General features: G+C 39.3%; 1 protein-coding gene across 1 annotated transcript; it reads left to right on the plus strand.

The window, feature by feature from the left end:
- Window positions 1–6,332: 6,332 nt before the first annotated feature.
- LOC111157151 (neuron derived neurotrophic factor) lies at window positions 6,333–46,252 on the plus strand. Its single transcript, XM_022518415.1, has 4 exons — window positions 6,333–6,563; window positions 33,130–33,318; window positions 42,004–42,128; window positions 44,214–46,252. Exons 2-4 carry the CDS (start codon window positions 33,131–33,133, stop codon window positions 45,605–45,607), a joined length of 1,707 nt encoding a protein of 568 aa, XP_022374123.1. The 5' UTR covers window positions 6,333–6,563; window position 33,130; the 3' UTR covers window positions 45,608–46,252.
- Window positions 46,253–72,089: the final 25,837 nt, after the last annotated feature.

Consider the following 72,089-nt stretch of genomic DNA (forward strand, 5'->3'; position numbering starts at 1 on the left):
CCTTCATTGACTTCACAGCCCTGTTCTGTAGCCCAAGATAACTGATCTATCTTTTGGGTATCTACTTAGATGTTACTTTCTTCGAGAATATTTTCCTGAGGTCCCATTCCTACCTTCCTCATGGGCATGCACAGAATACCGCCCCCGCTCCCCTTATTATATCACATGGTAATTACCTAATTCTCCACTAGACTACAGCTTCTGGAGAACACGGGCCCTGTCTATTCTTTTATTCTAGCAGCTAGCATAATGGCATATAGTAGGTGCTTTACAAATATTTATTACAAGAATGAATGCCCTCAGGAAGAATGAAAGGTGACTTGGGCTTAACGTTTCAACTTTACATTGGTTCAGTGTGTAAGAGTCATGAAATTAGAAGTAATCATTAATTTCCAAGGAACTTTAGAGAAGCAATTCAAGAATTGCGTAAAAACCTTTGCCATGGAGAGGGCAGGGTGGGGTGGGAAAGGGATTGAAACTGAGCCAACAGACAAAAGAATGCCCAGTACTGATTCAGTGGTATGGGCAGGACTAGGATACTGTTCTGTCCAAGCTCCAGGATCTGTACGATGGTTTCCACCAGTTCTTTTGTCCCAGTCCCCAGAATGGAGATGTTAATCACAACACTCTGCGAAGTTACATATATGTATAGAAACTGTCTGGGTATGTGTAAAATAAGAAATATGTTGTACAGATACAATTAAGCGGTGGCCAATAGGTAGGCAGAATACTTTAAAGATTTTATTTTTATTTATTTGACAGAGAGAGAGAGATCACAAGGAGGCAGAGAGGCAGGCAGAGAGAGAGAGGAGGAAGCAGGCTCCCTGCTGAGCAGAGATCCCGATGCGGGGCTCGATCCCAGGACCCTGAGATCATGACCTGAGCCGAAGGCAGAGGCTTTAACCCACTGAGCCACCCAGGCGCCCCAGAATACTTTAATAGTATCAATGACTTTCAGTCTATTTGATCTTTCCAACAGTCATCTTTCAGCCTATTGCTAATGTTTCAAAATCTATTTTCATGATCGAGCCTATTCCATATGACAGGGGTTCTCAGGAACACTTTATAGTCTTAAAATTATTGAGGATCCCAAGGAGCTTTGGTTTATGTGGGTTATTGCTATCAGTATTCATTATGTTAGAAATTAAAACATAAATTTTAAAAATATTCATAGATTTACTTTAAAATAACTGTGGTATATCTGCTACATGTTACCATAACATTTTTTTCTGAAAATAACTATATATTCCAAAGAAAATAATTTAGTGAGAAAAGTGGCATTGTTTTACATTTTTGCAAGTCTCTTTAATGTCTGGCTTAGTAGAAGACAGCTGGATTCTCATATCACTTCTATATTCAATCTGTATTGCAATATGTTGTTTTATTTGAAGTAGATGAAGAATATTCCATTTCACACAGACATGTAGTTGGAAAATGAAGCAGCATTTTAATAACACTTTTAATAACTCTGGATATTCTTCTTTGATGCTATACCAAAATTCTACAAGTGGTAGTTTCTTAAATCTTCTAATTGCAGTGTGGAATACGAAACTGTGTCACTTAATTTTTCATACTCCATTATATTAAAATTCTTCGAACCATCTTGTACTTTGAATGGTTCTTTAACTTCATGAATGATTTTATAGCATCATTCATCATTGGTCATTTGGAAAATACTGGTTCACTGAGTCTTGTAGAGCTTCCAAATGTCAATATATTTCATTGTACAATATCAAAAACATATTAATTAAAATGATCACAATCTTAGTACAAAAGGCTTTGAATATAGGAAAGCTACCAAACTCATGGTGGCAGAGACAAGTTTTATAAATTCTTTATTTTTTACTTGAAAGCCCATATTTTTCATTGAAAATAAATACTCCCAGTTGTTAACCTTGAAATGACAGGCTCACTTAATTTGTTTTGAAAAAAAAAAAAAAGATTTGCAAAACATCCAAGTGTAAATAACCATAGCTTGTCTGTCAGTTGTTCTTTCAAGTAAAAATATGTCTCATGGAAAAAAGCAGCTAGTTCAGCTCACAACCCAATTACCCAAGGGTTTTAATTCATGACTAACACTGTGCTTTAGGATGTCACAGAAGAATTTTATGTGTGCCTCCCATTTTGCCACACAGAATATTAAAAGGACAGAGTGAAGGGTTGAAATTTAATAAAATGAATAAGTTTTACTGCTTCATCAAAGACATTCTTAAGTGAAAGTGACATTTGTGGCAGTGGAGACTACAACTACTAGGAAGTTTGTTTGGTTCCACTGTCCTGATCCATGCTAAGGTGATAGCAGTTTTACCCATCACTGCTTTTGTACTATTAGTAATGTCAACAAAGTAAAAAAAAAAAAAATAACATCTTAGAACTAATATAATAATAGCTTTGGCCTTGCAGAACTCCCTGAAAGGTTTCAGGAACCCCCAAGGGATCTATGGACCATACTTTGAGGACTGCTGCTTTAAGACACAGGCTTGTACAAGGAGTTCTCTTACACAGACTTTAATTATATTCTTAGTTTTATAATCATTTTGGGCTTTCCCCTCCAATTAAATAAAAATAAATATCATAATCTAAAAGTAACCTCATAAATAAATAAATCTCTGCCAGACACTTGAATATGGCATACAACCTCATCCTCACAAAACATCTATAAGTCAGCTATAATTTGTTCCATTTTTATACTTGAAAAACAAAACAAAATACTGAAGCTCAGTGAGGCTAACCTATTTACCCCATAGCAAATAATTACCTGAGTCTAGAATTAAATACAAGTCTGTCTGACTAAATAATGCCTTCTAATATGACATATCACTCAAGTCTGAGGATATTTAATACATATACATTTTTTTAGAAGACAGGTATATTCATATATGCAAATCCTGATGTTCAAAACAGAAATATTTTTAGGGACTTTCATAAAAACAACCTTCACAGAGTTCTTCTAGAACTTGTCACATAGATTTAGTCTGTCATGAATTGTCTGTGTTAATGATAAGTCACTTTCACACCTTTTGGACTCCATTTCTTTCTAATGGCAATTTTAAAGCATTATCTCAATCTCTGGTTTATTCAAACTCCCCACTAATTCTGTGAAATTCATGGGCCAGGTAAGGTGCCCTGGGCATACTGAGGAAGGAACTGACCCTCAAAGAACTTCATAGACTTCTCAGCCTTTCCCTTTCCACCTGTTTTTCCCTCAGTATCATCCAATTAAGACCAAGTGTAAGAAAGCAAACAAAAATACAACTTCTACATAAGTGCTTTTCTTTTAATTTTTTCTCCTTTCCCTCAAGGCCAAACTGTTAGGTAAAAGAGTTGGTGTTCTCTGTCCCCATGATTCCACCTTCTCTACCTGCTATGATCTGGATCCTTCATACACATAAATTATAAACTACAGTTACTTAGGTGAAGATCACTGAGACATTTGTAAGGAGTAGCAGTTGCTTCTCAGGCTGGCTGTCTTGATCATTCTGCCACATTCTGCACTGGTCAACAGTCCCTTCCTCTCTTGGCTTCATCAGCCTTGCTCTCTCCTAGTTTCCTCTTCTTTCTCTGGTCTTCAACTCTTCCTTTTGCAGGTTCCTCTTCTTCCATCTATCCCTATGTGAATGGAACATTGGTGCTCTGCCATGTTCCATCCTATCTCTTCCTGGCTGTGTTCGTTTTCTCCCTGGCTTTAAGAAATACCTGAAGGCTGATGATTCCTGATGGATCATCCATTTTGGATTTCTCTCTCCGGATCACTCCTTCCAACAGCTTACACAGTGCTGAGCTCAGATACCCCATTTGCACCCAACTCAAGAAGTTTCAAACAGAACTCATTACATTCCTACCAAAACTGCTCCTTTCTATATGTCTTTTCTCTTGGCAAATAGCATCATCTCCTGACTTCTTGCCCCAACCAGAAATCTCCATGTCAGTCTAGACTACTCCTATTCCCCATTATCCTCAATATAAACCATTACGTCCTGTCTGTTCTATTTCCTAAATATCTCTAGAGCTGTCCTAACCTCCAGTTGGCACTTCCATTGCCTTAGTTGAGCCCTAAATTTTTCTCTAGAAATAACCTCCTCACTGCCATCTCTCTTCTATTTGTCTTCCACAACAATAACAGCCATAACTTTTTAAAACTCTTACTGAATGACAGTTAGAAACCTTAAAAGCTGTCCTTGCATAAAGTCCTTAGTAGTTTCCCAGCCATGCACCACCTTCAGGAGAGTTTTGGCTCTTTGGGCCTGTAGAGCCTGGTGTGTCCTGGCCATGCTTACTTTGAGCCCCAATCCATCACACCTACCTTCTCCCAGCTCCCAGGACACACCAAGTACTTTAACACCTAACCTCCTCGCTTGCTTTTCTCTGTGGAATGCCCTTCCCTCCCCCATCCTTATCAGCCTGGCATTCTCTTCTTCGTCCTTCAGAAAACTCTACACTAAAATCTCTATCAAGAGCCAGGTTGTGGGTATTATGGAGGGCACGCATTGCATGGACCACTGGGTGTGGTGCAAAAACAATGAATTCTGGTACACTGAAAAGAAATTAAAAAAAAAAAAAAAAGAGTACCTTCCAAAGAATAATTAGCTGTTCCCTTTCCAATGCTCCTACACAGAAATGTACCCAACAGGTACATTTATTATAGTGATAATTCCACTTCCATGTATGCCTCTGTCTTCCCACCAGGCTGTGAGCTCCTTAAAGTCAGCAGGCACTGTGTTTTACCTTGAAATCACAGCACAAAGATATACATAGTACACAGTAGACACTTAATAAATGTTTGCTAATGAATGCCCAATGACCAGCTCTGGGTCATTAAATGCTGCAGTCATTCCTCCTGATCTGAGCAGAGACCAAGAGATCCCCTTTTCCCGTCTCATTGTCTCATATCCTAAATAAATAAATAAACAAGTTTGCACAGTGATGTCAACATCTCTTTTAGCTTAAATATTCTATGGGTTTTACAAAACTACTTTGTGGACTATAAACAGGTTCATAAATCCATCTACAGCAGTATTCTGACCTACGAGCCACAAAACTTCGGGAGCCTCATTGCACCGCCCTCTGTGACCAGGTATTTAACAAAAAGACCATAGTTGTTCATAGGACCTCCGTAGGGCTGATTTTCATCTTCTTTATCTTCATTTCTCTGCGGTAATCACAAGAGGGCAAGTATTTTTCATGCTTTCAATACTGACACTCGGAGAACTTAAAATTCGAGAGTATAAAAACCAGGTTTGCTGGAAACTAGGTTCGCATTTGGGAAAATGAGATCACTAAATCACTCAGTACTCCCCCCCCCTTCCCCCGCCTTTTTTCGATGCCCTGGCCAGGTTGCTAATTAGGTAACTTCTTATCATAATTACCTAGTCAGCCTTAATGGCTTCACACACTCTGCTCCGTCTCTCACTGGTCCTGTAGGGCCGCTTTTCAATTGTTAAAACAGCTGCTGAGTTTCAAGCCGGAGGAGGCTCGGTGTGCGCGGAGGGGGAAGCGCTCCCTGAGTGACGGCTGTGGTAGGCAGGCGGTCGGGTGAAAAAGTGGGACATGAATGCACAGTTTGCACACTCTGCTTTCCGCCTCCAACCTTCTGGATTTAGCTCGTCTCTCCACTCCCCCCTCCCCATCAACCCCAGAGTTCCCCCTTATTGTGCACCCGGGTCTCCCTGACAGTGCGATGGCCCCGCGTACGCCTTTCCCTAGATTTTGTGGCTTTGGGGGGGGGGGGTCTCGGTGGGCCTCCCTCTCCTTCCCCGCGACCGGCGGGGCGATAAGGACAGCGGTGTGTCCCCTGCGATGCCGCCTGCGAGGGTCCCTGTTTGGGGAGTCCTGGGTCGTGGAGTGTGTGTGTGTTTGTGTGTGTGTGTGTGTGAGTGTGTGTTTGCGCGCGCGCGCGGTGGCGCGCAGCGGGAGGGAGGGAGGAACTGAGGGGGGAGGCATCGGGCAGAGGAGGGAGGGGGCGGGCGGGCAGCGGTGGGGCGGGAGGGGGAGCGGCTCTGGGCTTCAGCAGTGACACTCGGGAGCAAACACACACACTCCCCGCTCGGAGCCGCGAGAGAGCGGAGCTTACCGCGCAGCGTACCCGCCGCCGCCGCGCGCCGGGCTCTCCTTGCGTCGCACTCCAGCCAGTCGCCGGTGCCCCGAGCGGCCGCCCGCGGAGCGCGCGACAGCCCCGCTGGCCTCGGCAGCATCCTCCCGCCGCCCAGCCCCCGCACCCTCCCCGCCTTTTAAAAGGACCTCCCGCCACTTCCCCGCTCTGTCCCGGGATCCCCCAGCCCCGGGCTTCTCCACGCTCCACTCCGCAGCAACTTCGGCGGCCCGCGCGCCGCCAGCCTCGCCCGCCTTTGAAGTTTGCAGCGCCCACCGCAAAGTTGGGACACTTCGGCCGATTTAATTTTTCTCTTTTATCTGCCTCCTCCTCCGCCTCCCAGCCCCTTCGGTTCCTGAGTACTGGTGCTTAGCATCTTGGCCGGTGCTGGGGACGTGGACTGTTTCGCACACCACACCTCGGGGAGGGATTTTTCCTCTCACCCTCCCAGGAAAATCAAACAGATTTTTGTAAGGTAAGTAGCGAGAGGAAAGCAAACTTGTGACGCCTCGACGCCTTAGCCCGCCACCCCAAGACCTGGCACAGGGAGTGTTCACACCCAAGGTTTCATCCGGGGTGGGGGGGTGGAGGCGCGCGTCCCCTAAGTCAGAGGGGCCCAGCGAGGTTCTCCGTCACCGCTGGACGAGGGCGCCAGATCCAGAGGAGCAGAGGGCTTTAGGGGCGTAGAGCAGGTCTCCCTCGGTTTTCCACGCTGGCTTCGTGGCTGGGCGGCGCGAACGGTGTTAGGAGGTGGAGAGACAGTTGCACAGGCCGGGGACACTAGGTTCCCGGTGCCCAGGGTGCGGCGGAGTCCGGGGAGCCACAGAACCTTTATCCCGGACTTGGCCTGGACACTTACTTTGCCCGCCTGCCTGGAGGGCTGCTGCCTCCCCCTCTGCTTCATGTCCTCTCCCTTCGCTAGAGAAAGTCTGCGGGACTGGGTGATAGAGGCGCGTGAGTGTGGGACGAAGAGTGGTCTGGGCTGCGCATGGGCTTGCCCGCGGGCAGGACAGGAGCGGGTTCCTGGCGGACGGCCCCCATCCCCGCAGCGGGGGCTCTGGGATCTCGGTCCCCTTCGGCCAGCCGAACCCCCACCGCTCTGGCTCCTCGTTAGTCCTCTGTCTGCTAGGCGAGCATCGTTAGAGAAACTTCCTCGAGCTAAGCAGGGAGGCCTGGGACCTGATCCTGCTTTTGCCGGTGTACTAGAACAGCCACCGAGGGGACCTTCCCTCTCGCCCCAGACCCAGCGACAGAGCGTCATGCCCCAGCCCTGTCTGTGCACCAGTCGGTGTTCGCTCTAGTCGGCGCTACCTTCTGTTCCACCGAGCTGAGAATTGGGGCGGCCCCGACACTCGGGAATCCGAACGAGTGGTTCCAGGTCCCAGCTGTTCTCCCGGGACACTTCGCAAACTGCAGAATTTAGGGTGCGGTTTCGTTTCATTGTGCGCCCTTCCTGCCCCCACCCACCCCGTACGCCCGCCCGGGGCTGGAGAATTCGCCGCTGCCCCCGCACCAGGTCCAGGCGGGTCGCGGAGGCCCTTGGAATTTGCGGTGGGCACCTCTGCAGGGGCGCTGAGCTGTTCTTCCGGCCAGGTCGCGGTTCCCCTCCCGGTCCCCTTCGGGGCGCTGTCCATCTCCTGCTCTGGGTACAAGGAACTCTCTGAAACCAAGACCTTGAGCGAGAAATGAACCTGAGAAACTGTCTCTGGGTTTAATTTTTTTTTTTTAACATAGTTCCTTTTAGCAACTTAGTTGCGCTGGTTAATTTGTCTAGTTTTCGTCATCATTCGATCCTGCTATATCAAAAAACAATTTATTTTTTCATTCAGTCGCTGACCTCTCCAACCACACTACCCTCTTACCCCCACCGCCCTCGCCCACCCCTTCTTTTGCCTCGCTTCCTGAACCCTTTTTCTTTTCTGAAGGAGGGAATCTCCGCACCTCCTCCCTTTTGCCCCCCACCCGGTCCCTGAGCGCCTTTGAGAACCAGGGGAGTCGTCAATGGAAATAAATAGGACCCCCGCTCCATTCTCCGCCCCCTTTAAACAAGTAAAATCCTCCCTGGCTGGCAGAAGTAGAGATAAAACATCCCTCCAGAGGGAGCGGTTTTGAGGATTTGATCGGAATGAATTGTTTTATTATCCTGAAAGATGTGATGGATGGATGCTAGAGCAATACGGGTACAGATCAGAGTGTACTGAGGGCTCTCAGTATTTATTATTACTAATTATTGTTTATTAAGGGTAATAATAAGACCATACCCTAGCTGAAGACCATGTTTATATTTGGTTTTGATTTTGTGTCAGTCTCTTATTACAGTGGTTTCAGAAAGTGAATACACCAAAAGAATATTAATTTCTCACACCCATTCTGCATATGGAATTAATTAAATGTCAAAAAGATACTGTCATTTTACCAAAATTTTAACCCATGAACTTTTAGAAGGTTGCATTCTTATGAAATGCCCTCGTTTGCCTCAGTCTGTCTCCTTAAAGTTCAAAAACTTGGCAACATAATTAATTATGGTCCCAATTCCCATTTTCAATCTAAACCTATATGCAGGATTACATTAAAATATCCCATCATTTATCCTTTAAAAGTGACTCTGATGAGTTTAAATTCTTGGGGAAGGGGAGTCAGCTGGGAATGAGAGGTCCAGAAGTTAGAAAAATTAGTGACTATTTCAGATTTCACTAAAAAATCCTTTAATTCCTCCTTTAAGGAATGAAATTAACAAGTGTTTTCTCTGCGTAATTCTGAACTTCAGCGAATGTCCTTAATCTTTACCATACACTAGAAACACAACAGCTTGAAGCTTTGTCTGTATTGTTTTCATTTTTATGTCAGGACGTTTTATTCATTAAACCTGTTTGTGGAAGTCACAGGCTCCACGTGGCAGCAACACTCTGTTTTAATTAGTAACTATCATAAAAAAGAAGCTAGAACTCTGTAATGGGCCTAAATTGCTAGGAATTATGTGTGGTTTAAATTACGCATTTATTTCAGCAGAAATGAAACCATTAATACAAAACATCTTTTAATCACTTGCAGACACAGCTTTTATCTCTTAAGATGTAACAAAATATATAATTGAAAAATATCCTTCTAAGAATGAGGGAAGCCCTGACCCTCATTTTATTTGTCCTGGGCCTGTTGAACATTCATGTGGTAACATGAATAGTAAGCAAAGAGTGATGTCATAACCTTGGCAATACCATGCTGAGGGAATGCTTACATTCAATGTAGCCATCGTGGATCAGTCTGCAGATGTAGCAACTTCTTCAGCTGGCTTCATGAACCTGGTGATTCAGATATTAGTTTTCTCACTGGGATTTATTGACCAGACTCTCCATGTGATAAGGGAAAATTTGTGTTGTAGAACTCTAAATATTTGGAATGAAGGTGGGAAGATAGAAATAAAATATACCTGTCAGTTGTTCTCTTCCTGTATTCGTTTCTATAGTATTTTTATTCAGTGTACCAAGAGGCCAGAATTTTTATTTTCAAACTGATTGTGTTTTTATTGTTTTTGTTAGGACAGAACTTGTCCTTCATTTTGCAATGATGAATGAGTAGATCTGGAAATGTAAGGACTATGCCTGAGTTAACAGATAGAAAGGAGTAGTGTGAATTCCACAGGATGTGCACTAAAATTATTTTAGTCTTTCTTCCCTTAGTTATTCCAGTGACAGGGTGATTGAGTCTAGTGACCAAGCAGTGCTCTCACACTTTTTCTGCTCCCTATTTCTGTGTCAGGTCTCGTTTTGGGGAGCCCTGCACTCATCCTAACATCCAAGTTAATGAATGGACCTTGGCAGCCAGTGTCAGCTGCCATCATCTTAGTCACCAGGAAGAAAGCATATCCCATAGCCATCCCTATCGGGTGAAAAGCAAGTGTAATCTACAAAAGTCGTTCAGATTATTCACTTGACCTCAAAACAATGTCTAGAACCTCTAAATATCTACTTTGGAACCATTATTCCAAAGAATATAATTTATTCATTTCCAGTTGATTCACAATCATTCAGTAGAAAAAACTAAACAAGTTATAGTTGAGTAGTAAACAGTAAATCATACTAAATCTTTACTTTCAGACTGACTTTAAAATTAAAGCCCTCCAGTATTTAAATACTCCATTTAAAAATGCTTTGCAATTTAACCCTGAGGTTAGGCTAAATTCTGCCTTATTTTAACATTATATTACAATACAAATTGACACCTATGTTACACACACTCATGCTTCCACTTTCACGTGTTAATTTTCAACTAAGAAGAAATGTAAATACTTTGCTGTTACTGCTAAAAAGAATCACATGGCATGACATAGAAAAACAAAACTGCTGATATTTTATTGTATCTTATGGTGATATGCTGATCCTAAATTTAGTTAATATTTCTGAGAAGAACCACACCATTTTAGGATGAATGTATTGGGATATGTATATAGATCTCTTGCCTCTTCTGAGAGGACACCTGGCATTTGCTTTCTATAGCCCACCAGCGCCCAAGCCAATGACAAATGCAGGTATATTCCTGGCTGCTTACTTCTTGAACACATTTCCTAAAGCCAAAGATGCTATAGTCACACCTTCCCCCTTTCTTTTGGTATGTTACTAAAAACTGCAAACCAACTAATCCATGCACTTTAATATTTTGAAATATTTAGAAATTATAAAATATATAATATTAATTGACCCAAGATTTTAAAAAACATTTCTAGTTTTACATTTAAAAAATTGAGAGTAAGAGTATTTGATCAGTATGGAATAAAAAGCAAAGTGGCAATATGTTTCTGCAAATTTTACCCTTTGGGATAGAGACAGATTTGACCACAGAACAGCTGGATATTGGGTCCTGTTACAATGTCAATTTTTTTTTCAAGAACTCACTAAACTAAGTGTGATTTAAACTTTAAAGTCCACAGACCTCAAGTTTTTAAATCTAGAAACTTCCAAGATTACATGTCATTATTCCTTCAACAATTTCCGGATCCCTTGGAAACTGATTTATTTTAGTAAGTTGGTGAGTAGCTTTTGGTTTTGAGTTGTTAATTTTTCCATGTTTCAAATTTGAAAATGACACATATTTAATATTTTATATATTTCTCTGAAGTATTTATTTTTAGTTTCACTTGTGAAAACTCTGAATGAATCTTTAAAAAAGAAAAATGTGGCAGAATATATATAGTTAACTTTTCCAATGTCCCTTAATTGTTCTTTTGAAAGAAATTGCTGCTATTCTTTTGAAAGAATTGCTTCTATATAGTTATGAGAAAAGAAAAAAAACATTTTTGGAAACAGTGGGTTATATAGAGTTTGGAAGGAACTCAATAAAAACATAATTACACGATTAGAAATCGACTCATTTGAACAAACCTCTTAGACACTGCCTCTGCAGTGTGGAGGTTTTAAATATAATAACCAAATAACAAAATTGAGTTAGCAATATGCACTCATTTTCTAATTGGAATGATTACAGCCAATATCACAAATAGGGGTCACTGACTGTAGTGTATGGTAACTGTGCAAGTTTCTGTCTTCTCCCCAACTTGAAAGCGAGGCACACACTGTCTTCCAGTTGTGTGCTTGGAGGACATATATTCCACAATCTAAAGACATAGCCAAAAAATATGGACTATATTCAAATGCGTGTTTTATCCATAACTAAAAATCAGAAGTACATAGATCTTGTTCTCTGAGGCAATTGTCCATAAGCATACAGATCTAAATAAAATGAGACTGAATTTTATCCTTTTTCTAAAAGAAATAGTAAAACCTGAACCCATAATTAGAAAGATTTGTGAAGGGTGATATCTTGTTTTTGAAATAACCATGACTGTGGTTAAAGTTATAATACAGAAACTATGAGCAAGTGTTTATTTATGAAGATTGAGAATACTGTGTCTGGATAGTTGACAAACAAAATGAGGGGCAACATTGTGATGCTTACCTGAAAATATTGTATTTAAAAGGGGAAAGCTAGTGTGAAAGGGATTAATCTATTTAGGGTTAGTTTCTCTGACTTAGGTGCTACAAGTGTTTGGTGCCTCCTGGAGTAGAGATGGTTACAATTTACAGCACATCGTAGTGAAAAATAAACCTCAGCAATCCATATGAACTTAGGAGATGGCTTTGATTACTCTCTTTTATTCATGTCATGTGTACTTAAAGCTCACCGGCATTGCCAAATGTAACATTATGTATTTTATTTCTGTAATAAAATATGTTTCTGATTAAATTATCAGTCATACCAAAAAAAAAATCAACTCACATAAGCATAAATGTACTTGATCCTTTTTAGTTATCTTGTTTAAAATACATACAGATAATAAATACACTTTACCCATAAGAATACACTAGTAGATATGTCCTGGTTGAAATCTAAATATTATTCATATGTTGACAGCACTCAATAAATGTTGTAATTCATATTAAAGCCCAGCATTCACTGAAATTCACTGATATTATCAAAAGCTTTAAATTGGGATTGGTTCAGAAGTAACTGGATCCTGTAATTGGAGAGAGATTTGTTGCCAGCAGTGGTGATGGAGATCAGAAACAGCAGTGGTAGCTAAAACACCTGGGAAACTGAGAAAAAACAGCAATCATTTAGCTTTGGGTCTCCCCAAATCTCAGATATTTTAGTTCTCAGGTGATCCTTCGAAGTTTGCTAAAATGTGCTATGAAAATATATTACTTTTTTTATGGAAAATGAAACTGCTCCCTAAATAGAAGATACGGATTTGACCCTCTGATGATCCCAGTGGCAGGCATAACTGTATTAGTAGGTGGACAAGCAGGCAGGTCTTATGGGAAATGGCCTGAGGTCCTGGGGAAGCCACCCTGCCCCCAAATGCTACCAAGGCCTCTTGTGGTACTAAAATGCTATCTGCAAAAAGATGATTTTTCGTGGGTTTTTTTTTTAAGATTTTATTTATTTATTTGACAGAAAGAGAGCGAGATTACAAGCAGGCAGAGAGGCAGGCAGAGAGAGAGGGAGAAGCAGGATCCCCGCCGAGCAGAGAAGACAATGCAGGGCTTGATCCCACGACCTTGGGATCATGACCTGAGCGGAAGGCAGAGGCTTAACCCACTGAGCCACCCAGCCACCAACTGATTTTTCGTTTTTAAAATAACTTTGTTTTTGAGTGTCCACTGTAAATATGAAAATGCTGCTAGGAGAGGAAACAGGGTAAGCTGCTGTCAGCTAACATCCTCCCAAGATGTTAGTAGCTGGACAAAGCCAGACTAGAAGAAGGCTAGTTTAAGACAAAATTTTAGAGAAGGGAGATACTGACCTTCGGATCTCTTGGCCTCTTCTTCTTTGGACAGCCTCCCGTTAGAATACACCTATTCTTTTTTCTTCTTCCTCTGATAGTTGCTTCTCAGTTTCTTATACTCTAGAAGTTATACCCGGGGCCAGGTTTGTGGGCCACAGCTGGAATGGCCCCCTTGCTTAGTTGAATGCTCTTCTGTCACCATCCTGAAATTCATAATTCTTGAACAAGAGGTCTTGCACCGGGCCCCACAGTTTTTCATTTTATACTGGGACTACAAAATATGTAACTCATCTTCTTTCTACCTTGAAGTGAATTTAAGATATGGAATCTTGATGTTGAAGAACTGGTAAGGACATTTGAGATTATCTTTGCAAGGTTAGGTTGAGTGAATATTTGTATCAAAAAAATTATCTTTTCAGTAAAATGAAAGAAACAATACTCTTTTAAACAATTGAGATGCTGAACAGGTATCTAGCTTTTGATAGTGCTGATCTTGTAAAGCAGAGGTCTCTAAAAGGGAGTGGGGTCTTTGCCTCACAAGATGTCTCCTTAAAATGAAAGGAGAAAATATCAAAACTCTATTTCAACTTACTTTTATGTATAAAGAAGGAAAAGAGTTTTGTTAACATTATGTAATATATTTATTGGCAAAGGCACTCTTACTCAGCATATCGGATGATCACTGAAAAATCAGTAATCATAGAGGTGACAGCTTCTGTGAAGTAAAAATAACAACAGGTGAAAATAATGACATTCTAATCAGCTCTGACGAGAAGTCAGCCCTACCCAGAAGTTAACCAGAAAAAAGATGTGGAGTATAGGGGTTTTTCCAATGTAATCAACTATGATACTCATCACAGTATAGAATGTCTCAAGTCATATATGTGTGTGTGTATATGTTTGTGTGTACATATATATATTTTATTTTATTATATACATATTTACTTATATAAATAAATATGTATTTTTTATTTATTATATATGTGTATATACACACACATATATAAAATATATGTGTGTGTATATACACATATATATATATAAAATCCCAATTCTAAAAGATTTGGAGACACCACATTACAGGGCCAGAGGTTTTCAATAGAAAGCTGAAAGAGCCCTCAAATAAATCAGTCGCCATTATCTTCAAGTATTCTTAGTTATATGTATAAGCATTTGATAATTCCTCTGTTACCAGTAAATAGATAATACACTCCATTATGTTCTGAAAAACTCAGTATTTTAAGAGTTAAAAAAAGTTACCTAACCTTAATGCTCTTGTAAAAAAAATGTTGTGTTACATTTTGAAATTTATATTTAAAATTTTATTGTCTCTCAGTAAAGTTGCCAGTTATTAATTTACACCAAAGTTGTTTCTGTGCTTTGAATTTCACAACGTGAATGGAAATTATCCTACTTATTAACAGTATTAAAACTTCTTAAAACCCTCAGTTGTTCACAAGGTACTTCCACATCCATCATTTTCTTTAATCCTCACGGGAACCCAGTGAGGAAGATATTAATCCCCTACTGCTGAGAAGTCTGAAACTCCATTTCAGCTAAGAGAATAAACTACACTCACAACTTTTAAAATAAAGTGGGGACTCCTTGGTTCCAGAAGCAAAACTGATGGAAATGTCTAAAACTTTTAAATTGAGATTAGTTTCCAAATTAATTTGCAAGGACACAATTTACTTGGAATTTTTTTTTTTGTTACAATTTAATGATTCAAAAAATCATTAATTTAATCTAAATTCACAAGACCTTAATCGTAGACAGTTTATGTGCTAAATATTTACTGGTTTGGGTCATGGTTAACTTACTAGGTAATTTTGTGGTGGAAGATGAGTACACTTTTTCACTTTTAAATCCATAGGTGTTAAGGTACAATACTGAAAAATTAGTAATTTGTAGACTCCCTTCTTAAATTAGTGGGAATTCTTAAGAATTCACCTCTAAAGTCATTCCAGTATTCTAATAATGTGGCATTTTTAAGAGATACAGATTTGAAGTTAGATCTGTTTTAAAAATGTTTAAATAAGTGATTCTCCCCCAGACTGGATGAAGTTCTACATTTCAATGGAATACTGAGAGTTGCTGTAGACGCATAGGCTAGGATATTCCAAATACCCTAAATACTTAAAGCCCTTTAAAACATAATGAGGAATAAGTGAGCTCCAACAGTGAAAATATTTATACACCCACACATATTAACACTTCAGCCGGCAAGTTCAGCCTATAATTGAAAAAAATATCTATATTTAAAGTTTTGTTCATACTTGCAAAGCAGTGACAACAAAGAGACAGTTTTGAAACATCTTTTTCTCTTAGCAGGCTCTATGTTGTGTAATGACCGCTAATGACAGTTGACCCCCTACACTCACCAGCTACAACCTTTCCCTAATGCATCCCTTAAAAAATTTTTTCAAAGAAGAAAAACCACGCCTAACTGCGTATCTTACTTTTGGGGGAAGGAGGGGAAGGGATGAAATAATTGTGGTCAAGATTCTGTGGTTTGTCTTCTCTCTGAATGTTGCAGACTTATGTGTTTGTATTATAACATCATAATTTACTGTAAACTCTTCATTAAAAGTGACCGTGGGGTTTGCCCGCATTATCTGCCTTTTGAGTGCCCTGTTCTTTAATCATCTCTTAATCCAGAAATAATAATGCAGAACATCCCAGGAACTGAGCCTGATCCTCAGCTCTCTAATCTCGACACGTGCATCTGAAATCCTTTGCTAGATCTACTGCCTGCAAAGCCTGAGCACACTCACCTTTGAATCCCTTTAATCCATCTTTGTTTGTTAAACAATATTGATGCCCTCAGATATGGTCTCTCAAGGCAAACAAAAAGAATATTAAGGATTTCCTACTGTTTGTGTGATTATTTTTAAAAACTCAACATCTTGGCCTCTCCTCTGTGTTTCTAGTCAGTCTTTGAGGAAAGAGGAACTTTTTATCTGATAGATTAGGTAAATTCAGATAGAATAACCTGATGCTGAGATTCCTTCTGACACCTGCTTAAAGAGCAGGCCAAAACATGTATCTTTTGTTGTTGAGTAAAATGTTGCAACTAGTTAGAGAAGCTGTTTTATACTATGTGCAGATAAACGGGACCTCTTATTTCAAAAGAGCATTCACATCCACTATCTTAAACCTCATAACAACCCTGGGAATAATTGTCTCCATCGTGTAGATGAGGAAACGGAGACCAAAAGAGATTAAGAGACTTGCTCCCAATACAAAAGGTAATAATGGTTTAGTCAGAACTTCTTCCCCTCACATCTTCTTACTCGAAGTCCAGCGGATCATTTTCGGTTTTACTTTGGCAACCTTTTAACTGTTCCCAAACTTGGAGACATGAGACTGGAGAGTGAACTGCAGAAAGAAAAGAGAGGGGAGACGTTAACTACCCTTTCTTTAAGGGTTTCTCAACTGTGAGATTGTCACGATCCAGTGTCCTTGGAGACTATTATCTCATCTCTCCAAAGACAGGGCTCTACGTTTATAGTTTGTTTTTGGCCTAGGATTTTGTAAAAGGGGTCACAGAAGAAATACGTATTTGAAAACTGTTACTTTAACTTATTTCTTTTTACAAGAACAGGACAAATGCATACTTGTGTGCCCCCCCCCCCACTTTTTTCTTTTTTTTCTGGAAATAAGAATAATCTAGGGTTTAGCTTTTTTAACTATTTAAGGTTCCTGATACATCTGTCCCACTCTTCTATCTTTGGATTATATTATCCTGATTATAGTTATTTTTAAATCAGTACCTTGATTTTGTCCTGTGTGTTGGCCCTAGAGGCCACCACAGAAAATCTGACAGCAGACAGGCTTTACTGCTGTCTTATCAAAATAAGTTCCAGTGGGTGCAGGGGAAGAGGCAAAGTTCCAGGACCATCACGAACTGGGAAAATATAGGATTGGGTCTGTGGAACCAAATGCCAATTCTTAGTCTATGGTATTTATTCTTCTATAGTAATAATGATTTCTTCTTGATAGAATCTCATTTCTTAGTATTTGCCAACTCCATTAAGTAGATGAATAAATTAGAATCTTGTCACAATCTCCTAAAAATTCCACTAGGCCATTATTGGGCTTTAATATAAACACAGACATATTCCCCAGAGCAAAATACCTGCCGTCCTCCTCCTCCTCCTCCTCCTCCTCCTTCTCCTCCTCCTCCTCCTTGTCCTCCTCCTCCTTCTTCTTCCTCTTTCTCTTCTCCCTCTTCTTCCTCCTCCTACTCTTCTTCCTCCTCTTCCTCTATGTAAAGAAGGTAGAGAAAAGAAAGCCGTGAAACTGTGTGGATGTAATAATAGTGCTCACAGTAAAAGGAGGAAAGGATGTGTATAATCTGCATGTCATCCATGCTGAATAGATGTTTAAAACATTAACATTTGGTCATGAGTAAAAATTGGAAATCAGGAAGTTCAAATAATGAGGGGAGGGGTGCCTGGCTGGTTCAGTCGGTAGAGCATGTGACTCTTGATCTCAGAGTTGTAAATTCAAATCCAACGTTGGGTGTAGAGTTATTTAAAAATATATTTTTTTAAAAGTATAAATGGTGCAAATACTGGAGAAGAAAATCATAGTGCCACCATTATCAGATAATCGGTCACACGATTGGAAGAGACAGAGCTACTCGAAGTGCAGCCCACGAACTATCAGCATCCACATCTCCACGGAGCTTGTTAGAGAGGCCAAGTGAAAGGGCCCACCCCACATCTTTTGAATTAGAATCTGCAGCTTAATAAGAAAGCTGGGTCATGTGATTGTACATTCAAGTTTGAGAAGCACCAGTCCATAGCATTTGTTCCTATTTTCTGATCAGAATGTATCCCAACCAAACCATATTCTACATGTTTTCAGAGGAAAGAGGTCCTCTCAAGTAATGCACTATGTTATTCTTACTAAGACATGACTGTGTTTTTAAGGACAGAAGAAAATGCATCCTTCTACTAGGCTCCTGGACCATCCAGCATGTACCACCCATCTAATAGCAACCAGATAACAGGTTTCCATGAGGTCCACCTCAAAAGATTAAAGAAATACTTCCCAAGTTTTTGAGTTTTACAAAGTAGCCTATTTTATACCCATAAAATTGCCAAAAGCAACCATGACTTATTTCCTATTTAGCTTATAATATCTCTTGCGAAACAAATTCCATAAATCAGCAATAATAATCAATTTTCCTATTTTGGATTTTATTTATTTATTACTCACAAAACATCACGAACACTGGCTTGGTGTTTAGGTTCCGTGATCAGCATTATACCTGTTGTAAAGATAGCATTGCATTTCCTTTCTGCAGAACATGGGCATCTCAAGAATATGTACAAACAGAAGTTAAAATGGTCTGCAGTAGAAGTACACACATTGGAAAACACAACTAGATTGCCCTGTGGTTGTAGATGCTTAAGTTGTGAAGAAAGAGTAGGATTCTGACACCCAGAGAAGCGGCAGAGACAAAGGAGGCCTCCAGTGCCCAGGGCAGGCAGCACATGCTGGGAAGGGGAAACCCCATGTGTGGAGTTGTAGGAAATAAGTTTGGCGGAGTGAGTTGTGAGGTCAGAGACCTCATGGGCACAGACTTCGTCCTCCAGTTCACGGGAAATCATCTGACTTTTTAAATTTTTGTCAGCAGAAGAAGGAAACATTTTTGTTTTTAAGATAAGGATGTTGGTGCTGTGCAAATGATCAGGGAGAGATGCGGGCAATGGATGTGAGAAGCAGTGAGTGGCTCATTTGAAGGACCGGCAGTTTGGATAGAGAAGAGAGAACCAGTCTGAGGGAATGTGCAGCAGGTGGATTGGCAGGATTTGTTGGTTAGCGGGGGATGGGGATTGAAAACAGCAGACGATGGTGAGGTTCCTAGTGTGGCACCTGGCAGGCCAGTGCTCCTGAGGTAAAACTAGCATGTGCTGGTTTTCATGCGGCATCTGGTGACCCTCCAGCAGCCTTCCCAAGGACTACTCTTCCATTTCAGTCAACAAACACGGGAAGAAACCAAGGCAGTTCAGGAGTGGTCTCAATCTGCCCTTGGACTCGAGGGTGCAGAAGTGTTCTGGCAGAGGAAGGAATGGGGCCCAGATTCACAATGCAGCCTGAATCTGGCTCGGTGAGGCCAATGCTAAGCCACGTCACACTTTTGAGTGTTCTATCCTGGGCATCCGAAGGAAAAGTGAGTCTGGAGCCAAGTAAATCAGCCTTGAGGCCTCGGCAAACCACCACCCCCAACTTTCTTGCATAGTCCAGAATCTGATGGGAGAGATTTCGGACCCCCTTACTCTTTGCAATAAACTTCTTGAAATCAGTATAATTAAGCAAATATTTATTTAGTGCCTACTTTGTGTAAGAACCATAGAAGTCTGTAGAAGAGATAGAAAAATGAGTAAAAAAAAAATTTTCCTAAGGGTCATTTACTTGGGTAAACTCATGAAAGCGTCATGAAGAGCTTTTTTTTAAGGATGAGAAAAAATATTAAAATATCTATAGTTCAAGTGAAATAAGAAAGGACCATAAGGATCGAAGCCTATGGTTTCACTGGAGGACCTTGATTCTGCCTCATCTGCCCCTGATGTCCACAAGGAACTTGCAGTAGGCACTCAAACACCAATTCACTTACTGACAATGCACAGAGGGAGCTCAGATAGCAAACCGTCTAAGTAAATACCACACGGCTGCAATCTTGTTAAGAATCTTCCTGCAGATTTTGTAGCCCCCCCCTTTTTTTTCTTTTGGTATCTCACTCCAGAAAGTCAGGAAACATCCTTCCTCTGTCAGAACACCTTCTACTTTTTAAACTGCTCTGTTCAGTTTACCAGCTTTGTCAGAGAAGTCTGTTTTTTACTGAGTCCCGAACTCCTTCCTTATAGTCCCATGACAGCCACTGGGACTAGCTGGGCCAGCCAGTGCTTCTTATCCCTCTTTCATCTGATAATAGACCTTAAAACATCTGGTGTCACAGCCCATCTCCGCATTCCTGGATTTAACACTGGCCAGGCCTTCCTCACCAGATGTGATTGTGGCTCCCTCAGTTGAGTCAGGACTGTCTTCTGGTCTCTCTGCATTGGGACTGTCCACTTTAGTGGCTGAGGGTTGTGGTTAAGGCACAGGTGGGGCAGATTCCTGGACGTAAAGCACAGCAGACCAAATAGGTCCTTCCCCTCAGTCTCCCTGACTTATTCCTCTTCATTCAAGTCCCTGCTGAAATGTCACTTCCTCAGAGAGGCCTTCCATGACCACTCAGCCTAGAAGGGCTCCTTTCCCCCACCTTTCCTCCCATGGCACCCCTCCAGCCATTTCACCTACTCCACTTTCTGCTGGTTCTGCTGCTCTCTGGAATGGTTATATGTAGATGTTAGCTTGTTCATCCTCTCCCTTACCTACTGAACTCTAAGCTTTACAAGCACAAGGACATTACACATCTTGTCCACGGCTATATTTCTCAAGCAGTGCTTGGCACAGAGTAAGTGTCCAGTAAACATTTGTTGCATCAGCAGATGAATTCTGCAATTCCATCATGCTGGCTCTTGGAAAAAAAGTTCCTGTTGTCACTGCCTTGTTGATGAGTATCTTTTTTTATTACATCACTAGAAGCTGGGTTATAAAGATTTCTTTGATCAAAACTTTATGGAAGATTTGGCCCATGTGTTCAGCAGACATAGCTGGCAGAATTACCAAAGCAATTTCTGAAACCAGGTTTGTCATCAGAACAGGAATATCTTTGAGCCTGAATAATTAAAATACCTGCTTTTGTGAGTATGGTTAGGTAGAATGAAAAAAACTTTTTAAATTTTTAAGTTCCTTTGAGAAGATAGTATGTATTATCTGAGATAGATGGAAAATATATAAAAATGTAAGGTTATTTGCTGATGGATGAGTGAAGATAGATTATTTTTAGAATCTTTGTTCCCACTACAGTATTCTACAGTATTTATTTTATCCTTGTTGTCTGTCACGGGCACACAAAACTAGTAATGATCTTCGTTCAGAAGATATAATGATTATTGAGTTTGGTCCACCCATTGGTTATTTAGTAAACCGTACTGGATATATTACAGAATGTCTGAAAAGATGGTTGACTTTTCTTCTTCAGAGTATTACACTTCAAAGTTTGGTGACCCCGCCCCCCAAGGACCTCTTTCCTTTCTCTAGCCCGCTTTTTCCTGCCTATCACTAAGCTCACCACCTGTCGGTTCCCTGCCCGCGCCTACGCAGTTCCTCATTCGCTTATCAACCCGGCTGGCTTTAGGATTCCTCACTGGTCCACCAGCTCTCTGCAGAAAAGTGCGCAGAAGGATCAGTTAAGTGGTATTGGCAGATGTGAGCTCATAGGAAGATTCCTAAGTTTTATTTAGCCTGTCCATTTAGACACAGCTTATGAAGAGGTCTGGTTATGTGCCAAATTTCAGTGTGTTTTTTGTTTTTGTTTTTTCAAATTTTCTTCATAACTTCCATATATGTTTCTCTTAGCTTCCTCCTCACTGACCATAAACAACCTCTTACCAGAACTTTTGACAAATCAGTTAGCCTCGGTTGTTACGCACCCTTCTTTGGAAAACTAAATTCAAAGAAGCAGCTACTGGTTGTGCGCGCGCGCATATATGTGTGTGTGTGTGTGTGTGTGTGTGTGTGTGTGTGTGTGTGTGTACATATACTTGTTGCCTTTCCCCAGTATGTCTCACCCACCTTCCCTGCACCCAGAAGATCCCCTTTCCCACCCTGACAATTGAAATCAATAATTTTGGCTTTCAAACTGCACATCTTGCTACTTTCCACCTTGGCCAGTGCTTCTTTATGTTTCTCATAACAAGAAGAGAATGTCTTCCTTTTTTGTCTTTTCTGATACCTTAACCAGTATAAGAATTAGCTTTTAAAAACTGCATCTAACATTATCAGCAATTCATGTATTATTAGATGCCAACTGGAAATTCTGCCCAATTAATTTCATTTCTCTCTGATTTCTTCCAATGCTCTGTTATTTCATTGCCCCTGTGTTCCTATAATCAAGGTGTTATCTTTGATTCTTCTCATTTCCTCACTTCCTGCCTCCAACTCACCTGTACATTCTGGACGATGACTGTAAGACGCAATGCATCTCTCCATTACTCTCCATTTCCCCCACCAAGTTTAAGCCATCACCGTGTCTGCCGTGGACAGATGCAGTGGACTTCTGATCTTGTTGCTTTTACAAAAATGAGGTTGGTTTTTGAATTTCTAGTTATCATGTCTCTAACATCTGTTTTCTACAAAATAGAGTTATTCCTAAAAAACATGGATTGGATCATGATCCTGAGCTTTTTTTTTTTTTCTTAAGATTTTATTTGTTTTATTTGTCAGAGAGAGAGAGAGCTTGTGCACACACACAAGCAAAGGGAGCAGCAGGCAACGGGAGAAGCAGATTCCCCACTGAGCAGGGAGCCCAACGCGGGACTCTGTCCCAGGACCCTGGGATCATGACCTGAGCTGAAGGCAGATACTTAATCAACTGAGCCACCCAGGCGTCCTGATTCTGAACTTCTTAAAGGCTTTCCCTCATACTCAGAATAGAATCCAAACTCCTTAATATGGTTTGCAGAACTGTATGTGATCTGCCCTTTGCCTTCCACTCTCCCCTCTGGCCACTTTGTTCCACAGTGATAGCCTTTTCTTCGCCCATACTCACGTCTAGTGTCAACTTTGGGCCTTTGCACCAGCTGTCTATCTGCCCAGAATGCTCTTTCCCCTGACATCTCTTTCACTGGCTTCCTCTGGTTCGTAACATCTCGGAGGAAAGGTCATTTCTTCCAAGAAACCATCTCTAAATCTTCCACCTAAAGCCACCATCGCTTTCTCTCATGCAGGCCTATTGTAATTCTCTGTGGAACTGTGAATGCCAGCCACTGGTGTTTTGTTATTGATGTTTCTGTGTATGTGCTGTCACCCCCACTAGAATGTGGTTCCCTGAGATTATCAGTGTCCCTAGACAGTGTCTGATATGTAGCAAGGACTCATGACAGACATGTTGAGTAAAAAAATAGTGAGTGAATATACTGACATTATTGGGTTCCCCTGCTTGGATATATACATTTTGTTTTTATAAGTAAGTTGTACATTCCTAGGATATGTCTTTTGAGTCTTCTTGTTACCTAGTTTGGTTTGGGATATAGAGGCAGTGCTTGGAAGATTCTTATTCTCTTGACTTTAGCTCTTTTTTGACCTTATTTAGTTTGGGCATCCTAAGAAGTCTGTGGAGGGTCTTACTGAAGAGTTCTCTTCCTGGTTAAAATAACTATAAAATATCAAATTCAAAATTGACATACTATAGTCTTAACCTCCAGTGAGTCTACAGCAACGTACCTCTATGGTCCTAAAGATTATTTCCAAGGGAATTGGAAGTGGGTTTACTCACTAATAGAAATTCACATTAATACTCTGGTGTGTGCTGTTACCACAGTTGTGATAACCCCTCTCCCAGGGCTAACTTACAGCAGTAACTATTCAGTACATGACATGGATGGACAGATTTCCATGAAAGTAGATTACTTTTCTTCACTTCAGTCTTTGATCTGTTCTTTTTTTTGTCTTAGAATTAAATACAGGGGAGCCCAAGTCATAGTTTGCATCTTTGTGAAACTTCGTTACTGCCTTATGTTGCCAGGTTTCCTAAGAGATATGATGCGCTAACCTCAACTCTCAGGGGTTCACAACTGCGGGGCACCAAGGAGAACATTTGGGCCAATAAGCCACCAATATGAATAGTTCTCATGCTTGCACCAGAAGTGTCCTGACTCGGTGTGTGATTTTTCCCACTGAACCATTCTTCCTAACCTTGGGGGTGTAGGAGAGGGAAATTCTGTGTGGAAAAGAGAAGTTTTACAAATTGTATTCCTTGAAAAAGTAGCCTGTTTTGAGGAAATACTTATTCTCGTCTCCATCACCTTTCCCTGTGGTCTTAGGACATGATGTGGAACTGTAGGGCCCCTTTACAGAATTCTTCCCAGGAATCTCAGCAGTTGCTAAGAAACATAGATGGTAAACCATTAGAAAACTACCTTTTAGCTTTCTAAGTTTTCCCATCCTTTATAAAGGGATATCTTGCTTTTATGAACCTTCACAATTAGTTCCCTACTGATCTCTCTTTATCTCTTCTAAAAGTATTTTCTTCCTCACTTCTTTCTAGACCATAAAGACCTCAAGAAGAGAGGGTGTCTTATGTAACTGGCACATTGTTCAGTGTCTTGCACAAAGGAAGTACTCAATTAACATTTGTTTATTAACTCTTACTGATACAGTTCTCTCTCTGTGCGTCAGCTCCTGGGCTCCCACCTCTTACAAGAACTTTTGACAAATCAGTCTCTCTCCCTTCCCCACATCTAGCTCTTCTCCCCTTTTCCTACTATCTCTCTGAGTCTTGCTCTGTCTTCCCTCCACCTCTGTTAAGCACTTACTCTATGAGCCACCAGTTTTCTGTTGGTATTTTGTCATTTTACGTTGCAGGGTACTCTTATCTGGAATTAATGTCCACTCAACCTAATTGTAAGCAGAACAGTCTGATTCTATATTAAACGTCTTCGCACTTTTAGTGTGTTACACAGAGCAGGGACTCAGTGTCTGTTGCCCATGACAGTTCATGTCTTATCTTCTGCGCTGATAGGTGCTGTTGCTAGATGCTCCTGGCATGTTGCCATGTTACATCTTAGCTAAATTTCAGCAGAGGATGGGGTGTGTAGTTTGTTAACTGCTTTGGAGAACATTGCACAGGAAGTCATTTTCATTTTGTTGCAGATCAACAGGAAATAAGGCTTAGTTGCCAAACTAAAGTAAGAAAAGCAACCAAGCATATTATTCCTCCCTTAGGGACTTTCATTGTTCCAGGAATCATTAGCTTCTCTTCAGATAGTGGAAATTATCCTGGATATCTCAGTTGCACATGCAGAGAAAAGTTTGATAGGAGGAAGATGTTCAGTCTTTTGTTCCAGTTTTACTTTGCATTATCTATACTCTGTTGCAGTTGAATTTATCATATCTTCTAATCACTTGCCAGATAGATGCCTTTAAGGAGATCTACTCCTTCCTTTAGTAAAATGGGTCTGGCTTCCTGGATCAAAGACTACTCTTATCTGTAGTACACTTATTTTGGTCATTTCTCTTGCTCATTATTCTTTTTATTGGCATTAGTGATGGTGAGAATACAGGATTACTGACTCTAAAATCTGATCCTCTTTCAAGTTTATTTCATAGGCATGACCATCTTTTAAAATTAGAGTGCCCTAACCTTGGCCCCACTGTGAACTACACACCATGAGGATCAGAGAGGAGGAGATGAGAGAATGGAAACTTTATTCAGATCTTTGGCATGTTTTAATTTTACGTTGCTCTTTCATACTAATTTAATTTCCTTCCAGAATGAAAGTTGGCAATCATTTAGAGAAGTGGTAGAAGAGGTTGGAATCATTGCCCTTGAAATGCATGTGAGAGTCCCTAATCCATAGATTATTGACATAATGAACTCTAAAACTCTTAATAATCATTCCACTATGTAATGACAGCCTGTATTTAGAGAGCTTTAGCCAGTGGATCCTGTGCCTAACTCTGGCTCTGCTCTGTTGGGGTTCGCACACTGCAGCTGTGCCCCAGTCCTCGGAACAAGAGCTCACCTAGCACCTGCCAGAGAGTGCTCAGCAGCGGGAGCCCTTTCCTCCCACTGGCTTCATTTCACCCTTCGCAGATATAGAAACACCCCAATCCACAAGATGCCTTATTTCTCTCCAGTTTTCAACTACAGCAGAGGATATTTCTGTACGGATAAGAATGACCAACTAGTTTCTGTTACTGTTTTTCACATTTTTCATGTTTGCCATTTTCATTGTTTGCAAAAGACAATAGACAACAGGAGGACTCCTGGGAATTCAACTTTTTTCATTGCTAAATGTCAGCCTGGAGGGCATCTGTATGCCCTTGCTGGGCATCCTGCTCTTAGAGAGGCAGACCCCCTCACTCAGAGCCTGCTCTGTGACATGGGGGCCAGTCCCCCAGTGAACGCTACGTTTTTTCTTTACAGCTAGATTAAATGCTGCAGACTTATTATCAGATGTGGCGTGGATGATTCAAATGAAAACAAATGGCCTAGAGTTTAAAAATAGAAGTTGAGAGACTAAATATTTGCACTTAAAAAGGAAGGGAAAAGAACAGAAATCACCATGGCCGACCACTTCTTGAAGTCATCCTCACTCAATTATAATTTGCACTTTCCACTCCCTGTAACTAAACATTAGATTTCATTTACTCCAGATGCATTTGCCTCAAGTAAATTCAGAATGCCATCTTTTTTTCTGATGATTGTAAATTTATTTCATGTTTGTGGCCTACATGTGACTGGGTAAGTGAATCTTAATGACATTATGGGGAGTTTTTTTAATTATTTGCTTGGTGTGACCTGTTTAGAGTTTTGCAACATTTAGTATCTATAAGAGCTTGACAACATTTTTTACAAATAAATCACATGTTTTTGCAAGGAACTTACAGGCCCTTGGTGGTTGGTGGTGGAGGGATGGAGGGATTTGCTTTGAGCATATCTTTCACAGGTAGACTGAGCTATTCATTGCTGTCTGCGGAATGTATGGTGCTGAGAAAGGTCACAGTGTCTTTAATATATACATGATACCTTTTGTTCAGAGAGTCTTGGACAGTTGGTGAAAACCTGAAACAACTTTTTATTTAGCAGACTTGTAAATTCCTTACATTAGTGAGACAATATAGCTAAACAGTAGCCTATAAATACAAAAGGAAGCTTTTTAGTGGCCTGAAATATTTACCTAAGACAAGATTACCAATTAAGATTGTGGTTAAGTACATTTAATATATTTTTTAAAAGAAGTAAAAAATTAACGAGATTTATTTACTTATAATCATTGTTTACACAATTTCAAGCAATAAATTTTTATGTTCACTAAATGACCCAGTGGATTAACCAAGATGGTAAATTGACTAGCCCATCTTATGTAATTAAAGATAAATCTTGCAAAATGACAGGAGTGAAATTGCTGCAGACACTCCCCAGGGCAAGTTTTATTGTTTTTACGCATAGTTTTTGTGCTGATAGAAGTCATGCTGGGTGTTAGTTGATACGTTGATAAATTATTTGAGCTCCTTTTTTTTTTTCCTGCTTACCACTAGACTATTTTACAGTTCTGAAACATTCCCCCAGGTTTGTGGTAAAAAGATATGCCAGGTCAGTTTGACTATTTATTTTTCACTGCACTAAAGGCTCCGTAGAATAAAAAGTTGAAATGAATGCTGAAAATAAAGTCTTAGGATGAGTGTCAGGCTTTCAGTTACCCATCATATGCTCTACTCCCTACCCCCTAGGAAACAACATAAATGCTTCATATCTCCTCCTTGGTGTTTCCTTCAAAACTGGTCTTGAGTTCATTCCCTGCATTCTCTACTGTTCCCCTGTCCCTTTGTGGGCTGGGGGAGCAGAGAGCCCTGCAGAGAAGGTGGAGGAGAAGAGTGAGAGAAGCAAACTTGGTCCTCATTCCTAAAACATCCCAAAGAAAACCACTCTCCACTCTTTTTGACCTGTAGCTTTTACCCACTCGCCAGCAAATATAAAAATAATTTGTTATCTGTAAAAGTTCTTCGTTTAGATCCGCTGCTAATTTACCTTTACTCTAACATCAACTAACTGGACTCATATAATGTTTCCAAATAGTTTAACCTCATATTTGTGTGTGCGTGTGTGTGTGTGTGTGCGCACACGTGCGCACACACGCACGCGTCCTTGTGCACCATATAAGTTAATTATATTTAAAGTTATTTACTTTATAGTGCCCAGATCTCTCTCTAACTTTGTAAGTAGAGAACACGTGGCTAATCTTTAGACAATTATATTTCAAAAACAATTGGGCCTTCCAAAGAAGGCAATAATTATGCAATAATCTAGATTACTCATAATCTAGACTAAAGGTTGAGGTTTATCAAATCATTAGATCATTTTTGTTTTTTCTCTTCGGTCTTGGCAGGATCTGAAAGTATGTGCCAAATATGAAGAAGCCTCTGACAACATGAAAACATCGGTTTTAGATTAGCATCTCTATTACTTGATTCATTAGAACTTTTTAACTGAAACAAAGACAATCTTCTCAGGAATAGGATAACACTGTCTAGTTTTTCTGGGCTGTGAATAATTGTGGGACCAAGTTGATTGATCTGCCTAGAAAAATAAAAATATTTGCCATCATCCTAGCAACTTCCTACTTCTGTTGGAACTAGACCATGGATTATAAAAAGATAGTGTGGTTTCTTGCTATACAGATAGATTGCTGAGATTACTACCAGACGCCCATGACAAAAGAAATAATACCAAAAGAGAAATTCTGAGAAATGTTATTTAACTTAAATTTTAAATTAGATAAGCTCTGGATACCTAGAAGTAACAAAAATAAATGAAAGGAAAAGTTATGCCATTAGAGGGCACTTTTGTAATCTTAGAAGAAGTCAGTTCTTATAGACCGGCTTACCCAAGTCTTATTCTTAAGAGGAATGTATTTTTAGTTGTTTATTTAAAATGACTAATTCTTAAACTGAGTGTCTGAGAGAGAACATTTTACTGGTGGGGGAAAAAAATCTATAGAATCTTAATATCTAAGTAAACCTTTAAACCTGAATCATTGAATAGAAGTTGTAAAAATATGTACACTTTATCTGCATAATAGTTTTTTGATTAGGTATCTTCAGTGCTTCTGTTAAATACATTTTATTTAGAATAATTCTGCCTGTAACCTGATCAAATGATTAACTTTCCGTAATAACTGAGTATGCTTTTCCCCAACAGTAGATGAATGTTATTAGATAACATTTTGAAAAAGATAGTCCTGTAGAATATAAAGATCTGTGCTTTGCGACCATACTAATTTTTTCTAGTTTTATTGAAAAATAGTTGTTATATATTGCTATGTAAATTTAAGGTGCACACATGATAGTTCGATTTGTATATATTAATGAAATGATTACCACAATAGGGATAGCCAACATCCATCTTCTCATATAGATACAAAGTGGGAAAAAAAAAAAAGGAATAATAATTTTAAATATTTTTCCAAAAAGTGTCTGTTTTGCCCATAATGTATGGCAATTAAAATGGTTAAAATTGTTTCGGAAATAAAAAGTTGATGTGATAGAATTTTAGCTGGAGAAATAACGATTTTTTTTTAATAAAGAAAGCAAAAAGATAGGGTTGAGTCTCCTCCCTGTTGGTGGTAATATAAATAAAAACTTATATTATTAATATAGAATAAAGTAGATAAGCCAGTAAAATAATTTAGTAAGTAAAACATTGTGTCAAGAACTGTGAAGAGTTTGAGATTTTACTCTGCTTGTAAGCGAACAAGTTAGCCTGTCATACATAGTTTCATTGATGCTAGATGGCGTAAGACTCCTGGGTCAGAGACAAAAGCACTACTCAGAGCAACTCAGAGCCATCCATAGCAGAATCCACAGTATTATCATTTTCCCCCACTGACTCCCTGACCCCCAATTCCCACAAATGAAAAGCGGAACAGATAGAACCAGCCCCAAAATGGTTTTTTGGGTTTTTTTTTTTTACAAGAGGAGCCCTGAACTTGGGGAGCCCAGATCTTCCATGGTATAGTGATCATGCATGCTCTTGGCTCCAGAAACTTTATTTTCCAAGGCTTTTCATTACATAGGCATCCTTGAGAAGATAATGTAGAACAAAGGCAGTGAATTCCTCTGCTCCCAGATGGGCAAAAACAAGCACAGAGACCCATGGAGAATTATCTTTCAACACCTACTTTATAGAATCCCATCATCTGAAGCTGTTCACTATTATTTATTTATTTATTTATAAATTAAAAAATAGCTGATGTGGAGAATATACAATAATCTTATTTTCCATATTTAACTTGCTCATGAAAAATAGTTTGTATTTCTTGCATTGTGTTATATTCACTATGTGTTCTCACCTGTCCAAGCCTCAGTTTGATTATTTTTGAAATGAGAAAATCATAGTGCCTACATCATAGGGTTGTTGCTAGCATTATATGAGATAATATATATCAAGCACTTAGAAGAGTGCAGCATTTACAAAATAAAACTTATTAATACTGTTTTTAACTCAAAATTCATTTCTTATCACTTGCTGATTTAATAAAGAGAAAGTCCTTCCCATGGATGGCTGGAAAAGAGGAAGCTGGAAAGATCCCCACCGATCATAACTAGCTACCTCCCTAACTCTAGAGCTGACCTAAATATCCCAAATATCCTGGGGCATTGGTCAGCGTACCCTGCTTGGTCATCCCGTGGTACCATGCAGCTGACCACTTTCTGGGCAAACATAGAGTCTAATGAGGTAAAGCTGCCTGAGTGTGGTTCTAGGGAAAATACATCTGACTATATCATACCCATACCCAAGTGCCGCCATCGCATATTTGGTCTAAGTTCCTAAGAAGCATGGAAGGGCTAATTCTAACCATTTCTAAAGAGACAGATTTTACCGTCTGGCTTCTTCTGCTCTTAGGAGGTAAATTTTGGGGATGCTGCTACAGAGTTAACTGGATATATTCCATTACGCTGAAATAATAATTATTTCTTAACAGGGACACCTGAGCAAATTCTAGCATATCAGATTACTCACTTCTGTTAGCAACAGGAGGAAGGGCATCAGAGGGGAGGGATTAAGGGTTGTGAGTAGAGGTCTCATTCCATTTAGTTAACCATGTCCGCGTTTGTTTCAAAGGGGTTCGCTGAGTTTTGATTTTGATCCATCTTGCCATCTTTCATAGTTATAAGTTTCATCTGCTATTAGTAACTCACATGAGCTCCTGCTTTCCATGCCCAACTTTGCTTGGATTCTATTCTGACTATTATCTGGATATCTGAGGTTCAGATTACTTAATGAAACTGAAAAAGGCCTGGTCTCATTCCTCAACTGCTAGCTGGTTGGGAGGAGGAATTGAGGATTCAGTCTCAGAATCATCATTTGTTTTTAGAGATTATCACCTTAACCCTTGAGAAAACTGAGGTCCACCTGGACTGGTTAAGTGCATTGCCTTAGATACAGATCTAGTTTGTGCTGCAACTAAAAAAGTCAGATTTCTTAGTTCTCAGTCAAGTTTACACTCAATTACAATGCAATTGAGAATTAGAGCCTCCTGTAAGAAATTACGATGGCTTTCTTGAGAGATAATACAGAGGACAAATGTTTGGCCTCTGCAGTCAGATCCACCTGGATTTATAACCTTTCTCTGCTTATGTAAAAGGAGGTTTACTCTTCCATGAGAATAGTACCTACTTCACAAAGGTTTTTGTGAAGTTTAAATGCAATAATGCAGCTGGTGAATTTAACCCCTCATTTTGCATGTAGTAACTCTCAATTACTGCAGATATCTTATATGGAAAACTGCAAAACACATGGCAAAAAAAAAAAAACACCTTTTTGAAAAAGGAATTTATGTTTACTTTTTGGGTAAGCTCAGTTTGAGAAAATTACTTCTCACATTATCATAAAAAAGAAAGGTTTATTCCCTTCAAAAATATTTTTAGTTGTATGAATCTACTTTTGATAGCGCTCTAAGAAAGATAAAATCAAAGTCAAATGATGGCTTAAGTAGAGGTGATCTCAGAGCTGTAGTAATGACTCTTTAGAAATAAAACTGGCTTTCACTTCATTTCAAATTATTGCAGATATTTTCATTCGACTTTCTCACTCTTTAAAGTACTTAAGTATAAACACACTGTTCCCTTAATGCTTGAAATCCCTGATGTACGTTGCCAGAGAGATAAGGGAAAACCCTCAGAGGAAGCAAGACCTTTCACCAGTACTTGATATCAAAAGAACTTGCCTACCTGAGGCTTCCTGTTAGGGACACTGAGTCATGTAGAAGATGGTGTCCTTGACAATATTCCCACAGCAACGTGCAGTAGAGAGTGATACATAATTATCTATAGGATCTTTGATGAAAGTCAGTTTGAATGCCAAAATGTAATTCAATGAAAATACTCTGCTGGAGTAGTAAATACATATCTGTGGTGGAGGTTAAGACAAATAACCTAATTCTACAACTTTCCAATGGTCTCACTTGATCCGAGAGTGGGAATCCAAGCCCACTTCTAATATGACTAAGGTTTACATTTAAGTGTTGTGTTGAAGAGTCTAATAATGAATGATAACTAGATATAAACAAATAATCTATCCTGTGATTTTGGACAAATTACTTAACCTATAACAAAATTAACTTTATCATCTCTAAAACCTTCTAATTTATGAAAATCTGATCTTGGAAACAAAAATAATACTATACATGTATAATCCTTAGTCAAGTCTCAAGGAAGCATAAAAGTAATTGTGCAATGGTAATTTTCTGGCTCTCAGTGAGTCTGTGTGTCTCTTTATGCTATGGTTCAATTTTTGAGACATTTGTATACACATTTCTACAAGAACCATATTGGCTTCTGCCATATTGAAGTGGGGATTTTCTCTCTGAATATCCGGAGAAGTTAAAACACCAAGAGTCCATTCATTTCAAAATCTTTTTAATATCTGAAATGTTAGTGAATTTGTTATCATCATGAAATACTTTGGGAACAAAACAAAACAGGAAATTTGTCTTCAAGATCATGTATGTATCCAAAATACATACTACAACTCTAACTTTCTGTCAAAGCTAAAATATTCTTAACCCTCTAGAAAGTCTGCAACTTCCCAAGTGTCTACCTGCAGAACTAATGTAAGCAATCATTTCTGTTGCCCCAGGATGGTGCCTCTCCACTGGTGTCTGCTGTGGCTGTTATTACCTCTCAGCTCAAGGACTCAGAAGTTACCCACTCGAGATGAGGAACTTTTTCAGATGCAGATCCGGGACAAGGCATTTTTTCATGATTCATCAGTAATTCCAGATGGAGCTGAAATTAGCAGTTACCTCTTTAGAGACACACCCAAAAGGTATTCTCTCTGCAGTGCTTTCCTTATCAATAAATTCATAAAGAATGCTAAAAATCAAAGTAAACATTTGGACTTAGATTAGATAATTTGCAACCAATATCTGAATAGTATTGCTTATTTTCCTCTAAGAAAAGAAAATGACAATGCAACTGCTAATCATTAAGTAGAGGTTGTTTGATCCTTGCTGTTTGTGATCTCTTTTGGGATGGAGAGAGCAGTTTTTGCAGTTCTTACGTCTTAGAATGGTTATTTTCTTATCTTTGGGATAGCAGGAAATTTCTAAGAAGGATTCTGTAGGATTAAGATGAAATTAATCAAGAACAGGGTTCAAAACAGGGGCATATGAAGACCCTGAGCTCACCTCTGCCCATTGACACAGCAAAACTACAGCTCCATATAGAACAGTTCTCTCTGAAGTAGACATGAAAACTAAACAGTTTCTCCACACAAAGGATAAAAAGGCCACATAGAGATGGATAGGAGAGGCAGAGGCATGATCTTGCCAAAAAAACCCTACATTTGGTGTGGCAATTCACAAACAGGAAGACTCTGACAAATACAGAGCACATCCCTGAGGAGAAAGGAGTTTGATCCCCACATCGGGCACCCCAACCCTTGGGACCTACACCAGAGAGACAAGCCCCCAAAACATCTGGCTTATGCCTGGGAGAACCAAAAGGCTATGAGAAAATAAGACTCCACTCTTTTTGTTCTAAAAGGTGTATTAATTATTTTAGAGAAAGCAAGAGAATGGGGGGGTGTGCAGAGGGAAAGAATCTCATGCAGACTCCTCATTGAGTGTGAGCCCAACACAGGACTCTGTCTCACAACCTGAGATCATGAACTGAGCCAAAACCAAGAGTTGGACACTCAACCAACTGAGCCACTCAGGTGCTCCTTAAGACTCTGCTCTTAAAGGGCATATGTACAGACTTCCTTACCCCAGGACCCAGTGCAAACACAAAAAGTTGAAAAATGCCTAGACTACATACAAAAGAGATTCATTGGCTAATCTTAAAGTGTCTGCTGGAAGGGCAGGGGTCTCTTAGAACTCTTTCAAGGCATGGAGGTGCTAGCAAGTATCATTTTTGCATTTTCCCTCTACCTTATTAGCACTGCTTGCCCACATCTAGGTTTTCCTATGGCCCACGCTGCTAAACCTGACAGATGGGCTTGCCCCAGCCTGGCACACCCCCACAGCCCAACCAAAGCCAGCATATATGCATAGGCCACACAAGGGATTCCTGGCTCTGATGACCAGGGTGGTTACATTTCTGAGCCCCCAGGATTGAAATAATTAGGGACACAGTTCTTGGCAGGCTATCCCCACCAGGATGCTGCAGAAACTAAGACTGAGACACCCCCAGGCTTCCTGTAATCAATCCTTCAAGACTGGGAGAGATAGTTCTTTCACCTAATGCATAGAAACCAACCTAGAGAGTTGAACAAAATGAAAACAAACAAACAAACAAAGGAATATATTCTAAATGAAGAACAAGATGAAACTCCATGATGAAATTCCAAGATGAAACTCCAGAACAAGATGAAACTATCCATGTTCAGGAAGCCTAGAGTTCAAAATAAGTTGAACCTAAAGAGATCCACACTAAGATATATTACATTAAAATGTCAAAATTCAAAGATAAATAGAAAATCTTAAAACCAAGAGGAAAACTTGTTACAAATAAGGGAACCTCCACAAGATGATCAGCAGATTTTTCAGCAGAAATTTTGCAGGCCAGAAAAGAGTGACATGATATATTCAAAGTGCTGAAAGCAAAAAAACCTCCAACCATGACTACTCACCTAGCAAGATTTTCAGAATTAAAGAAAGATAAAGAGTTTTCCAGACAAGCAAAAACTAAAGGAGTTCACCACCACTAAACCAGCCTTGTCAGAAATGTTAAAAAGATGTCTTAAGTTGAAAAGGGGACTAACCAATACCAAGAAAACATATGAAAGTAAAAATTTCCCTGGTAAAGGTAAATATATATTAAAGGTAGTGAACTAATCACTTAAAAGGTTAGCATGAAGATTAAAAGGCAAAAGTAGTAAAAAAATAACTAAAACTACAACAATTAGTTGGAGTACATACACAAAATGATGTAAAATGTGACACCAGAAGTATAAAATGTGGAACTAGGAAGTAAAAATGTAAGGTTTCAGAATGTGTTCATACTTAACTTGTTACCAAATTAAAATAGACTGGTATATATACATATAGGCTTATATTTGTAAGTCTCATGGTGACAACAAAGCAAAAACCTATGGCATATACAAAAAGATAATGAGAATGGAATCTAAACATAACACTAAAGAAAGCCATCAAACCACAAGGGAAGAAAGCAACAGAAAGAGAAAGAACAGAAGGGAACGATAAAATGATTAACAAAATGGCAGCAGCAGTATACACCTACCTATAATTTAAACATAAATGGACTAAATTCTCCAATCAAAAGGCATGGAGTGGCTGAATGGATTTAATTCCATATGCTCCCTGACAAGAGATTCACTCTAGATGTAAGGACACACACAGATTGAAAGTAAAAGGGCTGGGAAAAGATGTTCCATGCAAATAGAAACCAAAAATGTTGAGGTAGCTATTATATCAGACAAAATAGACTTTAAAACAAAAGACTATAATAAAAGACAAAGACGGGCATTACATAATGATTAGGGGTCAATCCAGCGAGAAGATATAACATTTGTAAATATATTTTTTTTAATTTTGTTAACATTTGTAGGTATTTATATACCCAATATAGATTAGGAGCACCTAAACATATAAACAAATATTAACAGACTTAAAGGGAGAAATTGAGAGCAATACAACTATAGAAGGGGAATTAGTACCCCATATTCATCAATGGGTGCTTCATCCAGACAGAATATTAGTATCAATGTGGAAACATAGCCTTAAGTGAAACATTAGCCCATTTACTAGATATATGCAGAACATGCCACCCATAAGCAGCAGAATATACATTTTTCTCAAGTGCACATAGAACATTCTCCAGGATCGATCATATGTTAGGACACAAAAATGTCTCAATAAATTTAAGAAGATTGAAATTACACCAAACATCTTTTAGAACATAATTGTATGAAACTAGAAATCAATCACAAATATGTGGAGATTTAAAAACATGCTACTAAACAACCAATAGGTCAATGAAAAAATTAAAAAAAAAAAAACCTTGAGACAAATGAAAGTGTGAAAGTCACACACCAAAATTTATGGGACACAGCAAAAGCAGTTGTAAGAGGGAAGTTTTTAGTGATATAGGACTGGCTCAAGAAATCAGAAAAATCTCAAATAATTAAAATTTTATACCTAAAGGAACTAGGAAAATAGGAATAAATGAGTCCCAAAGTTAAAAGAAGGAAGAAAATAATAAACATCAAAGTGGAAATAAATAAGATAGAGACTAAAGAGACAATAGGAAAAAAAATCAATGAAACTAAGAACTTCTTCTTTGAAAAAATAAACAGAACTGATAAACTTTTAGCTCCACTCACTAAGAAAAAAAGAGAAGACTAGGGGCGCCTGGGTGGCTCAGTGGGTTGGGCACTGCCTTCAGCTCGGGTCGTGATCTTGGGGTCCTGGGATCGAGTCCCGCATCGGGCTCTCTGCTCGGCGGGGAGCCTGCTTCCTCCTCTCTCCCTCTCTCTGCCTACTTGTGATCTCTCTCTGTCAAATACATAAATAAAATCTTAAAAAAAAAAAGAAAAAAAGAGAAGACTCAAAATCAGGAATAAATGAGAGTAAGTTATAATTGATACCAAAAAGATACAAAGGACCTACTATGAGATTAATATGAAGAACTATATGCCAGTAAATTGGACAAACCAGGAAAAAAGTGGATAAATCCCCAGAAACATATACTCTTTAAGACTGAATCATGAGGAAATAGAAATAGAAAATATGAATAAACCAATTACTAACAAGAAGATTGCTAGTCCCAACAAACAAAAGTGCAGGACCAGGTGGCTTCACTAGTGAATTCTACTAAATATTCAAAGAAGATCTAATATCTATCCTCCTCAAAATATTTCAGAAAATTGTGGCCTCATTTTATGAGCCCAACACTACACTGACACTGAAACTAGATATAATGACACCACAAACAAACAAAAATTACAGGCCAATATCCCTAATGAGCATAGATGCAAAACCCCTCAACAAAATATTAGCAGACCAAATTCAAATAATACATTAAAAAGATCATACACCACCATCAAGTTGGATTTATTCCAGGGATGCAAGATGATTCAAGATCCACGAATCAATAACTGTGATACCACATTAACCAAATGAAGGATAAAAATCATACAATCATCTCAATAGATGCAGAAAAAGCATTTAAACTCAACATCTATTTATGATAAAAACTTTCCACAAAGCAGGTATAGAGGGAATGTATCCCCACGTGATAAAGGCCATATATGACAAGCCTATAGCTAATTTGACATTCAATGGTGAAAAGAAGAAAGCTTATCCTCTAGGATCAAGGACAAGACAAGGATACCCACACTTGCCACTGATAAGTGTCATGGTATTGGGAGTCCTAGCCCAACCAGTTTAGAAAGAAAATGATATAAAAGGTGTTCAAATTGGAAAGATAGAAGTAAAACTGTCACTGTTTTCAGGCAACATGATTTTATATATAGAAAACCCTGAAGCTCCCACCAAAAAACTGATGTAACTAATAAAAAAATTTATTAAATTTGCAGGATACAGAAATCAATATACAAAAATCTATTGTTTTTTTTAACACACCAATAATAAACTACCAGAAAGAAATTAATGAAAACAATCCTGTTTACAGTTGCATCAAAAAGAACAGAATACCTAGGAATAAATTTAATAACTAAGGAGGTAGAAGACCTGTATACTGAAAACTGACATTGATGAAAGAAAGTGAAGAAGACACAAATAAATGGAAAGATACTCTGTGTTCATGAATTGGAAGAATTAATATTGTCAAAATGTCCGTACTACCCAAAGCAAACTATAGATTCCGTGAAATCCCTATCAAAACTCCAATGACGTTTTTCACAGAATTAGAACAAATAATTCTAAAATTTGTCTGGAAGCACAAAATCCCTGAAAACCAAAGCAATCTTGAGAAAGAAGGACAAAGCTAGAGATACTATGTTTCCTGATTTCGAACTGTACTACAAAGGTATAGTAATCAAAACAGTATGGTATTGGCATAAAGGCAGATACATGGATCCATGGAGCAGAAAAGACAGCCTGGAAATAAACCATGAACACATGGTCAATTAATTCATGACAAAGGAGCCAAGAATATACAATGGGAAAAGGACAGTTTGTTTAAAACAATGTTGTTGGGAAAACTGGACAGCCATGTGCCCAAGAATGAAACCAGACCACTAAACCAAACACAGGCAGTAAGCTCCTTGATATTGGTCTTAGCAGTGTTCTGGGTTCTTTTTTTTTTTTTCTCAGTTTGTTTGGATGGGAGGGTTGGTTGGTTGGTTGGTTTTGAATCGGTCTCCAAAGGCAAGGGCAACAAAAGCAAAAATAAACAAGTGGGACTACATCAAGCCAAAAAGTTTTGCATAGTGAAGGAAATCATTAACAAAATAAAATGCAACCTACTGAATGGGAGAAGATATTTGCAAATCATACATCTAATAAGGGGTTAAAATCCAAATTAAATAAAGAATACATACAACTTAAAAACACAACTAACTTGCTTTAAAAATGGGCAGAGGATATGAATAGACCTTTTCCAAGGAAGACATACATATGGCCAAGAGGTACATGAAAAGATGCTCAACATCACTCATCATCAGGCAAATGCAAAGCAAAACCATAATGAGATGCCACCTCACACCCTTCGGAATGACTATTATCAAAAAGACAGGAGATAACAAATATTGGCAAGAATGTGGAGAAACAGGAATCCTCGTGCAGTGTTGATGGAAAAGCAAATTGGTACAACCATTATGGAAAACAGTAATAGGTCCCTCAAATATCTATAAATAGAACTATCATATGATCCAGCAATTCCACTTCTGAGTATCAATCCAAAGAAAATGAGGGGATGTAATGTACAGCATGGTGACTACAGTCAGTAATATTATATTGCATATTATGTAACTTTTTATAGTTACAAGGGGGAAGTAGATTCACTGTGATGATCATTTCACAGTGTATACATAAATCATAACTTTGTTCATTTGAAATTAATATATTTCGGTTGTATCTCAATAAAAAAGAGCTTAAGTAGCTAAAAAATAGGAAATTAAATGAATACATGATTCCTCAAGGGTTTACATTGTATTATAAGGATAATTTTTCTGGGGTGCCTGAGTGGCTCAGTTGGTTAAGCATCGGACTCTTGATATCAGCTCAGATCTTGGTCTCAAGGTCATGGGCTCTAGCCCTGTACTGGACTTCATGCTGGGTGTGGAGCCTACTTAAATTAAAAAAAAAAAAAAAAGATAATATTTCTTTGAACAATATTCTTAGGTTCTGAGAATATTAAACCAAACTGTAGTAAAAACTACACAGTTCATTTACCTTTACTCCATCAGCAAATTGGGCTCACATAATGGTTCTAAATATTTGACCTTAAAAAATGATACATACTTGTTTATTCTTTCTTGACTTGACTTTTTTCTCCCCACAAATAATGATCAGGGGCTTTGATACCTACATTGGGATGAAATGTTACCTCACGTTGAGTTGAGAGTTACAGCAACAATAGAAACATCATTTCTAGGAGTGAAATATGCAGTGGGAGGCACCCATAGACATTGTTGATATTACAACTAATGGTGAAATTCCAGATAAAATTTAGCAGCAGCGGATAGCTTTTTTCATTGATTATTCTTATGTTTACACATAAATTCCAAAAGCTAAATGGTTCATGGAATGTTTATCCCTCAGCTTTGGCATTATAATTTGGGGCCATGTTTTCTTAGTTGTTCATTGCATTTCTGTCTGCCTCACCAGCCAGTAAATAATCTGGAGCACATAGATCATGCCCTATTATCTCTGATTGCTGTTCTCTTCCGAATTCTGGGTATGGTAGCCAACAAATGTTTGTCAAATTGTTAAAGTTTATTCAGATTATCTTTTATCCCTAATCGTAAGTGCTTCCATATGAAAACGTTGAGTTAGAGGGACTCCCTGCTGTTTTATATGTATAATGAGTACCTTGTGGAATGCAAGAATTGTTTTGTCATTGGTTGCCTGTGGCCTGTATGTAAGTTAGTAAGACACAGTTACTTTGGGAAATAAGCTACGTCCTTGTTTGAAAGGAGAACAGAAGGGAGTAGATGAACTGACACATTGATTTCTGCTTCAGCAGGTGGCTCTGCTACCAACATAAAAATGAAACCCTAAAAGTTTTGAACACTTTTTTATTTACATGATGCCAAACAAAATATTTTGTTGTACCTATTTCTTTGTAACAGAGCTGGGTTCAGTTGTGTGTGTATTGTTAATATATCCAATGCAGCCTGGCCAAAGGAACAAAATTCTACTCTCCAAAAGTATACTGAATTGGAAAATTAAGCCATCTGACATCTGTCTTGAAAGATGCATATGATACATATACCTTCCCACCCAGTAAATAGTACAGTTATTTTGTCTAGATGACATCTAACTTTATTATTTTCTGAACGAGTTGTTTTTACTTTTGTAGAGTCTTGTCCTTCTACTGCCTGACCCCCACCCTTCTTCTTTTAATTCATATTTGAATGTTGAGGGGAGAAACTACTGATAGTGCCATTCAGATTTGGTGTCTTTAGATAGGAACAGACTTGAGGTGTAAGGCTCCTGGAGCTGGAACAATAGGGCTGGTGTTAGGATTCTTGGGTTCTATTCATTAATTTCGTAATTGATCATTCAAAAATATTTACCAAGTACTTACTACATGTAGAAATCAGTACTAAATGCTGGGACTACAATGACATGGCAAATGGACCCTAAGTGGGCCTTTGTTGAGAAAATGACAATCAAATAATACAAATATATAGTCACAAATTTCAATAAGCACCCCAGGTGAAAAGTACAGGACACTGAGAGTGCACAAGAACCTGACCCAGAATTAGGAGTCAGAAAAGGCAGCCCTGAATTCAGAGGTGACATGAGTAAGGGCAAAGGGGTGCATTTCAGGCATATGAAACAACATCCCAGAGGTTCCAACATAGGGCGGATTCTAGGAAACTAGGAGAGCCCCATGTGGTTCAAGCACAGAAGATGAAAGGCCAGTGAGGTAGGCAGGGGCCCCACCACTGAGGAAGTTTTAGACTCTGCAAACAATTAAGGACTTTTCCCCAAAAAGCTGAAGTCTAAATTTACTCATCAATTCATTCAACAAGTATTTATTGGGAATTATTTTAGTCTCTAAGTCTTCATCAATGAACCAAATGCCCATCCCTCTTACATCTTTCATTCTAGTTAGAGGAGATGGAAAAATAAAAAGGTAAACAAAGAAATATGTAATATGTCAGGTAGTGATAAGTGCTTTGAAGACAAATGAAGAAGTGTGAAAGAGAGCTTCATGGGTAGGAAGGTGGTATTTTCCATAAGGGGTCAGAGTAGGTCTGTTAAGTGAATAAAAAGAAAACCAGTGATTTTTCCAGTGACTTTTGATAAGTCCTAGAACCAATGATCTCAGTCTCAACTGGTCCACTTCCCCACAGGTATTTCTTTGTGGTTGAAGAAGACAATACTCCATTATCAGTCACAGTGACTCCCTGTGATGCACCTTTAGAATGGAAACTGAGTCTCCAAGAGCTGCCAGAAGACACAAGCGGGGAAGGCTCCGGTAAGCAGCATGTTAAGTCTGGCCCTGGACCCCTGAATGGATAACTAAAAGACCCATGACATAGACAGCCTTCTGTCTGTAAGAAAAAGCAGCGCGTATGCATAGGGGAAGACACTGGAGATTTTGCAGTGGGGATGGCACTGAATGACAGTGATCTTGACACTGTCAAAACCACTTGACAGTTAAGAGAGACAGACTCGGAGCCTGAAGGGGTGAGGAAAATGGAAAGGTTTGGACTAGCCTCTCTAGCTGTGGTTTGCAATCTCACGTAAAGATTGGAATCAGCACTGGGTGCTTTAGAAACTACTGATGCCTGGATCCCACCCTTAAAGGTTTTTATTTAATTGTCCTGGAGTATGATCTGGACATTGGGACTATTAAAGTCTCCCCCTAGGTGATTCTGGTATGCAGCTAAGATCTCTGGGGAGTAAATGGTGGCACCGAAAAGAGGAGTAAAAAGGCTTTGAGTGCCATTGAAAGGCCAGTATGACAAGAAAGTCAGTAGGAGGGGTATGTTAGGCATTTAAAGAAGATACAGATTGTGGAAAGCAAATACCAAGATACAGGGAAGTGAGAAGAATCCATATGAGGCTCTGGGGTGAACTGCTTCCTTCAAGAGGTGAAGGCATCACAGCATAAAGGTGAAGTCTTTGTGACTGATGCCACACAAAGGATACAAGCTAGATGTGCTGCTCATAGCGATGAGATGACAGAGAGTTGTAACTAGGAAAGTATGTCATCATGGGAGATAGAGAATAGATAACGGCATGAGATTGTTCATCTCCTGGTTTGGGACTGTGAAATTCTACATCCCTCACTCAGTTTGCAGTAATAAGCTGAACAGGGTGCATTCCCACACTGGCTACCCAATCCTCCACCAGGTCCTGGTGTCTAAGCTTATCTGGTGTCTATGTGGTATCTGATATTAAGAATAAAAAGATAGAAAAAATTAGTTTGGTTTCAATACTTTCCTTCTATTATTCCTAGGCATATGTTCTCTACACTGAAAATTAGGTCCTCTTACTGGTACTTCATATTCTATGTTTTAATGAGAGACTGTCCAGTCCTGGTAACAAGAATAAAACTAGTGAAATAGCTGGCCATCAAAATGCAATCAAATTGCAATCAAAATGCAATCAAATCCTTTTGATAAGCAGATTGATGGTAGGGATTAATCTTTCAAAGGCTTACAGTCTTTGACCTAAAACTTTCAGTAATTACAGTCAATTCTGAAGCCTAAATTTAAATTCAGAAAAGCCAACATGTATGTATGTGTGTGTGTGTATATATAGAAAGATAGATATAGATATATACATATATATATAGATAGATATATACACACATATATACATGGCACTTTCATGGTCAAAAATTGCCCAACAGTATTATTTATATATTTATGAAAATACTGTTTTTTACAAAATTATTTTATTATAAATTTTATTGTAAAATAATAATTTATTTTATAAAATAAAACATTATAAAATAATAATTTTATTTATTATAAAATAATAATTTTAAGTGAGGAAGACAGGATTCAAAATGGAGGCTCATTTGGGAACATATATGTATGAGAATAAGTGTTATTAAGCTATAAAGAATGATGAAAAAGAATAATATCAATTGCATAAAAACATGTAAAGGACTGAGTGGCAAAGAATCAAAATATTAATGAAGGACTGTCTTGGGATCATGAGTTAATGGATGATTTTTTTTATCTTGTTCTTTTCCTCTATTTCCCAATTACCTACTGGGAACATCATAATTTTTTTTAAGATTGATTGACGTATTTATTTTAGAGAGAGAGAGAGCAAGTGGGGAGAGGGTCAGAGGGAGAGGAAGAGAGACTCCCAAGCAGACTCCGCTGAGCACAGAGCCTGACTTGGGGCTCAGTCCCACAACCCTGAGATCATGACCTGAGAAGAACTCAAGAGTGGGACGCTTCACTGACCAAGCCACACAGGCACACCCCACATTATTATTTTTATAACAGCGCAAAAAGATCGTCTTAAAAACAGAATCTAAGGTCGGCACGCCACAGTGCATACCCTGACCCGTAGCTTGTGTTTCTCTCCTGTCTTCTAGGTGAGCCCGAGCCTCTGGAGCAGCAGAGGCAGCAGATCATTCATGAGGAAAGCACGGAATTATTCTCCTACAAAGGCAATGATGTAGAGTATTTCATATCTTCTAGTTCCCCATCTGGTTTATACCAGTTGGAGCTGCTTTCAACAGAGAAAGACACGCATTTCAAAGTCTATGCCACCACAACCCCGGAGTCTGATCAGCCCTACCCCGAATTACCTTATGATCCAAGGGTGGATGTGACCTCCCTGGGACGCACCACAGTCACTCTGGCCTGGAAACCGAGCCCCACAGCCTCCTTGCTGAAACAACCCATTCAGTACTGTGTGGTCATCAACAAGGAGCACAATTTCAAAAGTCTCTGTGCGGTAGAAGCCAAACTGAGTGCAGACGATGCTTTTATGATGGCTCCAAAACCCGGTCTGGACTTCAGCCCCTTTGACTTTGCCCATTTTGGGTTTCCTTCAGAGAATCTGGGTAAAGAACGCAGCTTCCTAGCAAAGCCTGCTCCAAAACTGGGACGGCATGTGTACTGGAGGCCCAAGGTCGACATTCAGAAAATCTGTATCGGGAACAAGAACATCTTCACCGTCTCAGATCTGAAGCCCGACACGCAGTACTACTTCGATGTCTTCGTGGCCAACAGCAACAGCAACACGAGTACAGCATACGTGGGCACCTTCGCCAGGACCAAGGAGGAAGCGAAACAGAAGACGGTTGAGCTAAAAGACGGGAAAGTGTCGGATGTATTCGTCAAACGGAAGGGAGCGAAGTTTTTACGCTTTGCACCTGTCTCTTCTCACCAAAAAGTCACTTTCTTTATTCACTCCTGTCTGGACGCTATTCAGATCCAAGTGAGAAGGGATGGGAAACTTCTCTTGTCTCAGAATGTGGAAGGCATTCGGCAGTTTCAGCTTCGAGGAAAGCCCAAAGCGAAATATGTCATCCGACTGAAAGGACACAAGAAAGGGGCGTCAATGTTGAAGATCCTGGCCACCACGAGGCCGAGCAAGCAGCCGTTCCCCTCTCTTCCTGAAGACACGAGAATCAAAGCCTTCGACAAGCTCCGCACCTGCTCCTCGGCTACCGTGGCATGGCTGGGCACTCAGGAGAGGAACAAGTTCTGCATCTACAAAAAGGAAGTGGACGATAGCTACAATGAAGACCAGAAGAGAAGAGAGCAAAACCAATGCCTAGGACCAGACACGAGGAAGAAATCGGAAAAAGTCCTCTGTAAATATTTCCACAGTCAAAACCTACAGAAAGCAGTGACCACGGAAACAATTAAGGGGCTTCTGCCCGGAAAGTCTTACCTGCTGGATGTGTATGTCATAGGACACGGGGGCCACTCGGTGAAGTACCAGAGTAAAGTCGTGAAAACCAGGAAGTTCTGTTAGTTACCTTGTATGGCGAGATGCTATTACATAGACCTGCAGGAGAGACATGGAATCACTTTAAGTATAAACTGACTACTCCCACAGCTGAGTGAAGTGACGACCAGTCCTTGGACTGTGGACGGAAGGATATCAACTTGTGTATATTGGTGTTTATAGGAGTAACTGTTGAGGAGTGTTGTTCTAGTGTGCCTCAGTGGTACCTAGTGTGTCTGCTGCCCGTTGCTGTCAGAGAGGGCATCTGGAAGGAACTGACATCCCTTGCTTTGACCACTGCATGAACTGCTTCTAAATTATTTTATTACCTGAAAATTTAAAATATGCCATTCATCGCACACATCCACAAATGCAAATCATTCCTCTCTATAGATGCTAGGATATATATAAATTATTTTATAAAGTCTTGTTTTAAATGTCAGTGTTTCTATGATTGTAAACTATTAAATTCTTTTCCTGTTAAAGTACAGATCTAATCTAAGTATATAATTAAGTGGACGGCCCTCTAGTCAATTATATTGCTATTGTAAATTCTTATCTGTTGAGTAAAATGTTTAAATACTGTATGTATCTCATGTACAAAGTTGACATACATTATATTCATGTACATAAAATTAAAGATATTAGATTATATACTGTTCATTTTCCCAAGCAGCTACCATGGTGAATTCAATTTCTATTCTGTTCAAAAACTGCGCCTTTATATAATTTGGCACCAGAATCAACCTTCGTTGTAATAGTTAAGATAGCATGCTGCATCTCTCCAAAGTTACTGTGGCATTAGAGATACAGTTTGCTTTCGGACACTGATTTGGAGCCAGGTGTCATGATTGCTGAGAGAGTTCCAACAGACTTGTCTTAAAAGAATAAGCAAAAAAAAAAAAAAAAGAATAGACAAAGTCAAACACTGTAGCTCAACGAGGATTTAACAGATCATTCTCAACAGCCTAAAATATATTACATTTATTTTAAAAATAAGCATCTATTTTAAGTACAAAATTGGGATATCCCAAGTATTTTCCATCTGCTTGAATATTAGCAAGATAATGATTTTAATGTCTATCTGAAGTGATCTAGCAACCACCAGTTAGGACTTTATTTGGTAATGAGGAGACAACAGAAGCTACTGTTTTGATAACATTAACAGTCCAATACTTTGATTTTTTCACGAATTTTTAGAAAGTAATTTCAGCATAATTAAAATTTAGGCAAATAATAACGGAAACCATTTAGCAAAGACAGCACCAAAAGCACCTTTAGATCATTTCATTCTCCACGGTTCTATACATGAGCTGTCATGAGAACATTAGATCAGGATTCAGAAGAGTGTAGAATTTGTGGTCACGTGAGCTATATAACTTTAGCAGATCTGTTAACTCCCACTGTCCCTCTTGCCCATCTATAAATTGGGTGGTGACAGATTTGGGTAAGATGAGATTAGAAGATACTTGCTATTATTATAAGACATTGTCTTTTGTAGAATCTTATGATTCTGAAATTATAAAGTGCTCCTGCAGCTACAGGTAGGGATAGATGCAACCTCTTGACCTCTCCACTGTCCCCCACGTACTGGCACCAGCCTCCATGTGGCAGGCATGTGTCAATAGCATTCCTCTGGCAGGGAGGATCGCTGTGGCTGAGGTAGTGTACATGGTGGCCATTTTGAAAGGTCCTCTGATAATCTGAGGATAAAACATGTCCCCTAAAAATCCATCATCCAACTCCTCTGGGTTATGATATCAAAAGAAAATTGATCACATCCATATAAAACAGTAACAGTACCCGAAAGAATGTTAAAAAAGGAAAAAAAAAAAAAAAGACACGTGCCTAGTGGCCATGTAGCCAATCAACCTGGAAGGAGAACTTAAAATTGACAACATTCCAGAGATGCTACATCCTAAGCTATAAATGGGGTGCATTTGAAAGGAGAACTGACTTTCTCCTGTTACTCGCAAATATGTTTTTATAGAGCAGTGTGCTAAATGGAACGACAGAGGATCAAAGAGTTATTGCAGCTTCTGAAGAGGATGGACTTACTCTCAGATATTGCTTAATGCCTAGGGACCCCTGGGAACCCAGCCAAGTCAATTTAACCAAGCTCTTACCTTTCAGCCCGCTGTGATGGTGGTTTCTATGTAGTCTGGATAAATTTGAGAATTCTCTCATGGCCCCAGTGAAATTTGCCTTTTAGAACTTACAGGAAAATTAAATACACACTGTGAAACTTCTGTCACTCGTAAAGAAAGGGAAAAACCTATTAAAAATAAAGATCTCATTTACTAATGTGTTAGATTTTTAGGAGCACTCAGGTGAACTGGAGACAAGAAAGAGAAACTTGTTCTTAATTAACAAAGAAACAGAAAGTTGCTAATATGGAAGCACCACCTTGTGTTTGTTAAAATCCTAGGATAGCTGTTTTGAGAACAGAGCGTTTAGTATCCCAAGGATAGCCACAGGATCATGGAGGAAAGAAAATCTTTGAGGACATTTAGTTCAAGGTCACAATCTTTATTTTTCAGGTGCAAAAGAAACTGAAGACCAGAGAAATAAAAATAAAGTTCTCATAGTAGAAACAGATAAGGAGTAGAATTGCCCAGATTCCAAAATACTTACCAGGATATAAATCACTAATTCTTGGCAGGGGGGCGGAGTCACTTGTGGGTCACTTTCCTAAAGGAAATAAATTTTTTTGTCTTATTTATTATTGCAAACCAACTTACTCTTAAAGGCCATTTCAGATTTTCTTAAGAAAGGATGCATAACCTATAACTGAGAACTTGAAACTTGTAAGAAAAAAAAATTATGTTTAGTTATTTTCAAAAACACAGAATGCTTTAGGTTTTCATGCACACACAAACCTGGGGCTTTAAGATCATTAATCAATTGTAATGATAAGCCCTGTAGTTTTTAAATCTAAAACTATCCAGAATCTATAAAAAAAATTATAGCAGATGATTTTATTGGTTAAATTACTTCACAGTCAATGTCTGGATTAATTTTTTAAATGTGCAGGCATTAAAGAGTATGTGCTGGAAAGGATATATCCATTTCTTATTTTCGTTAGAGTACCATTGAGAAAGTTATGATTTTATTATCTCAGAAAGCCAAATGAGGTAACTTCAATTAAAAAAAAATCACTTAACCAGGTGGTGGGTACTAGAGAGGGCACGGATTGCATGGAGCACTGGGTGTGGTGCAAAAACAATGAATACTGTTACGCTGAAAAGAAATAAAAATTAAAAAAAATCACTTAGGTGAACTTTACAGTTTGAAATCAGCTTAATGGTTCTTAATAGATTGGGAGGTCCAGGTGCATTCAACGAACACACACACACACACACACACACACACACACACACACACACTTAGTTTTGTATATGATTTAATGGTTTGGTGCACCTGAAACCATTCAGGATCTCTTCCAATACTTTACCAACCCCTCTTAGAGATCATCTATTTCTACTACTTAATTTTACAGATGAAGAAATTGAGGCCCAACAAGACTAGAAACCAGATTCCTATACTCCCATTTTAACGTTCACCCTGAACTTCATTTTAAGTATTTCTTTACTCCAGAAAGCATGCAGTGACTCACCCAGAGTATCCTTCTATGTCTTTCTTCTGTAGCTGGTTTCAAAGCAAAACAAAACAAGTTAGCATCTAACTTGAAAAACAAGGTCATTTGGAGCATCTCCAACCACTTCCTTCCCCACTCTGATATGGTGTGATAGAGATAAAATCTTCTGGGAACTTGACTTCAGATTTTCTCACCGGCACCAGGAGAAGTGACCAAGGCTAGACTTCAGCTGTCCTCTGTTTGTAGCTGTCCACAGGACCTGGGAGGCATCAGGGCACACTCATCATTGTGTTTTTTCCCAGAGCATTTTAGCCAGAAAAATAGACAGCGGTTTGAGATTTAGACCTTTTTGTCACTTTGAAGGTGGAAAGTGGGAGAGAGGAGGGCAGGGAGATGAAATGGAGCATGGAGAAAAGTAGGGTTTTTTCTGATTTCTTTCTCTAAGGGGCCTGAGAGAACAAGGGCAGTGAGAGATCTCCTATAGCTTAACTTTATTAAGATTTTAGATTCTGTTTTTTATATGCAAAATTACCCTGGAAAATCTGACCTAATCACCATCCACTCTATTAAAATTGTATCCGCTGATTGATATTCTCATTTCCTAGGGAGGATCGATCATGTTATTTGGATAAGATTTTCAGTTCGGTTCATTCACATTCCTCCTTCTCAATCTTTGAGAAACAAATTTAGTAATCAAAATTTAGAGATAAAGTTACTTAGAATGGCTTTTCATATCCACCCTTATACCTCTCTCAAAGATATTTTTAAATACGTTTTCAAAGTAAAATAAATAGAAGGCTATTGATTGCCATCACAGGCAAATAATTAGCTCCAGGATTGAGTGCATGGCCTTAGGCGCAGTTATATTGCCATCTTGTCATTATTCAGATACTACTGAAGATATGGCATCAGCTACCCCATGAGTGTTAGAGGGGGAGGAAAGTAGTTCGAGGAGGAACATTAAAAAAGAGAAACCAGGATGAATGAAACTCATCATCCCATTGGGCTACCAGGGAGAACTTTCAGGTAAGTATAAGGTTTTCTTGAAACCTGTCAGAAATGTAAAGTTTAGAGACTTCAAGCTGAGGACACATCAAGTACCCTCCCAGGATACAGACGTGTCCCAAGACATTAGAATTTGAAATAATATCTGAATTGAGACAAAGATGTAATACCGAGAAGTGGGAGCACATCAGTTTTCAGTATGGGTGATGAGATCCAGACAGAAGAGTCTGGAAAGAAATAATCATCTTATAATAAAAGAGGTGATGAATGTGTTGCTATGTTTTTGAGTCCGAAATTATTGTCAGAAACTGAGTTTTAATCAGCAATTTCTAAACGTTTAGGTTCTCTCTCTTCTTGTATAAATACCTGCCAATATTAATGTTGCCATAATTTGGAAATAAGCAAATCTCTCTATTTCTTGTCTATAGTTAGCTCTTGGTATAATCCTTCCAACTTATGTAAATAAGGCAGCACAGCATAATATACAAAAGTTTTTAAATCAATTTTTTAAAGATTTTTAGTTATTTTAGAGAGAGAGAGAGAGAGAGAGAGAGCATGCAAGTGGGGGGAGGGGCAGAGGGAGAGAGAGAATCCTCAAGCAGACTTTACTGAGCTCAGAGCCCTGTGCGGGGCTCGATCCCACAAACCTGAGATCATAGACCTGAGCCAAAACCACAAGTCAGACGCTTAACCGACTGAGACACCCAGGTACCCCCCTATGCAGCTGTTTTAGGATCTACTTGACAAAACCCCAAATGTTCATCCTTAGTGATAACTCTGAAAGGTTTTTATTTCTGAGAAAAACTGTTTATGCAACAAACAGAACCAAGTGCATTAATACACAGTGGGGTTAGGAGTTAGGCTGTTCAGTCTCATCCCTTCCTATTAAGTGAATTCAGACCTATTAAATAAGATTAATGTAATAGCTGCTTTTACCATTCAGGCTGGAAATGTTCCACATAGCTAGAACAAGAGCCGTTTTTAGAAGCAGCATGTTACCCTCAAGAGCCACAGAAAAATCACATAGTCCTCTGTGTTTGTCTGACCCGTTTCATGCTCATCTGCGGATCCATATGGCAAAGTAACTAGCTTGTGGCGTAACCATGTAATGGTTATAACAACAGATCTAGTCCGCTATATGAGCAATTTGCTAAGAGCAACTGGTATAGTGACAAATACGGCCCGTTTCCAACGGCTGAGTTTCCGTGTATCATAGCAGCCCCAAGTAGCCTCAGCAGCATTTCATGTGTCCTGCTCTTTCTGGATGGAGCAGGAACTTACACCTGGGACAAGAGGCACGTGAGACAAGTGAGAGAGACAAACAAGTACACATATACTTTTTTTTTTAAAGATTTTATTTATTTTATTTGTTAGAGAGAGAGAGCGTGAGCACAGGCAGACAGAGTGGTAGGCAGAGGCAGAGGGAGAAGCAGGCTCCCCGCAGAGCAAGGAGCCCAATGTGGGACTCGATCCCAGGACGCCGGGATCATGACCTGAGCTGAAGGCGGCCGCTTAACCAACTGAGCCACCCAGGCGTCCCTACACATATACTTTTTAAAGAACCAAATAAAAATGTAACCAGTTTTATTATGGTAAAATGTCACTTTCAGAACAGTTTTTTTTTTTTTTAAGATTTTATTGATTTATTCAACAGAGAGAGAGAGAGAGATCACAAGTAGGCAGAGAAGCAGGCAGAGAGAGAGGGGGAAGCAGGCTCCCTGCTGTGCAGAGAGCCTGATGTGGGGCTCGATCCCAGGACCCTGAGATCATGACCTGAGCCGAAGGCAGAGGCTTAACCCACTGAGCCACCCAGGAGCCCCTCAGAACAGTTTTTAAAGAAATAACGGACTCTTCTGGCTGGCTGTTTTTAAATGGCGGTATTGAGTATCTTCATCCTGCTGAAGAAAGCGAGCTGTTCTTTCTCAAAGAGTCCAAGATCTAAAAGAGAGGTTGCTGAATTTTTGCTTTTTTCCACCACGTACATGATAATGGGCTCCCTTGGGTTATCCGCAGGGGTGATCTCTTTGGGTATGGGAAAAGATACAAAGATACCCAGCAGGGTAAGATCACAACATTGACATTTAAATTGCTTGTGTTTTGTGCAAGTTCCGTGAACTAATGGCAGAGAGCCGGGCTTCAAATACAGCTGTGTGCTGAGCAAACTTGACTGCCCTAAATTCTGAATGCCCACCCTTTGCCAATTCCATGGGCAAGCATTCCGGGAGGCCCGAGTTGAAATGTGCAGATAAATACTCAGTTCCCGGGGTTCTGGTGCCAAAGCATACAGAATACTTATGGTCTGCTATGGAAATCTTGGAAGCACAGAACTTCTGTTTTTAATGTCTCTGTGGATTTAAGACAGTTCTTGGACTACTTATTACCTTTCATAAAACATACTCTTACTTTAAAAATCTCTTGGTGGCTTACCTATATTAAAAAGAGGAAAAGAATACTTTTCAATTCCACTAAGTTTTCTCTACTGAAGTTAAACAAGCTTCTAGAAGAAAGGATGTAGTGGAATGCAGTAGAAATGGAATTTTGGGTGTGTGGGTCTGTGGGGTTTTTTGTTGTTGTTGTTGTTGTTATTGTTATTGGGTTTTTGTGTTTTTTTTTTAAACTTTTGTGGACTTGCACTTTCTCATTTGTAAAATAAGACTGACGATCTCTAAGATTCCTTTTGGAAAAGCAGGGAAACAAACAACGTTTAAGCACATACTGAGTGCCAGGCATGGGAAATAGAGTACTTAATCCTAACAACTCTAAAATGAAGACATCATTGTAGTCTCACCAAACAGACAAGTAACAGGAAGAACAAAGGAACCTAATACTCAAGGCCACAAAGTGGACACAAAGTGGATACATCTGGCTCCAAAGTGGTGCATTTTTCTCCTTCCACTTGTGTGGTTGCCAGCTCTAGAGCTCATTAGTGAACCAGAAATTCATCAGAATAGAATATATGAGGAGTAGATTGATAAAAATGGGAAAAAGTTAAAATACATGTAAAGCTTGACCAGGACATTTGGAAACAAATGATCTTTGACATAGAGAGCTAGGACAGAAGATTATAATTCACAAAATATTGCTAAATTCCTCTTACTGAGCAGAATTTTTCTGTTTTTATGATGTCTTATAGTATACCACAACAACCTGGCTCAGTACTTGCATATAGACCTTATTATGCAGAATTTGCTGTAATGCTTACATGTGATATAATGTGTGTCAGTAACACGATGCCAATAAACCCTTATTTAATGCTTCTGTGTTTTAGCATATAAACAAGTGTCTGTGGTTGTTTTTAGATTTGTTTCAATTGTGCCTTTATGCATATTTGCCTTCATTTAGTTTTACATACAGTTTTCTTAATAGCAGAAACTTCCTGGGCCTTCATTCTATGTGAAGCCCTGACTGAGGCATATGGCATTAATCCACATGACAGCCTTATGAGGTGGATACTATTATCTTCCCCATTTTACTAATGAAGAAACAAACCAAAGGTCAGAGAAGTTAAGGTGATTCCCCAACATCACAGGGCTAAGAAGGAGAACAGCCCAGTGTCAAATCCAGGTTATAGATAAAGCCAGTGCTGGAAGGGATGACTTTTGTTCCTTGCTTTTGGTTTCTATGGAATCCACTGGCACAAATTTACTTTTAAACTGTGTTGGACTTGTGTTCATTCTACTAAGGATTTGCTTTGTCGGTGCATTGGGTACTTGCTATTAATCTTCTTCTGATACGCTATCTTACATACAAATTCTTCCTATGTATTTCACATTTAAGAAGCTCACATAGCTGTTGCCTGAGTCCCAGACAGAAAGCTGGTGAACTTGAATCGTCACTCTAATTTCACTCCCCAGAGAAAACTACTTTTAACAATTCTGTTCACATACCAATGCTTTTTCCCTTCCCTGTACATAAACTAATATTTATTATTATTCATTTTTCTCAAATATGGAATTATACTAAATACACAGTTTTGTAACCCAGCTTTTGTCATTGAACTTGATACTTTGGCCTTCATTCCATGTCAGCTTGATCTCATTCTTTTTAAAAAATATTTTATTTATTTATTTGACAGAGAGAGAGAGCAAGAAAGGGAACACAAGCAGGGGGAGTGGGAGAGAGAGAAGCAAGCCTCCCGCTGAGCAAGGAGCCCCATGTGGGGCTCGCTCCCAGGACTCTGGGATCATGACCTGAGCTGAAGGCAGACGCTTAACGACTGAGCCACAAAACATTGCTTCTTCCTAGACGTTGCCCTCAAATGTGTGAAGTGTGTGTCAGCATAAACACATGGTGGTGACCTACCTCAGTTACATACAAAACCATCCTCAGTGCTCTGAACCAGCACCGACCACTTCTGCGTCCAATGAGAGAGCTTCTTCTCCCAACAAGTGACAATGACTCTCTTTCACCTGACTCTCTGGAAGCTTATCATCTAAGCTTCAAGGCCTGGACTTTCAGCGTCCATCCTGGTAGATCCCGCATAGGCCAGTTTTAGCAGCAATCCTGCTAGAATCTCCCACCCCGGATATCTGATAACTCTTGATAGGATATCCAGGTATCTGATAACTCTTGTTAGGATATCTGATAAATCTTGATATCTGACCAAACCCCTCATTCCTCACCATCCCAGATAATATCTTATCGTCCTGGCTTGCCTGCAGCAAGAATCCTGTTCAGTCAGTTCAGCCAGAATGACCAGCCGTTCCTAGTCATTTCCCATCCACAGACCCTTTCCTCACCCTGCCACTTGGCTGTGAGTCCCTACTTCCCTTTGTTGTATCTGGACTCCAGCTCAATCTCTCTCTCCTCTACTGCAAAATCCCATCACAGCGGTCTCTAGACCTATCGTAACAGTCTTGAATAAAGTCTGTCTTACCCTTTTAGCAGATGTCAGATAACTTTCTTTAACATAAGTAAAACACTTTCAGATCATGTCTTCATCTTACACCTCGTCAGCATCGTTGTGGGAGTATTCACCCTCACGATATGGAATTTTGCTTAGGGTAATGCACACAATTCTAAGAAGCAGAGAAATATACTCAAATGTTTGAGTTCTAAGGAAATGTTTCTGAAGCCCAGTTGAAGGGATTTTTATGTTAACATTTTTATTAAACATTGTTGAGGTGATCCACGTTTCTGTTAGGTTGACATTTGGCAAGTACCGCTGATGATCTACATTGTCCCTGAATCCATTAACATAGATGTTGGCTTAAAAACAGGTCACCCCCTGGCTTCTCTTTGGCTATTGCCCTCACAAACCTCTACCCCCCCCCACCCATTTAATGCAATAAGAGCAAGGGAAGGGGTCCTTTCAAAGAATTCTTCACTCTGCAGGTGTCTTGAGCTATAATCAATTTCCTAGTTGGAGAAGTAATAGCGAGGAAGGAAAGTATCTTATCTTTCCGCAGATACTCCCAAACAATTCTGCCTTGAGTGAAAATGACAACCGTAGTCAAGTCACCTTAAGGCTTTCTCCTCTGTATGCTGCCCTTGGAGCATTCCGGGAAGGGCTGATAGGGCAGGCACAAAAGAGAGCCAACAGCATCTCTGTCACCAGGGAGTTAAATGTAAAGCCACCTGTGAAAGGATTTCAGTCTAAAACAGAACCAGAGAATGCGAAATGGAGAACCTTGCACACTACCCTCAGAAAACTTAAGAACCGAGAGACTGATTTCCCATAGAAAACCAAAACTTGTCTCCTGACCATCGAACACCTGACAAGAATCTCTCCCCATTCTCAAGCCAATGAACTTACTGAGCGGAACTTATCTGGACTGCCCGCTCTCCGCACTCCTTGCCAGTAAGTTCAACCCACCCCAAGATCTTCAACAGCCTCCTTACAGGTTACCGCGCTTTGCATTTCCTGATTTGCAGTTCCTCGGCTGCTCCCAAGTAAGCTCAAGTTTTGGTCATTCGAGCTTGCCTCAGTTGCCTCCTTATTTAGGGTAACACACTCTTCTCTAACAAGAGCTTGAGCAAACAGCTTTAATATTACTTTTTCATGCTCATTCCCAATTCTGATTAAACAAAGCGACCATAAAAAAGTAAAAGGAAACTACTCTCAAGGGATCTATACTGGACTAGACTAAAAATTGAGAAGTATCTTTAAAGAGTGCATAATAAAAATTATTACTACATCTGCATTTTGGGTAAGATAAAATATACAGTTTATGCCAACATCTGGTTTGTTGTACATCTGATTTATATGTATTTACAAAAAAATTACATGTATTTTATGTAAATACACAGAGGATATGAAGTTATTTACAAAAAGCATGTATAGAATATAATAACCATAAAATATTTGTCTTGGATTTATACTCTCATGTCCCAGAATGAGAAAGCATTCTAATTTTTCTTTCTCCTACTGCCTTTGTCTGGTTTTCTTACAAAAGTTATCTTTGCCTCGCAAAATTAATTGGGGAGCTTTCTTTTTCTCTTTATCCTCAGAAACAATTTGTATAATATTAGGGGTTATTGGTTTCTTGAATATTTGATAAAACACACCTGGGAACCATCTGGATCTGTTATCCTTTGGAGCCTTATGACTACTTGTTCTATTTATTTACTAATCGATTCTACTCAGCTTTCCTATTCCCTCTTCAATCAAAATTTTAACTCATATTTTCCTTTAGAATTTGTCACTAAATTTTCAACTGCCCTGTTCCGAAGTTGTTCACAGTATTATGTTATAGTTGTTAAATATTCTCTTTCTCTATAGTTTATCTTATTATTTTTCAAATTACTTGTGTCTTATTAAAAGCTTCTCATGAACTTATCTATTGTTTAATTTTTCTCAAAGAAAGCAGAAACTTCTAAATGTTTTAATCATCCTAATTTTCTAAAATGTTTCTTTATTATTATTTTTTTCGGTATATACATCCCTGTAATTTATTTTATAACTGGAAGTTTGTACCTCTTGACACTCTTTACACATTTTGGCCATCCCTCCAGCACCCTTCTCCGGGCTCTGAGAAGGATTTTGGTTCCCAACAGCGCTGGTTCTCTTTGGGTCTACTGGATGTGAGCCCTATTAGTTCTCAGAGCCAGACATTTTGGGTGCTCTCGTCTCTTCTTTGCAGGACCCAAAGGTAAGGGGGCCTCAGGTAAGGCACAAACCCCTTACTCCTCAGGAAGCTCCACATGTGTGAGATACCTCCTGATTGTAGGTCACAGCGCTGGGGTGGGCTGTTTGTTTGTTTGTTTGTTTCCCAGAGGGGTGGCTTTTTTTGTGAGACAGCTTCTCTGCCTCTCTTATCTTGATGTGGCTCTTTTATCATTTGTTGTGAAGGAGTATTCAGCTAGTTTTCAAGTCTTTTTCTAGGAATTATTTCCTATGTAACTGTTGACTAGGTGTGTTTGTGGGACACCATCTTGGAACACCTTCTCTGGGTTTTATGTTAATTTCGAATGTTAACTCTATTTCTTGCTCCCTTCTTCTTTCTTTCCTTTTATTCTGTTTTTTAAAGCACTGAGTTAATCACTTTGCTTATTCATCTTTACTTTGTTGTATTCTACCAGTATACCTTATTAATGCATGTGAATTTTAAGAAATCATTTAAGAGGTCAGGAAGTCCAGAATGGAACACAGATTTTGACCAGAGAATCTAATTGTATTCCAAATGTATGAAACAGTCCCACTGTAGGGAATTGGGAGGGGGGGAAGTGCTGACCTAAGTTACTTTGAAAATGTAAGATTAAGAGCAAAAGAAACTACATGAGCACTGTAGTTCAGCTGACAAAGTTGTTTCCCACTGGGCTAAGTGCTCTGCATGTATACTGGAATTGTACCTTTGATAAAATGTATGGCAGATGGAAAGACTGGGAGTTGGAATGAGAGTTTACCAATAAGCAAGGAGACAAGGAGGCTAAGGTGATCCATGTAGTAATGGAGTAGAGTTGGAGATGCCATTATAAACTCATGTTTAAATTAAGATAGATACAGATATTTACATAAGGGAAAAAATACACACACACACACACACACACACACACAGATGACGATACACACATATATTTCCATGCTTTGTCAGCTGAGAGGGCCTAGAACCAATGATACCCTAGTAGCAATAAGCACAGCTAACACCCAGATCTTGGATTCTGTCTTAGTCTATTTGGACTACTATAACAAAACACCATTCTGGGTAACTTATAAATGACAGAAATTTCATTCTTACAGTTCTGAAGGCTATTAGCACAAGATCTGGTGCCATGATGGTCAGGTTCTGGTGAAGGCCCCATGAAGGGTTGTGAAGGCCAACTTCTCAATGTGTCCTTACACGGTAGAAGAGATGAGCTAGCATTATGGCTCTCTTTTATAAGGACATTAATTGCATTCATGTGGACTCTGCCCCCAAGAGCTAGTTACCTCCCAAAGGCCCCACCTCCTAATACCATCAGCTTAAGTATTAGGTTTTCAGTATATGAATTTAGGTTCAAGTTATTACGGTCAACACCGTGATACTGATCTTGGTAGCAAGTACCCTGACATGATTTTCCATAGTCTTCCTAGACCCCCAAAACCCATAACCCCAACCTAATCATGAGAAAATAAATCAGAGAAATTCTGACTGAGGGACATTCTGCAAAATACCTTGCCCAGTACTCCTCAAAACTGTCAAGATCACCAAAAACAAGAAAAATCTGAGAAGTGGTCATGGCTAAGAGGATCCTACAGACATTAAGAAAAATGAAGGAAATATCAGTGAAGTATGGGCTTTAGTTAATAATCATGCATCAATATTGGTTCATTAATTGTAACAAATGTGTTATAGTAATATATGATGTTAATGATAATACAATTGGATGTAGGGTATAGAGGAATCCTCTGTGCTATCTTCACAATTTTTCAGTAAATCTAAAATTATTCTAAAAAGTTGAATGTATTAAAAGAAGTAGATATTGTCTCGTGACCTTAGAAAAACCTTAGAAATGATTCCAGCATGGTCAAGTATTGAAAAATATAGTTTCCTATTGAATCCACCAGAATATTCTGGGTGTGCCTATATCCCTAAGTTCCTAAATGGATGTGTCCCCTGCATTCAGGTTACTGAATATTTGCTGAATGAATAAATGAATATACAAACCAATGTAAAACTAAACTCATTGGTGTTTTGTTGTTGTTATTTTTTTTCTCATTCATTCATTCAGCAAATATTTACGGAGTGCTGTCTATGGACCAGGCACCATGCTAGGTATTTGGTATATCATAGGGAAAAACCAGATACCATCACTGCCTTCCCAGAAAATGCAGTCTAGCCAACACTCAACTATTCTTTTTGACAACCGAGTTGAGGCAGATACCCACTGAGGTTACTCCTGGCTCCAACAGTAGCAGTGTACAGCCAAGAGAGCCAAAGTCCAGCCCAAATATTTTCTGAGTCCCAAATATTTTACCTCGGGGAGGAAAGGGAGAAGAAAGCATCCAATTTTTTAGAAGCAATTTCAATCATTAAGATATAATTTAAATAAAACAAGAGAAGGAGGTAAAAGGAACTGACAGAATGTAGCCTTGTTTTTCAGGAATTGAGAGACCTTGGCCTTGACTCTGACATGTGCATGCACGTTAAAATGTGGAAGTTCTCCACCTCGACACTGTTCCCCCAGGGCACAGCACACAGCAGAAGGTGGGTCACAGGGCAGGTGAGGGGTGGGGGTGTCAGACGAGAGCACAGCCACAGAGCACTCAATCAGAGCGCAGAGGTGTGGCAGTTTGCTGTGATTTGAGCAGCAGCCAGAATTTCAGAAAGCATTCAGGAAGGAAGTAGAGCCTTCTAATGAAACCCATATATGCTTAAACCCGTCTGTATACTGAGTACATTGTGAGATAGGCATCTTCACCAAGAAAATAAAGCTCAAATTAGCACAAGCCTAAGGTCAGACAGCCTTAAATTCAAATGCCAGCTCCTTCGTCTACTAACAAGGTCACCTTGGACAAGTGGCTTTGTTAAGCAAACTACGGCTCTGAAAGGTTAAGCAAACTGCCCAGATAGTAAGGCTGAGCTTCAAAGTCATTCTGACTTCAACGCACAGGCCCTTTCCCCTTCCCGGAGCTGCCTTCCTGAATGGAAAACCCGGAGGGACTGGGCAGTGTTGCCACAAAGGGTCAGCTGCCTCTCCCCAAGAGAAGAAGGTCCAGCGTGAGTGGGGGCCACACCTTGCCACACCCCTTATTGGTGAGCTGAAGTGCTGAATTAATTCCTTCAACAGGAGTGATTTCTGTTGCATTTTGCAACACGTAATAGAACCTTCAAGTAAATGAGGGGTATTCCAATACTCATGTGAAAAATTAAAGTAACAAAAGCTCCAGCTTCCTCTCTAGCCACAAAAGCTGAAAACAACTTCTCTTTTCCTTTGGATTTTGCATAATTTTACCACGTTGAACCCATCTGAGAACTCCCATGACATTTTTGGTTGATGTAACAGTATCTCAGGTACTCATTGACATATCTGGACTTCTCATTACTGGGTTGATTAATAAGAACATGTTTTAGGTAATTTACCTAACTTGACTACAACCTTCCTATAGAAAGAAACAACAAGGGAAAAAGTTATATAAGCCCTCAGAAATTAAGAGAAAACTTCTATTTAAAATATTCTGTGTAGGGCACCTGGGTGGCTCCGTTGTCGGTTAAGTGTCTGCCTTCAGCTCAGGTCCTGGGATTGAGCCCCACATCGGGCTCCCTGCTCAGCAGGGAGCCTGCTTCTCCCTCTCTCTCTCTGCCTGCTGCTCCCTCTGCTTGTGTTCTCTCTCTCTCTCTTTCTCTTTATGTGTGTGTCAAATAAATGGATAAAATCTTAAAAAAAAAAAATTCTGCCTAAGTTGAGCTGCATAAAAAGTCAATGATGATAAAGAATAATATATTTCTACAGTGAGTCCTAAAGTCAAGGAAACGTTCACTTGTATAAGTGGAGAAAGTCTACAACAGCTTCTAAGTTCTTGAAGACCATCTTACTCTCCCAGATCTATGATGGACAGTGTAAGTGAAAGATTATTTTCCCATTAATCAGGGATCATGAGTATGTGCACCCACCAGAATCAGGGCAATGGAGAAGTCTGCAATCAGCACACTTCACCGAATTAAAGACTCCATGTTTCCCCTCATGTGTTGTTGTTGATTGCTGGGAAAGCCAATATTTCCAGCCCATTTACTTCAAATTCATTCCACTCCAAGGTGTTATTTTGCATGGCCAGCACTCCCGTGTTACCCCTGGCACAGCTGTTGATTTCTCTGTAATTAAAATCCTTGTGGGGAGAGCAGAAAGCTGGCCTTCTACATCATTTTCTCATTAGTTTGGTTTTTCATTCCTCTTGGATCATTGTTTAGGCTTGTCACAGGGAAACTTTCATTAGGGTCTTTTGGCTGCAATGTTGTTTTAACAGAGCAAATGGAATTTAGAAACCCAAACAAATATCTCTTCATCATTTCCAATTGATAAAAGAAAGATGCTACTAAACAAAACAACCTTTAGGGGTGTTATTTCAGCTGTATTTCATACTCGATCTTCAAGTTTAGGTAGAGACTGTATTGTTTAAGAAGATTTTACAAATGTTAAGTCAAAATTCTAAGGGAGTCAGTTTTCTGGAAGGTATAAAATCTAAGTTCCAGAAACTCAAGAATGTGGAAACTCCCTCTGTGCTGTTGACTTTCTTCTCTTGGTTATGAGCATTAGCCTTGATTTCAGACCTAAAGATACAGTTACAAATTGCGGCTTTGGAGCATTACATTTCTTTTAATTTTTATTACATTGGACCTCAGCCTTCTTTTTCCAAATTCAACTTCCCAGGGCATATTTGAATACCTACTTTGGTATACATGTATTAATCTAGAAGATACTTATCTCTATATCTACCTCTAAATGTTCATCTATTGTAGAAGCCCACTTCTAAATTGGCCAGATGTGTTATTGCTAGGTCAAACAGAACAGAGTAAAGATAGTTGCTTCCCCTCATACCTCTGCTCTGGACTGACCTTTATCGCCAAGGCATTTAGGGAAGCCTGGTACCAGGCTTTCACACATAGCTGGATTATACCAAGGAGCCATAAATAAACTCAAGGTTGCTGACACCATTGCAGACATCAGGATCAAAAGAGAAAAATGCATTGAAACTAAATGTTAGCCTTCAGATTTTTTCTTTGTGCTGACGTTACTTCTGCTAAAGTTTCCTCTCACACTTCCTTTGCCTACTTATAAAGCAGAAAGGAGTCCCAGGAAAACACAGCTAGTAAAGTCCCAGAACACACTTGTATTTTGAAACTGTAAAAATCCAATGACTTTCCCTAGCCTCTATCATAAAACGACTGTGAAAATGAATCCTTTCGACAAAAGAAGACAAATTATGTGTTAATAATAACCTATACATGGGGATGTGGCCAACCCTACCATTTAAATGTACTATGCAAACATTACACTTTACCAAGGGCCACCTAAAAATGACTGTTTGCAATAGGGGGTAAATGCCCCTCTTTGGGGTCTGCTTAATGTTATGACTTGAGCTTCTGGGATTAGTTTTTTTTAACACATGCCTGTTTAGAGAAGCTTATGTAATGGTCCTGCTGTTTCAGTCCTAACTTATTAAAAACATTCTGTGACCCTCCACATTTGCAATATAGATAATGTGGGTGCCTTGAAACAAGGGCTGTAAATCTCCAGTGTTATGAAACAGATGGGCTCAAATGATGAGAAATGGACAATATACCTCATCAACAATTCAGAAACAGAATGGAAACAATCTCACCCCTCCGCACCGAGTAATTTCTAGCAAATCATAAAACAGAGATAGAGACGACTGTAGGTAATTCATCCTGGAAGAGTTCTTCTCAGCTAATCCAGTGGAACCTCTTCAGTTGTTTGCTTGCCTCTGAGTGGAACTAAACGCGCTGCCTGTAGGAGCCAAAGGCAGCGCGGACCAGTAAATGCCTGCCCCGGCTGGTGCAGAACAGAGACTCGACATCCTCCGTCCTTTCGAGTAAGAACAAGCCACAAACAGCCCCAAAAGAAGGGTGGCCTCAGCGGGGAGTGGAGAGGAGGCTGCTGTTGGGTTTTGTCACATGGGAACTAATACAGACGCTTTCCCGACAGGCCAGCACCTTGTCCTAGCAGCCCTTGCAGAGCAGGAAGAGCAGAGTGGGGGGTGTGGCCCTCACAGGGTCTTCTGTGTGTCTCGGGCTCCGAGCGCTGGTTTTGGACACCAGTGGGGAGCACCGCTGGAAGCTTTTGCTGTTGGCTTTGTTTGTTTTTCCTGTCTCTACGATATAGATTTGGGGGATTTCAAGTAAGACCAGTGGGTGAAATTAGAATCTTAGCAATAACTCATGGCATGGGCTGCTTTAAAAGTAAGTATAAAAAGCTTACACTACAAAAGATAGCCTCTTGTTTCCTTCTAAACGAAGCTATAAATCTAACCCGAAAGGAGAAGTTGAGCGGGAAATGTTTTATTGCTCTGCTCTCGAATTCCAGGGCCTGATTGTTGGAAGGGAAGCGTTTGGGGGACAATGCAGCGGAGACCAAGAGAAAGAGAAAAGACAAGTTCAATTAAGCAAAACATTGAAAAAAATTCAGCCACAGAAATCGTAACTATTTCTATGGGAAAACAGTACGGATGTCATGTAACAATGTAACTAGGACGGTTTCATTTCCTACAGCAGTGAGTGCTTGAGCCCCGGGGGACCTTTGGAAACTTACACAGAAGGGTATAGGCTGTTGGGAGGTCTGGCTGGCTGGCCCTGCGAGTCAAGGAGTCAAGGCAAGGGGTCGAATTCCCTGGGCCCTGCGTGGGGCGCGGGGGACCTCACCGGCTGTGGATGGTGTAATAATAAAGTTCTGATTCATAATATAAATAATTCTATGCACGTTTTACTTCCAAGAAATCACTAAAAATAATATTTACTGAAAACGAAATGGCAGGGCAAAAAAGCGACATTTTATGTATGCTGCAGTAGCTAAATGAAGAAGATTTCATAAAACCTTTAGCAAATTAGGTAGAATTAGGAAATGCGTTTTAGCAGTGGTCAAAAAGCTGATGGCTTTCCTAGATAATAAAAACTTTGGCTATGAACTTTAGCCAAAGATTCTTTCATGTTTCCAGTCTTAAGTAATAAAAGAGATCTTAGATATTTTAAAATCCACTTTATTCATGCTGTATAACTAATGATGCAACTTTACATTCAGAAGGCTGTTCACACTACTAAGCAAGTCCAATAAAAAGGATTTAAACATTGCACTGTTTAGTACTTCCTGTAGACACATTTTGTCATAAAAATAATTTGACAGTATTTCTTTTTAAGATTTTATTTATTTATTTGACAGAGATCACAGTAGGCAGAGAGAGAGGAGGAAGCAGGCTCCCCGCTGAGCAGAGAGCCCGATGTGGGGCTCAATCCCAGGACCCTGAGATCAGTTAAAGCAGAGGCTTTAACCCACTGAGCCACACAGGTGCCCAGACAGTATTATTTTTAACTGGTGCAAGTGTGGAAGACCCCACACTAGTCACACCTTATATATTGGTACAGTGATTTACATTTTAGAACCCTCACATACCCAGTATTCTATCCAGTCCTCACAGTAACCTTGTTAGGTTTTATCTCTATGTTTTAATTGGGGATACTGGGGCCCAGAGATGTTAAGTGACTTCCTGAGGGTCACACAGGTGCAAGTAGCAGAGCAAAGACTGTGCCAACAATTCTATCCTCAAATTGAGGTCTACTTCTCTTTTAATTTGTAATAGAGTGCTATTGTCTTTAGATGTGAGCTCCATGGGGCAGGAAATTTTGTCTCTTGCCAACATCCCTATTCTTAATGCCCAGATCAGAGCCTAGCCAGTAGGAACTCCCATCAGATTTTGTTGAACGGATTATTGGTTATGTTATGATAAAATCAGTACATACTTGTCATGGACATTTTTGAAAACATAATAGGAGTTAAAAAAAAAAAATACCAATATCCAACCATTCAAACATAAGCGCTATTGCATTTCTGACAAATTTTTTTCATTCTCTACACACATTTATTCAAATTTTAGGGTTTTTATTTATTTATTTATTTATTTATTTTAAAAAGATTAAGGAGAAGGAGAGATACTCACAAGCAGACTCTGCACTGAGCACAGAGCCTGACACTGGGCCCAGTCTCAGAACCTTGAGATCACAACCTGAGCCAAAATCAACAGGTGAATACTTAACCGACTCCACCACCCAGGTCCCAGATTTTAGTTTTATGTTGTACTTTGTAATTATGATAGGATGTATTAGGCATATGTATGTATGTATATGTGCATGTATATAACTGTTTTAGTTGTTCTATCACCTCTTTTGAGAAATTTCACTCTTCTTAATTCATATAGTTGAGCTGAGTTCATTTTTCTCTGTCAGAGCTTTTAGTCTTTGATCGGTTCAATAATCATTTAAGAAAAACAGCAATAACAATAGCTAATATTTATTCAGTGTTTACTGTGATCCAGGAATCCTAATAAAACATGTATTAATAGTTTGCATGTATCATCTCATTTAGTCATATTAATTAGTGATTATTTTTTTTAAAGATTTTATTTATTTATTTGACAGACAGAGATCACAAGTAGGCAGAGAGGCAGGCAGAGAGAGGAGGAAGCAGACTCCCCACCAAGCGGAGAGTCCAATGCGGGGCTCGATCCCAGAACCCCAGGATCATGACCTGAGCTGAAGGCAAAGGCTTTAACCCACTGAGCCACCCAGATGCCCCCCTTTAGTGATTATTTTTATTCCATGTCTTAAAATGAGGAAACTGAAACAGAGAAATATAGTAACTTCACAAATCACACAACTGGTAAATGGGAGAGCCAGGATTTAAACTTGGGGAGTGTGCCTGCAGAGCTACTCTAGGCGATGTGGGAAGAGCCTGCCTGAGAGTAAACCCAAGAAGGAAGCCTGGGATGGACAGAGAAGTTGGCTCTACCAGCATTTGTCTTCCCCACATCCAGCTATTTCTGAAGACACTGCTATTTCTAGATAGACTAGTTCATGATGTGTGAAATATTCAAGGGTATTTATGGCTTCATTATCTTAATAGCAAAAGACCAGAAACAGGCCAAATTTGGCCATCACTGAAAAAAAAAAAAAAAAAAAAGGAAAAAACAATCAGTCGACTATATAATTTAGGAACCTTCTAGATCAGTTACCAAAAGGCATGTAGGACTTTTTAAGGTTAGGTGGACATTGTAGGCACAGAATGCTAAATTCTGCTGAGATCACTCAACATTTTCTGGGAAAACAAACACGATTGCACCTTTTTTAAACTAAGGAAATTTCCCCAACAACCCCCCAATCTCACATACGTATATTACATATATTACATAATTATTACAAACTCTTCATTCTTTTTACCATAAATGTCCTGGGCAAGTATTGGGATATTGACTCAATTGCAAGAAAACAATCAGGAAGCCATTGCTTATTTCGGTCTGTTGGCCCATCTACTAGCAGAACTTGTGAACGTTTCAGCTGATTAGTTCTATTGTCTCCTCAAATATGATGACTCCCCGTAATGTGCCAGTGTCAGTACTTCTCAGCTAGATACCTTACTAATAGTCAAGGAAATATTGTTAGTTTCCCTTTTGAATCTCTCTATCCATAGCTATGGTCCCTGAAACCAGGAAAATCCCATGATGTTTTGACTTTTATAGGATAATTTTTTTTTTTTTTGGAAACTCTGTTAGATAATCCTGATTTAATTTTTATGGTATCTAAAATTTTTTTAAAAAGTGGAAAATGTTACACGGGTTATATTATCACAGATCAAACTTCACCATTAGAGTATGAGTTTCTACCCAAAGTTCAATTTGCCGAATGGCTGAATTGATCACTCTCCTCTGAGATAGCCAAATGACACAAGTTAAAGAGCAAATATTTATACCAATAGTAGGTAAGTGTATAGGATAGGCTGTGATGTAGGTAATGGTTCAGAATCAAAGAGGCTTCCTAAACTCTGCAGAAATAACTAAAATTATTGCACCCATACCCTTGAAAAAGAGAAAGCCTTGGAGAGATTCAAAGAGGTCATGCATTGCCAAAGGTAAGCCCCTGGTTCAGAAAAAAGAGAAAGAAACCTTGACAAAAATCAGAATATACAGGGGGGAAAAGAGAAAAAAAAAAAAAACATTGGCAAAAGTCAGAATATACACTGCCTAGAGGTCATTGTGGTGTTCACAAAACTGTTGTCGGATCATACAAAGTACTCTTCGTAGGTTTAGAAAAAATTGCTTCATTTTCTAAAGAGTATAGCCAAAGATGTTTCCATTATATGTCTTATTTGTCAGCAACAAAATCCCAGCAAGATGGGACATGGACAGGAATCACTGCTTCAAAACTCCATTATATTCCTCCAGCCCTCTTCACCCCCACAAATGGGCAAAAAGTATCTTTTGGTCATCATTTTTTCTTCTCAGGATGCACTGAGGCTTTTTGGCACTGGAAAGGAAGTGGTAGTGAACAATCTGTTTGATATTTTTGTTTCTGATATGGGGAACTCTAACCCATCTTTCCAGGGACAGGGCACACCTTTTACTGGGACTCTTATTTAATGAACTTTGCAAAACCTTGGCTTTTATTAACAAAAAAAATTCATCCTCAATCTTCAGGAAAAGTAGAATAAATAAATAAAGTTCTACAACTAAGAGCAAATGCTTTCAGGGATACTCAACTTCCCTTGGCCTAAGGTATTCCATTAGCTTTATTTTATTTATTTATATGTATGTATTTCTGTATGTATGTATGTATGTATTTTAAGTAGGCTCCACAGCCAACATGGGGCTTGTACTCATAACTCCGAGTTCAGGAGTCGCACGTTCTACTGACTGAGCCAGTCTAGGTGCCCCTCATTAGCTCTAACGACAATGAAATAACTGCTTTCGGGATTCACCAGCTTTCACCTTATACATTAGTAAGAGATCACCACAGCAAAATTCTTTCTAGGATTTCATCCAAATGAAACCTTACAAGATACACTCTTTAGTGTCAGGTTTCATTTGTTCAAGATCATGCTTTTGAGATCCATCCGTGTTGTTGCATGAATCGGTACATTGTTCCTTTGTTATTGCTGAGTAGTAACCCGTTATTGAATACGCCGCAAGTCTATTCGCCTCTTGATAGACATTTGGGTTGTTTCTAGTTTATGGCTATTATGAATAAAGCCGCTATGAAGATTCATATTTAAGGTGTTTTGAGGACATGCATCTTTTTTCCTCTCAGATAAAGACCTACAAAGAAAATCTCAAGATCATGGGGTAAGTGTATTATTTATAAGGAACTACCAAGAAGATTTCCAAAATGGTGCTATCATTTTATACATATACCTGCAATGTATAAGAAATCCAGTTGTTACCCTTATACATACTCACTGACAGTTGGTATTGAGATTATTTATTATCTGTGAGCTTTTTGTGGGTATGTAATGATACCTCATTGGAACATCTTTCTCACGCTAATAAGCCATTTGGATATCACTTTTCTGAAGTTTCTGCATAAAAATCTGGCCTGTTCTGGAGAGCCTGGTTGTCTCAGTCGGTTAAGCATCTGACTCTTGATTTCAGCTCTATCATGATCTCATGGTTGTGAGATCAGGCTTCGGGCTGGGCATGCTTAAGGTTCTTACTCTCCCTCTGCTTCCACTACCCTCCTCCCCAAAATACCTGGTCTGTTTTTATTGGATTGTTTATCTTCTCATATTACATTATAAAAAGACATTATATGTAAATATATATAGATAAAGACTTAAATATAAGACCTGAAATACAAAACTCCTGGAAGAAAACATAAGGGAAGAGCTTCAGGACTTTGAATTTGGCAACAGTCTCATGGCCATGACACCAAAAGCAGAGCCAACTAAAGCAAAAAGGGACTAACTTAAAAACTTACGTGCATTAAAGGAAACAATCGTAAGAATGAAATGTGAGAATACAGAATGTGAGGAAATATTTGTTCATCATATCAGATAAGGAGTTAATATCCAGAATATATCAGGACCTTCTACAATTCAACAACAATAAAATAATGTGATTTAAAAATGAACAAAGGACTAGACAAGCCTCCAGAGCAGATATATAAATGGTCAGCAAGCATATGGGAAGATGTTCAGCATCACTAATTATAAGGAAATGAAATTCAAAACCACAAGCAGATATCACCTCCCACACATCACAATGACCACGAGCAGAAAAGCAACAGAGCAAGTGTTGGTGAGGCTGCAGAGAAATCAGAGGAAATCAGAGAAATTAGAAGCCAGGTACAGCAGATGGGAAGGCACACTAGTGCACACGTATTTATTGCAGCATTAATCACAAAAGCCAAGATGTGGAGGCAACACAAAGGTCCACAGAGAGAAAAATAGATGAAAATAGATGAAAAATAGATGAAGAAAACATGCTATAGACATATAAGGGAAGACCATGCAACCTTTAGAAACAAGGAAATCCTGTCACAAGCTACTGCAGGGACAAATCTTGAAACCATTATCCTAAGCAAAAGAAGCTGTCACAAAAGGACACATACTATATGAGTCCTCTCACACAAAGCATCTAAAGGAATCAGTCATATTAACAGAAAGTAGCAAAAGGGTTGCGAAGAGCTGGGGGTGGGGCGGGAATGAGAGCTTACTGAGTATAAAGTTTCAGTTTTGCAAGATGAAAACATTCTAGAGATCTGTTGCACAACAATATGAATGTACTTAACACTACTGAATGTACACAAAACGATCAAAACGGTAAATTTAATGTCTTTTGTCATCTCAGTACAACATTAAAAATAAAACAAGCAAAAAGCAAAACAGATGAAATTTTGTACCCCACGTGAAAATGTAATCACATTTTAATATAATCACCAACCTCACAGGACATCCTGCTGGTCAGCTCTATTGACGATACTATTATAATAGGCCATCACGAGCAGGAAATAGCAGACATTCTAAACACCTTAGTAAAATAGTTATGTGCCCAAAAGATACATAACCTGGGAAAGTGCAGTCTTTCTACCCCACCGATTTTTTTTTTTTCTGGAGTCTGAGACATAGCAGAGTATGATCTCTAAAATGAAAGTATGAAATATAAATTGTTGTGCCTTGCCCTATCTCCACTATCACCAATAAGGAAAGACATAAAACTTGAAGGTCCTTTATAAAGAATTTAGGTTTTGAAAAAGCATATATCACATTTGTGATGACTGTGTGTATGCATATGTATACATACATGTGTGTATATATACATACACACGTATACATACAAATATACATGTTTCTCTCTACCAGAGAAGTCATAAAGCTGCCAGCTTTAATTGGCCTTGGGCATGAGAAGTCTTTCCAGCTGGTTCAATGTAAGCATTTTCAAAATCAATGACTGCATACCATATGCTAGGAGGGATATTGTAAATAGAGCACATCTGGAGCAGCGATTACAATTCGAGTCACCACCTTATTAATTTCTAAGAAATCACCTTTTATTCTCTGAAACTAAAAACCAAGTTAAAAGGGAATTTGATAGGAAGCACCACCTCTACTTATTTCAAGTGTTCGAAGATGACACTAACATCTGTAATCCTTCCAGAAAAGCGACACTGTGACACTGCGTTGGGTTAACAATTTGATGTGGAAGGATGGTTACAAATGCTTCCTCTTGACATTTTCATTAGAATAACCTCACTTCGTAAGTTAGTGAACCAGTCTTATATTCTGCTAATTGCCAATTATTCCTGTTTAAAATCTACGTAAATAAAGGGAAGAGGATTTGCGCAGTAGGTTGAGCTAGCGACTTGGTTTTGGCTCAGGTCGTGATCTCTGGGTTGTGAGATCTAGCCCTGAGTCAGGCTCTGTACTCAGCGTGGAATCAACTTAATATTCTCTCTCCCTTTCTCTCTGCCCCTTCCTCCCCACCTTTTACCTCTCTCTCTAAAATAAATAAATGAATCTTTAAAAAAAAATAATAAAGCCATTATGTCACTATAAGACAGTCTTAAGCCCATATTCTTTCTATCACCTGAGCTTCATGCACTGATTTCCAACCAACTGTGATTAGTAGAACACAGTGCTATTTAAGTGACAAGCCTTAGGCATCAGAATAGAGCCCAGCAATCTCTGAAAAAGTCTAGGTACACAGCAGCTTCAGTAAATGGTCACAGGTCCCTTTAGTGATGTGTCACATAAATATCTGCAAACCAAACTTTAGGCCTTATCGGTGTGCCCTCTTCAGTGATGGGCCTCTGGAAATTGCATGAGAAATCATACCTATCTACTGTAATCATTCAAGTCACACTGTTGTGTTTGCTAGATGTTGGATATTCTAAAACTTTAGTTAGTTGCTCTTTTTTTTTTTTTCAGTTTGATGATCCCCATTTATCCAGTAGTTATCACCAAAGTTCTCTAGAGGAAAGGTCAAACCTTCTGATTACCATTCCTACCCTCCCACCTACTTTGATAACCAAGGCTGTCTTTGCTCCGGTGATTGAGAGTGGCATTCAGCTGTAAGCCCATTTCAACAGCAATATTTCCTACCTTTGTCTCTCAGGGAAAAGAGGCGAGTCACCTCTGGTCTTGACAAGCAAGGTGCAGTGAAGCTTGGGCTCTGGGTGCTATGATTCATCTAAATCCCTACAAATGTCTTCATTCCAATTCTCAGCTTCCCTCACTCCCAATCAACATTCCAAATTCCATATGAGAGACCAAGAAAACCTATGAATGAACTGCCCTTCAGTGAACTAAGAAGGTAAAACCCTGAAGTTTACAGTTCTTCCTTACATTTCTGTAGAATTTGGAAAAAAACATGTTGCCCTCACGTCCTTGTACTCCCCACATAATAGCCCATCACAACAGCCCCCAGCCTACCCAAGCCTTGCCTTCAAAGGCTTTTATTCCAGGGAATAATTTAAATAACTATTTTGCTCTTGC

This window comes from Enhydra lutris, unplaced genomic scaffold, assembly GCF_002288905.1.
Source record: "Enhydra lutris kenyoni isolate GAN:26980312 unplaced genomic scaffold, ASM228890v2 scaffoldscaffold3, whole genome shotgun sequence".
Classification (NCBI taxonomy): domain Eukaryota; kingdom Metazoa; phylum Chordata; class Mammalia; order Carnivora; family Mustelidae; genus Enhydra; species Enhydra lutris.

Coding starts and splice junctions, on each gene's coding strand:
- LOC111157151 (XM_022518415.1), top strand. CDS start 33,131: ATGGTGCCTCTCCACTGGTGTCTGCTGTGGCTGTTATTACCTCTCAGC. Junction 33,319..42,003: donor TTTAGAGACACACCCAAAAG/GTATTCTCTCTG, acceptor ACTTCCCCACAG/GTATTTCTTTGTGGTTGAAG. Junction 42,129..44,213: donor CACAAGCGGGGAAGGCTCCG/GTAAGCAGCATG, acceptor CCTGTCTTCTAG/GTGAGCCCGAGCCTCTGGAG.